General features: G+C 53.8%; 6 protein-coding genes, 1 long non-coding RNA gene and 1 other non-coding gene across 19 annotated transcripts; 7 read left to right on the top strand and 1 right to left on the bottom strand.

Moving 5' to 3' along the window:
- Window positions 1-4,789: 4,789 nt before the first annotated feature.
- LOC130595647 (uncharacterized) lies at window positions 4,790-9,502 on the top strand. The gene is made up of 3 exons (XR_008971358.1): window positions 4,790-4,892; window positions 7,590-8,400; window positions 9,203-9,502. It is a non-coding gene; the product is annotated as an uncharacterized LOC130595647 (long non-coding RNA).
- A 14,434-nt stretch (window positions 9,503-23,936) lies between these two features.
- On the top strand, window positions 23,937-29,448 carry TGFA (transforming growth factor alpha). Of its 2 annotated transcripts, XM_057402564.1 has the most exons (6): window positions 23,937-24,069; window positions 26,820-26,873; window positions 28,627-28,750; window positions 28,909-29,058; window positions 29,176-29,285; window positions 29,363-29,447. In XM_057402564.1, the coding sequence occupies exons 1-6, from the start codon at window positions 24,036-24,038 to the stop codon at window positions 29,368-29,370; spliced, it is 480 nt and encodes a 159-aa protein (XP_057258547.1). In that variant the 5' UTR covers window positions 23,937-24,035; the 3' UTR covers window positions 29,371-29,447. The 2 variants fall into 2 exon arrangements, with proteins under 2 accessions (XP_057258547.1, XP_057258546.1); XM_057402563.1 differs by having other exon boundaries at window positions 29,176-29,448.
- A 2,588-nt stretch (window positions 29,449-32,036) lies between these two features.
- Window positions 32,037-34,343, top strand: FAM136A (family with sequence similarity 136 member A). Its single transcript, XM_057402565.1, has 3 exons — window positions 32,037-32,129; window positions 33,921-34,061; window positions 34,139-34,343. The coding sequence occupies exons 1-3, from the start codon at window positions 32,043-32,045 to the stop codon at window positions 34,325-34,327; spliced, it is 417 nt and encodes a 138-aa protein (XP_057258548.1). The 5' UTR covers window positions 32,037-32,042; the 3' UTR covers window positions 34,328-34,343.
- A 1,867-nt stretch (window positions 34,344-36,210) lies between these two features.
- SNRPG (small nuclear ribonucleoprotein polypeptide G) lies at window positions 36,211-37,759 on the top strand. The gene is made up of 4 exons (XM_057402567.1): window positions 36,211-36,305; window positions 36,548-36,570; window positions 37,207-37,331; window positions 37,568-37,759. Exons 1-4 carry the CDS (start codon window positions 36,274-36,276, stop codon window positions 37,616-37,618), a joined length of 231 nt encoding a protein of 76 aa, XP_057258550.1. The 5' UTR covers window positions 36,211-36,273; the 3' UTR covers window positions 37,619-37,759.
- Window positions 37,760-38,249: 490 nt separating this feature from the next.
- PCYOX1 (prenylcysteine oxidase 1) lies at window positions 38,250-42,862 on the bottom strand. The gene is made up of 6 exons (XM_057402548.1): window positions 42,771-42,862; window positions 42,479-42,685; window positions 41,107-41,281; window positions 40,453-40,664; window positions 40,022-40,174; window positions 38,250-39,687 (listed from the first exon to the last, which is right to left on the bottom strand). The coding sequence occupies exons 1-6, from the start codon at window positions 42,859-42,861 to the stop codon at window positions 39,029-39,031; spliced, it is 1,497 nt and encodes a 498-aa protein (XP_057258531.1). The 5' UTR covers window position 42,862; the 3' UTR covers window positions 38,250-39,028.
- Window positions 42,863-42,970: 108 nt separating this feature from the next.
- On the top strand, window positions 42,971-43,041 carry TRNAG-CCC (transfer RNA glycine (anticodon CCC)). The gene has a single exon. It is a non-coding gene; the product is annotated as a tRNA-Gly (tRNA).
- A 226-nt stretch (window positions 43,042-43,267) lies between these two features.
- Window positions 43,268-58,487, top strand: TIA1 (TIA1 cytotoxic granule associated RNA binding protein). Of its 10 annotated transcripts, XM_057402550.1 has the most exons (13): window positions 43,268-43,438; window positions 48,609-48,705; window positions 49,154-49,252; window positions 49,774-49,828; window positions 50,000-50,032; window positions 51,214-51,301; window positions 54,870-54,945; window positions 55,341-55,449; window positions 56,214-56,309; window positions 56,399-56,483; window positions 57,061-57,184; window positions 57,590-57,729; window positions 58,270-58,487. In XM_057402550.1, the coding sequence occupies exons 1-13, from the start codon at window positions 43,413-43,415 to the stop codon at window positions 58,391-58,393; spliced, it is 1,152 nt and encodes a 383-aa protein (XP_057258533.1). In that variant the 5' UTR covers window positions 43,268-43,412; the 3' UTR covers window positions 58,394-58,487. The 10 variants fall into 10 exon arrangements, with proteins under 10 accessions (XP_057258533.1, XP_057258534.1, XP_057258535.1 ...); XM_057402551.1 differs by lacking the exon at window positions 50,000-50,032; XM_057402552.1 differs by lacking the exons at window positions 57,590-57,729; window positions 58,270-58,487 and having other exon boundaries at window positions 56,404-56,483.
- Window positions 58,488-60,014: 1,527 nt separating this feature from the next.
- On the top strand, window positions 60,015-65,932 carry CUNH2orf42 (chromosome unknown C2orf42 homolog). Of its 2 annotated transcripts, none has more exons than XM_057402547.1 (8): window positions 60,015-60,892; window positions 62,037-62,147; window positions 62,271-62,378; window positions 62,562-62,666; window positions 63,394-63,501; window positions 63,976-64,076; window positions 64,162-64,321; window positions 65,657-65,932. In XM_057402547.1, the coding sequence occupies exons 1-8, from the start codon at window positions 60,064-60,066 to the stop codon at window positions 65,863-65,865; spliced, it is 1,731 nt and encodes a 576-aa protein (XP_057258530.1). In that variant the 5' UTR covers window positions 60,015-60,063; the 3' UTR covers window positions 65,866-65,932. The 2 variants fall into 2 exon arrangements, with proteins under 2 accessions (XP_057258530.1, XP_057258529.1); XM_057402546.1 differs by having other exon boundaries at window positions 63,973-64,076.
- Window positions 65,933-66,560: the final 628 nt, after the last annotated feature.

Here is a 66,560-nt window from a genome sequence, read left to right as displayed (position 1 = left end):
TTTAACTTGTCTGTTGCATACCGAGCCTCTGGCTTCTGGGCTTTGGTATTCATTTGTTCCTGTTATTGCTATCTATGAATATTAGGGTAGAATTCTTCCCTGTGAGGGTGCTGAGGCGCTGGCACAGGGTGCCCAGAGAAGCTGTGGCTGCCCCATCCCTGGCAGTGTTCAAGGCCAGGTTGGACACAGGGGCTTGGAGCAAGCTGCTCCAGTGGAAGGGGTCCCTGCCCGTGGCAGGGGTTGGAGCTGGAGGAGCTTTAAGCTCCCTTCCAACCCAACCCAGTCTGGGATGCTGTGATGAACTGAGCAGTGGCAATGGTCTCGGGTGGACTCCTTCCCCTCCCTTTGTCACAGTGCTTCACTGCTCTCTCCTTGGGTTGTGCCAGAATACACTGGGCTTCCAGGTAGTTTTCTACCCAAGCTTTTGGCACACCACGAGCAGCTCATAGAATAGAATAGAATAGGGTTGGAAAGGACCTTAAGATCATCCAGTTCCAACCCCCCTGCCATGGGCAGGGACACCTCACACTAAACCATCTCACCCAAGGCTTTGTCCAGCCTGGCCTTGAACACTGCCAGGGATGGAGCATTCACAACCTCCCTGGGCAACCCATTCCAGTGCCTCAGCACCCTCACAGGAAAGAATTTCCTCCTTAGATCCAATCTAAACTTCCCCTGTTTCAGTTTGAACCCGTTACCCCTTGTCCTGTCACTACAGTCCCTAATGATGAGTCCCTCCCCAGCATCCCTATAGGCCCCCTTCAGATACTGGAAGCTGCTCTGAGCTCATCTCGGATCAGACACAAAGTCGGTCCTTTCCCTCCAGCGTGGCTGTCATCCAAGCATTCCAATGTGTAGTTTCCACTCATCTACAGAACTGCACTGTTAATTACATGAGAGATTGACTCAGAGGTATCCCTTCCATAATGACCTTAATGCCTGCATTAACTGCATTGCTTCTCTCCTGTAATTCTTAGTCCCTCGGTGAGGCCAAGATCACAGAATCCCTGCCTGGTTTGTGTTGGAAGGGATCTCAAAGCTCATCCAGTTCCAATTCCCTGCCCAGTTCAAACATGGGCAGACCAGCTGAGGCCATCCCATCCCTGTGGATCTAACGGAGACAACCCAATAGCAAATCACATATAGCTGGGAGGCGAGGGCTCCCCAAACCACCTTTAAGCATCTCCTGCATGGACCCAGCCTCTTGCACCTCTGATTTCAGCAGCCTCAATCCTCCTACTGTCAGCCCTTGCCCTTTTTTGTGCTCCTCTCCATTTCCCGGAAAGTGAGGGCAAATTCCACTTTGAGGGAATTCTTGCTCCCCTTTTCAGTTTTTCCTGGACTAACACCTCAGCCTTGATGAGAGCATCCTTCCAGGACATGAATTACTGCATTCCACCTTGTGCATCGCAGATCCCCTATGGCAGAGGAGCTGGGGCAGTTACAAGCACAGCATGGGTGCTCTCTCCAGGCTTTCCCAGAGCTCAATGGAATTTGGGATTGACAGCTTCTTATGGAATGAGTAGATCTTCCTCCTGGTCTTGTACTGAGCCACAAAGAGCTGCAGCCGGGTTCCAAGCAAGGGTTCAGGGAAGAAGGTGTGAGATGAGGTCCCACCTCACCACCTAATGCAATGGCCCTGGGAGGAGAGGATAGGGAGCTGCCTTCCAGCACGGACAGCATCACATCAGGCAGTCCATCACACAGCAATTGCTCAGCATCATTTCTATCAGGTGAAGGGAAGGAAGGTCACTGGCTGTTCATCGTGAGAGCTCTGGCACTGGGACACAGTCCAACCTGTTCCTGTCTCCCATGGGGCATCTGCCAGCTCCATTCTTGGGCAGCTCCGGAGGGAAGGCAGGAAAAAGAAACCAAACTCAATTGCTTGGTGGTTTCCCAGCTATAAACTCCCTTTCACAATGATTGATTTAAGGTTGCACCCACCATGGGTGAGGTGCTGGGCCAAGACATGGGAACTGGAGCATGAGCTCCAACAGGGCACACTGGGACTATAGCACAGAGGCTTTGTCCCACTCAGATGACAAGTATCCAGCATACAGACCTGCTCCCTCTCTCTGCTCTTATTGCCCATGAGAGCTGCTTATCATGGCAAGCACCAGCCAGCATGGTTTATCTCTGCAGGAAAACAGCCAACACACTGACCTAGACCCAGTTGTCCCAACGCAAATGCCTTGGTGGCAGGTTGTGTTACTGGTTGAAATGGAAAGGCACCAAACACACCCGAAGCCAGGCACGTACAGGTGCTAAAAGAAGAAGGAAAGAGAAGGTGAAAGCTGATCTGGCCTTATCAGTAACGTGGCACAGTGCTTGCCCGTGCTCTGAGTGGAGAAAACAGCAAGGATGAGCAGGATTTCACTGAGGTGTCCAAGGGGAATTCACTCCAGCGTCTTCCTGACAAGAGACAGAGGTACAAAAACCAATACAGTGACTTCTCGTCAAGCAATAGCTCTGTAAAACACTGTTCAACAGGGCTGTAAAGGTTACAGAGGGAGAGAAATAACATCTGCAGCTTTGAGGTTCAAATTCCTTTGCGGGATGCATTTGGTGAAGGCAAGAAAGAGCTGGAGATGGGTGAAGGCCAGGCTCTCCTGGTCTTGAGTTGAGCATCCTTGGTTTTAATCATAGAAGGTTTTGGGTTGGAAAGGACCTTAAGATCATCCAGTTCCAACCCCCTGCCATGAGCAGGGATGTCTCACACTAGACCATGTCCCCTAAGGCTCTGTTCAAGCTGGCCTTGAACACTGCTATAGATGGAGGATTTAGCACTTCTTTGGGCAACCTATTCCCAAATCATCATCTTTGAGTTGCATCTGATTGGTACAGGCGCTTAGTGCATGGTTTAGTGGTGGCTTTGGCAGCGCTGGGTTAACATTGGACTCGGTGATCTTAAAGGTGTTTCCCAACCTACACAACTCCATGATAGCCGTACAATAACCTGATGGCAGGGAAAATTCCCTAGGGCTGGTTATTTCTCAATCATTCCTGTAGAAGGCCAGGAAAGCTTGGAAAGAACCAGCTGGATCCTGTCTCCTGGGTGTGGGCTGCACAAATGGCTCTAAGCTCCGGGATCCATAAGGGCATCCGATCGCCCACTTCCGCCTCCTCAAATAAATCAGTTCCATCCCCAAAATGCAAGCGAGTGCTGGGGAAGGAGACCAGTGAATCCCTGCCATCACAAACAAGGGGTTTATTTCACATGGAGCATTAGGTTGCATTTGCATGGCTACAACATCAGATCCATTATTCATGAGCAGAAGCTGCAGGGACCCCGGCCTCCCTGACTCGCACAGACATTCCCAGAGTCCCAAGATCAGGCATCCTTCTTGCTGCTCTAAGCAATCTCTCTTTAAAAGGAGCAGGGCAGAGTGGCAGCTTGAGTTTGTATTCATGGGTGGGTCTGTTCAAGGCATAGCATCTACCACAGGATGTAAAAACCAGGCTCGTGGGTCAGGGAGGGGAGAAATGGGTTCAGCAAATGGAGTCCCCCGTGGCTGATGTTGGCAGGGAAGAGATATATCCCTCCTATGGTCCAGCTCCTTTCCCACTGGGTGACACATGGTGTGTCATGGAAGGAGCTGCAGTGACATGGAAGAAGGTTGGGAAGGCTGGGAGAGGATGAATGCCCCAAGCAATGGGATTTGTGTTTGTGTCTCCTTAAGCGGGGGGACTGGAGAGCGTGTCCCATGGGAAGTGTTGCTGCTGGGAGAAGGGGAGCACCACAGGCCTTTGGAGGAGAGGATGGTGATTCCAGCAGATCCTCTTCATGGGAATAATGGCCTGGAGTTGAGAGGATAAAGAGAGGTGAGTGGAGAAATGGGGGCAATACCTGGCTGTGCAGTGTCAATGCAGAAAGGGATTAGGGGGTAACAGCGCAGCCGGTAGGATAAGCCAACAGCATGATGCTTGTACACTACCAAAGCAAGTAACAGGGAAGCAAATGCAGAAAGGTGTTAAGCATCATGCTGTATGTAAGACATGAGGATTGCTATCCCTTATGCAAACTCGGGTGTTTGGAAACACTTCCTCAGATGGGGAATCCTGCGGGAGGTAACAGGCAGGAGCAGGCAGTGGGAAGACTCCCATGTATTGCAAAGCTCCATAGATGTGCTCTGTAGCCAGTGAGGCAATGACAGCCTCGGCTTAATTTGCAATTAGGGGAGTTGCATTATTGCTTTAGGAAAATCCCCCTGGGAGAAGATGCTGAAGCCCCTTTATGGGACCCTTCAACAAGCATCGCTCGAGGAAGGCCAGAGCTGAGTCTTCCTCATAGTAGGAAGAGCAGAACGACCTTGGGGCCGAGCCATAAACACTGAGGGCAATGAGCATCAGAAGAGCTCCCCCTGTCAGTGTGTGGCCTGCAACAGAGAAAGCAAAGGGATATTTCTGGAGGAGCCTTGTATTGTTTCAGGACAGCATCTTTAGCACTGGGAGAAGAAGAAGCAGTTCTGGGAAGCGGTGCCAATCCAACAGTGAGTTGCTGTCAGTGTGAGGCACTCCCCTGCTTTCTTACCCAGCAAAAAAACCCATAATCAACATAAATGAGACAAAGAAAAGTAATTAAAGATCTCCAGAAATGCTGGAGTTTGCATTTAGTGTATGACAGGCACAAAAGAAAGATGCTGAAAGGGAGCATTTCCAGTAAGCAAACCCCAGACTGTGATAGGATGCTGACTGCTGGATATCTTGACCTTTTCTTGCTGTTCAGCAGTGAGCAGAGATGGGAATGCCAGCCCTGCTTCTCCCTGCACATCCTTCTGCATCCCTTCACAGCAAAAGGCAGCAGCAGAGCTTTGACACCATCCTCACACCCCTCCTTGTGCCCAGGTCGTGTACACAGTGGCTTCCCTCCCTTGGAAACTGCACAGCATCGGGTAAATGTGAGTTTAAACTAGAGAACAGCACGGGCTCAGGGATGTTTCCTATGGACCTGCCTCAGATTTGCTGGGAATTGGGGCTGTTTGCATCCACTCCAAGCCCTCAGTCTCTGCAGGGAGTAAGAACGCTTCACACTGGGATAGAGGGAAAACATCTTTGGTGTGTGATGGTCAAATCATCAACCTGAGTGGAAACCCCTCTCCTGTTATCATGTTGATCACAGGGAATCTACCCTGATTCCAAGGGACTCGTGGTCACTTGGTATGAACAGAAACTTCCCTTCAAGCCTCTTCCCGCTGCAGAAGGCACAAGCTTCATTCCAGCACCAACCTCTCCAAGGCATTGCCCACGGGGGTCTCACCCCATCTAGGGCCAGGCTGTCCCTCCCTGACCCACCGCCCCTTCCGTGGTGTGTACGTGCCATCTGGTGGCAAAGGGAGGGAAGAAAGGATGCTTTACATTAGTTTTGCCAAGAAAAAGGCTGTTAAAGGGAAGGGGCTGGAGCACCCAAAGCTTAAATGTGGCCACTTCCAGGAGAGCAGGCTCTGGTGAGCAGTCTAAAAGCCCTTGTTCCAGCCTCCATCACAAGCTTTAGCGTGTTGCAAGCCCTGATTGCTGGTAAATACTTTGCCAGGAGGCTGTTTTCCGATGGAAGCAGCAATTTGTCTCTGTAGAGGTATTCTGGTTTCTTACTATAAAAATAAGGCAACCTGCAAGGACTGGTGATTAAAACTGCCCCTTTTTCTTGGCTTTCAGTTGCACTTTTTCCCCATTACCGTGGCTTTTCCCCCTTCTTTTCATACTTTTTCCCTTTGCCGTCCCCTCAGCGGAGAAATGAACTGACAAGAAAGAGGAGAAACAATCAAAACTGGCAATCAGAGTCAACAGCCAGGAAATGACCATGTGTTTCTGCTTTCTCCTAGAGGAAGAAAACAGGGAAATGGGTATCAGGGAATTAGAATGTTTCTCTGTAGCATCAATTTATCAATTATTGATTATAATGCTCTAATATTTGAGTTTGGAGTGAAGTGCAGAGATTTATGGGGGGTTTTATTGCATAGATAAAGTTGGTTGCCAACAGCCCAGTGTGAACTGACTTACTGAAAACACAGTGACAGCAGAGAGAGAAATGCAATAGGTTATTACCCACTTGGTTTTGAACAGGATCTCGAGGCGAAGGGACATGCTGAGACCAAGGTTTCATAAGGCTATACTTCACCCCTGTGTAAAGGGACAGTGCAAGGCCACACATCACTTATGCCTTATTTATAGGTATTAAATAAGACTTCTCTAGAACACAGCTCTTGAGCTGACCCTCTGCAGATGGGTGAATTGCACCCTAAAGCAAATATAGAAAACTTGTATTATTCATCAGCCTCTGTTACTTGAGGTTATTGCAGGGGGAGATGTTGCCTGTCTTGACTGAAGAGCAGACGCTGGCCTCGGTGACTTATGTTTGCATAATTACACTGTACATTCTGTCCTGCTGTGCCTGTCTAATTACACTTTTAACTAAGGAAAAGCAGTTCTGTACATGCAGGGGCTTCTATCCGAAGCTTTCAAGGCCAGGTTTTCAAGTATTCAGGTGTAAGGGTGGCTGCAAAACAGCAGGAAAAGAAAGAATAGCAGAAAGAAGCCAGGTGCTTCTCCTGCCTGGGTTTTTAGGATGCTCAGCTGGGATGAAACAGGCTCCTTCCCTACCAGTCAGCCTTTGTGGTCTACCTGCCCTTGATCCTACTCCCAAACCATTGGGAAGGAAAGAGGTCCCGTCTCCCAAGCAGCATTTTGGTTGTGTGGGTTTGAGGGGAGCAGCTCGCAGTAAGTGATGCTGAGGACCATCAAAGCCAAGCTTTGTTTGGCTTTATACTTGTATTGATGACTTCAGGCACTAAACCAGTCATGGGGAACCCAACAAAGCTTCCTGGTAATAAAAACCAAACCCAGGAGAAAGCAGAAGCCCAGAGGAGTGCCCTTAGGAAGGTGTTAAAAGGGGATAAGGATGTAATTGCGCTGTACACAAGCTGGGTTTGCTGTCTGTGTGCTCAGGGAGGAGCTGCAAAGGGAAAAGCCAGTGCATGGATCAGAGGATAACACAAGAGCCCTGCCAGGGACCAGAGGGGCTGCAGTGGGAGGAGGGAGCTGCAGAATAAATGAAGGCTGGAAACTGGAAGAAGGCATCAGAGAGGACAAGTGCCTGGGATAGTGAGGGTCAATCTCCCTCTTACAGTCAGGTCCTTTCGATACCAGCCTCCCTGTTTGAACTTGGTACATCAAGCTTGTCTTGGTTTTCTGTTTTAAGTCAATAGAGCGTTATCCTGTAGCATAGTTGCCTTGTAATCAAAGCACTGCTGTTGCCACAGCCAGAGGACAGAGCCAGACTCAGGGATGATCACAAAAGGACAAGAGGCAATGGGCACAAACTGAAATGCAGGGCCTCCGTTTACACCCAGAGAAAAGCTTTTCCTTGTGGTTTTTCTTTCCTAAACATGCGAGCTGTTTAGGAAAACAGCTCTCTTCAACGCTGGAAGGGGTTGTCCAGAGAGTTTGTGGTGTGTCTGTCCTTGGTGATGCTCAAAACCCAACAGGACACGGCACTGAAGGGATCCTGCTCTGAGCAGAGGGGTTGGATGGGGACAAACCTGAACTGTTCTGTGATTTAACAGCAGAATCCCCATCTCTTGTTTCCCTGCCAGATGTGAGCCACCATCGGCACTGCTTGGTGACTGCCTGCATCTCAACACCCCGGTCTCCTCTTTCCAGGTAAGGAAAACCAAACCATCACATCCCCACGTCCTTCTTGTCTGTTTCCCTTCAGGGAGCAGAGCCTGCTTGAGTGTCAGTGCCTGCAGCTGCAAAAGCAGTTCTCTGCAGCCCTCTAGTGCTTATCAAACACATGGAAGGAGCAGAGTTGGCAGCAGCCATGGGGAAAAGGGGTGAGGATTGCTCAGGCTCCGTGTCCTTCACCCTCTGTGGCCATGGCTTTGCAGCCCAGCAGCGGTCCTGAGCCTTGGGAAGAGCCTCACCCTGCAACAGGTAACCTTGAGCAGGCAGGAGGAGGTTTAGAGGCTCTCAAGGCCTCTGCCCCAAGGGCCCCTGTACCACCCCTTGTCCTGTCCCTCCATCCCTTGCCCAAAGCCCCTCTCCAGGTTTCCTGTAGGCCCTGGCTCCCCATGGCTCAGCTCGGAGGTGATGCTCATCTGGGGATGCAGCGGCTCAGCAGGAGCGTTTCCCCAGGGGTTCACTGTACCATTTGTATTTGTTATTTCTTTTCCAGGGGAAGGCAGTGTAACTGTTCAAACATCGTTCCTCCTTGCCACACTGGTGTGAAATAGAGGCTTTTATTTGCCAACAGGACAGAGCATCCGCTGGTATTTACCTGAGCAGCTTTAGTGTTTAGACAGGCTCCTGATCCACAGAGCACGTTCCCAGCAGAGGTGTGCTGGGGTACAGGAAGAGCACGTTGCCCACACAAAGGGGAGATTGGTTTTGTATCACCAACATCCGGTATGGAAATGATTTAATAACTCCACTCCATGGAGCATCACTGGGGGTTCATTGTAAGTCCCATCCCAAAGCGCATCCTCTCTCCCCTTCTCCTGTGTGCCCTGTTAGCTCCGTGGACCCTTTTCCCATGCCTTCATCCTTCCTTTCTTAGGCACATGCTGTAGTTCCCCACATCCTACAGAATCAGGGATGAACACCATGATTTGGCCCAGTAAAGGGAATGGGTTGGGAAAAGGGTACAGTTTATTAGTCCCTTTCCTGACAGCTTTTGCCTATTCATGTTAGGCTCCTGCTGTGACAAAAATACCCCAACTTGGGGGACTTTCTGCATCTGTTTCACACTTCTACCAAAAACACTCCTCCAGTTCTCATTAAAGTAAAAAATCAACCTCTTTTGCCAAATAACAGATAGAAAACCCCTAAAAGTTAATTAAATGACAGTGGCTTTAAAGGCTCTTTTTGATAACATCCTGAAAAGCTGCTTTAGAACAGGATTTCTCCCACAAATCTCCAACAAAAGAAATGGTCTGCATACAGGAATACTTGGAAGGATTAATTCTCTGGAGCTCCAGAGACAAACTGATACCAGCTCCATTGGAACAGCTCAGCTGGGCCTCATAGCTGTAGGATTAAGCCCTTCCCCAGCCCCACACTGAGGTCCACACAAGGCAGGCAATGTGAGCCCCATTGCAGTTCCCACTTTTCCCCACAGTCAAATGGAATTGGGTTTCTTTAAAGCGAGTTGCCTGGGTTTTGACTTCCTACCCATCGAGGCTCTGAAAAGCTGCTTTTATCCCTGCAGAGCTCAGAGGCTCAGCCAGGATGGAGCTGAAGGAACCAGGACTTCAGGATGCTCCAGCTCTGCTGATATTGGGATCTATGTTGGTGGAATGAGCAGGAAAGGTCCATAAGCAACAGACGTCCCCATTAAGGGACAGTGATAGATTTACAAGAGATAGAAGTAGAAAAGAAGGTAAAAAGAAAACTGAGGTAAAAACTGGGTTATGCCCATGAAGCATCGGATTTGGTCCATGAATTGAGAAGGGCTTTGGGGTTTCGGCAGATGCTGAAATCCCCCTCAGTAAAACAGGAATCTCTGGCACGCTCCTTTTCCAGCAGTCCAGGCTGAAGCTGCCTTTAAGGAACAACCTGTATAACCTTGTCAGCTCCCGTTTTCCACACGTTTTTCCATGCTCTGTGTCCTCGGGATCTGGGGAGTTTAATTTTCCCAGCACGAGCAGCCAGAGGCTGTGAGTCCCTATCAGGGCTCACTCAGCCACATCAAAAGGAGCAGGACACATCAGAGAGGAGCAGAAGGGCTGCAGGCCCATTATCCCAGGGGGGTGAGGGGATGCTGCAGGCTCTGAAGCATCCCTCAGGCTCTGGAAGCAGGGTTGAATTAGCAGTTACCAGCTCAGGATGAAACCAGGGCAGTGCTGTTGCGTGTCCTGGGTTGGAGGTGAGCAATGCTGGGGAATGGCAGCGAGACCCTTGTCAAGGTGGTCTGAGATGATGCTTTTCAGAGGTCTTTCGTCTTCCAAAAGCAGCAGGAGGACACCTGTGTGGTGACAGCCTCTGCCATCACTGTATCATCGTCTCATCGCAGAAAATGGGTAGAAATCTGGTCCTGGGATAAAGGTTGGACTTGAGCATCTCAAAGGTCTTTTCCAGCCTGGTTGATTCCATGATTCTGTGAACTCAAAGAGTGTTAAAAAGCTCCATTTTCCTGATTTTTTTCCGGTGTTGAATCCCTACAGTAGCTCAAATACTAAATGCAAACCCTGGCATTGGAAAGCAGCTTTCCCTTACCCCAGCAGAAGCCAAAACCTAAGGGTTTGGCAGCCCTGCCCAAACACACCGGCGTCCCCAGCACCAGGCTGAGTCCCAGGTGAAGGCTGGCAATCGCACGGAGCCATCTCCACTTGAAGTAAATGAGGATGCAGGCACTGGGGAGGGAGGGTTGTCAGATTCAAGCCACCTAATGAAAGAGGGCTGGATGCCGAGGGAAATTTGCATCCCTTTGTTTCTCCCAGCTGTGTCTTTCCAGAGCCTCATGCAGTCAGCAGCAGCAGTTCCCTTTGATTTAAACCAGGAGGGGGGCTCGCTTTGAAGCCTTTGCTTGCATAGGAAATGAACTTCTTGATTCCTGTTGACGTTTGCAGCCAGGTGTAGGTGGTGCTGGTAGCGTTTCTCAGAGCTCTGCGTGTTCGGATACTCCTCGCTCCCATGAATGGGATAACACCAAGCAGTGGGTGGAAGGAGCAGCGTGAGCGCATCCCTTCGGGAGACAGCAGCTTTCCATGCTCTGTGTGTGAAGACAACTCCCTCCGTTGCCAGCTTCCACACCAGTGTCACTGAAGCCCTGGCAGACACAGGGAGCTTTGCACCGGGGGAGCAGCGGGATGCTTTGTTCCAGTGCTGCAGCAGCCAAAGCGACTCCTGTGATGGTTTGCTCCTCTGCATCCCCAATAACAGAGGCAGAAACGAAGCCTTTCTCTGTTATGGCAATGCAGGGGGATTTGCACTCTCTAGGCTACAAAAAGCCCCTGCCCCAAAGGCACAGTGCAGCATTCATTGGATCTATAGGGCAGTCAGTTAGCACTGACTTTCAGGGCTAGGTTTGAGCAGTGTTGCTGGGTCCAGCTCCTGCAGTCAAGAAGGGGAGAGGTTCTGGCTGGCACCTTCAGCCTAACGCTGGTGTTTGGTGTGGAGCTGCTAGTGTTGTGCTGGGAGATCCCTGCTTTGGTTTAACACATGTCTATGGCCTTGCCAAGTGCTTGGGGATGACCAGGGTTCTATAACAGCCTTGGCAGCAAAGCTTACAGTGCCCTTGAGGAGGCACTCAGCATCCCGCAGGATTATGGCCCATGGCAAAACCAGGCAGTGACTTTTGCAGTGTGCCAGCGTTAGGAACTCAGTGTCCAGTTGTGGTTCTTATGACCCCATCTGATTCCTGCCTTGTTTCACTGCCCTGAGCACTGCCCTTGTTGTGTTGGAGCCCACTCAGAGCTGCCCTTCCTCCCTGCAAAGACCTTCTCTTTCTTCCTTGGCTTCCAGGTGCTCTGGGAGCTCTCTGCTCATTGAATCATGGAATCAACCAGCTTGGAAAAGAGCTTTAAGATCAAGTCCAACCATTCCCAGCCCTGCCAAGGCCACCACTGACCCATGGCACCGAGGCTGTGTGAACACTTGCAGGGACGGTGACTGCAGCCCTGCCCTGGGCAGCCTGTTCCAATGCCTGAGCACCCTTTGGGGAAGGAATTGTTCCTCAGCTCCATCTAAACCTGCCCTGGGGCAGCTTGAGGCCGTTTCCTCTTGTCCCATCCCCTGTTCCTTGGGAGCAGAGACCAAGCCCCCCAGGTCCCTCAGCCCTTCCCCATCACCCCTGTGCTCCAGGCCCTGCTGCAGCCCCATTGCCCTTCTCTGCCCCCCCTCCAGCCCCTCAATGTCTCTGTTGCAGTGAGGGGCCCAGAGCTGAACACAGGATTTGAGGTGCGGCCTCACCAGGGGCACAATCCCTGCCCTGGCCCTGCTGCCGCACTGGTGCTGATCCAGGCCAGGATGCTGGGCGCTGCCTGGGCACAAGCTGCTCGTGTTCAGCTCCATCAATCAGCACCCCCAGCTCCTTCCCCATGAGCCGTTCCCAGCAGCAATTCCCCAAGCCTGGAGCGTTGCAGGGGGTGGTTGTGGCCCATGTTTAGCATCCTTCTGGGCAACTGATCACATTCTGAGACCCCCAGAAGCTGCACTGAAGGAAGCTGCTGGGTTTTGCTATCCCAGAGCAAACCAAGCTCTGTCCTACAGCCGGGAGCACACTGACATCTCATGGCATTCCCTGTTACTGCCAAGCGTTTCCAAGGAAAAGGGAAGTGTCCCCCTGCATCTCATGATAGAGAAAAGGGAAGACTTTTCCTCTCCAGAGAAGCTTCACCTGGCCTGACACCCTCCTTCAAAGCATCCGTAAGTGGCACCGTTTGGGTTGGGTTTGTGCTGTTTGTAACAAGCTCCTGAGTAAAGCTGTAGTTTTTCCTTAGTTGCTATAGGAAGGATTTAAGTGGGATGGGAATCAGATGGTTCTCGTGCTGTGATGGTTTAGCTTTTCCTTTACCCGAAGGTTATTGTCTGCCAGGAGTGATGGTGCTGGTGTTCGCTGCCCTCTTTACACTCTGGGTTACATGGGGAAAATGATTTCATTGCTTAGAAACAGGACAGAAGCTCTGAACATCTCAGAGGGATGAAACCTCGGGATTAAGCCTCTCTGGGGAATATAAAACAGCCCTTCCTAATACATGCAGGGGTTGCATGAGCAATGGAAGCATTTCTGCCCGTGGTTGGAACCGGATGATCTTAAGGTCCCTTCCAACCCAAACCATCCTATGAGTCTATGCAAAGAGTGCTTCCATTTCCCCCTTTAGCTCCTGGGAAAAGGAGGGAGCACTCTGCAAACTGTAATAGCAATGCTAATTCCCCCAACACTTCCTTCAGCATCCCAACCTGCCCGTCTCCAGCTGAGGTCTGGGCTTGGTTTCATCACCTGGATCCTTCTTCAGGCTCATTGCTCCCCATGGTTACTAGTAGCTAGCTCTGATACAAGCATTTCCTTGCGAGCTGTTGGAAGCAAAGTGCTGCCCATCACCCAGTCCTCATGGGCTATGGGTTGAGTTAGGGCAGACCCTGCTGTTGTCACTCCGAGGTGCCAAAGCGCCGCTGTCCTTGAGCAAATCCTCATTCCCTGCACGATTCCCGACTTCCCTACGGATCAGGCCCGGCTCTGCCCCTCTTTGTGTCACAGTAACAGAGCTCCCTGCCCACGCTTTGATTTGTGGTTGCTGGGATTGATCAGGGTGTGCCCTTAGGGATGAATAAGATGATTTATTGTCCTGTATTGCTGCTTAAGGCTCTGCTGAGCCCTGCTGGCCCCATTCCCCCCCCTCCCAAACCTCACTGAATCTCTGTGTTCTTTATCTTTCCCTATAGGAACACCAAAGCCACCAGTGTGCAAGTGTCAGAGGGGGAGGCAAAGCTCTTTCAGGCTGTGGACCACAAGGAACCAGAGCTGATGGCAGAGGAGAGCTAACTGAGGAGCAGGAAAGCTGCAGTGACTCCTTCCCACCCAGTGCAATGTGCCGCTGTGCATTAGAACGGATTAAACCCACATCAAAACCTCATCGTGTCTGGATATTTGGGGCTTATTGGTGATATTTAGTGGTAAGAATTGGACCCTGGGCCTGGGGGATGAATAGCAGGAAGCAGACAGGAGGCTGGTTATCGGGAGGGTTGGGTAGAGGTGGAAGCAAATCCATGTAAAAGCAGGATGGAAATATTCCAGGGAGCTGGCTAAAGGGATGGAATCTTCTCTTCCTTCCCAGGAGGTACCTGCAGGTGGATCGAGTAGCTGTGCCCTGCGTGCCTGCCAAAGAGCTACGGCAGTCTGCCCCATTCTCCCCCCAGACCCAGTGTATAACATCAGCAGACCCATGGCACGGGATAATGTGTCACTTGTTTGCAGCAGGCACGGAAGCGGCATTCCAGGAATGACGGGAGGGGGAATTCTTGGCCATCCCACTGAGCAGCCAGCACAGCAGAGGTGGGTTTGGTTTGCCCAACGGGGGCAGCCCTGGCTTTCTCATTGCAGAGGAAGCAGTTGCTCAACAGTAACTGGGTTACACAGGCGCTTGTCTCAGCCCCATCTGCAGAGGAAACAGAGCCCCGTGGCTTCTCAGCAGCTCCTCTCAACTTGAAAGCAGGTTTGAGAAGCAAAGCAAATAAAGGATACCTGGTGCTGCATTATTCATGCGTGGCAACAATTCCCTACAAGTGCTCCCTGGGGATCGATCCCGCCTCCGAGCCTTCTTCCATCCCGGGTAATTTATAGGTGTTAGGAGAGCACAAAGGGGACAGATTCTCCTGTGGGGTTCAATCAGGGCAGAGATGAATCGTTTGCCTCTGCTGTGTAATTACTCCCTGTCCACACAACGCCCGTTCCTCAAGAAAGGGATCCTGGTTTTTAGTGGCGCTGGATGCAGTTCCAGAGAGGGGGAATACTTGCAAATGTCAAAACATTCCGATGTGACAATTAAAACCGTGCGTTCTGGAGAGGCTCCAGTGCTCGGGCAGGGAGCACTGGGCTTCTTTGGAAGCAGGTTTCCATTAGGGACCAGCCCCGAAGCAGAACCTGAGCGTGCTATTCCCTGCCTGAGCAGCATTCCCAGGTTGTCCTGGCCCAGAGGATCCAAAAGCTGCCTGTTTGGGTGCAGCCTGAGCTACAAAGCTTGGTGTTCTGGAGCTTATTCCTTGCAGTTCATCTGTTGAACCGTGGATCAACCTCATTACGTACATGGGCTGAAGGAAAACAAGGATTTCTTCCCAGATGTGGATGGGGAAATGGCCTCATTGCTGTCTGCTCCAGTGAGTAAGGAAAGGTTACGTCTGGGTCTCAGTGATGCAGAACCAGCCCCCTTGGAGCCCTGTGCTTCCCCACTGCTCTCTGCTTCCCTGCCCCATTGCTGCTCACTGGGAGTTAATGTTCAACAGGACCCTGGAGGAGGCTGGGGATGAAATGCAGGAGGTCACAGCCAGGGACACTATAGGTGCCTATGGGCTGCCTCTGCTCCCTGCCTCAGTTTCCCCACCTGGGCATCAGCTCTGGCCCTTTGCAAAGAGGAGCATCCTTGGTCCCTGCTGCTCCCAGGTGTGACCGCAGGGACATGGGGACCAGCCTGGCGATGCCAGGAGATGGCACCATCCTCCTGGCACAGCTCTAGGGGAGCCCCAAGTGTCCTGCTCCCCATAGGGTGTCCAGGGGGTGTCCTGCTCCCCACAGCACCCATGGGCAAGGGCTGGAAGGGTTCTGCGGGAGGTGTTGGCCCATTGGCCCCACATTGAGCCCTACCAGTGGCCCTCAGGATGTCTGCCCATGTGAAGAGCACATAAAACCTCAGGCACCCCATAAAACCTCTGCCTCCCACTAAACTACACCCAGTCCTGGACTTGGCTTTGTGGGGTGAGGGCAGTGAGTTCAGAGCAGCCTGAACTCACCCTCAGCCCCGCTCTGATGATGCTTGGTTCCCTTTTCAGCCTAAAGAGGAATTATAGGGGCAGTGGGAAGCGGTGTTTTGGCTTCTGCCACCCACCACAGCCAAGGGAGAGGCTTTATTTCTGCTTTCTAGTGAGCAGCCCTGACCGGAGGTACCAGCGAGCCTGCCAGGTCATCATCTCCTGTCTGCTCATCTCTGGAGGTCAGTGGTTAATGGGGTTTTGGGGAACAAATGTGAGAGAAACAGGAGAATTGTGAAAGCTGGGTGACGTAAAGTGCTCTTTGTGCAATGCAGCCCGGCTCACCCTGCGAAGGAAGGTGTTGGATGGTCCTTGCTATTCCCCATCCCTGTCTCACCCCCTCAAGTGTTTCGGTGTCCTGGCATCGTGCAGAAGACCCAGGTACCAGGAGAAGCTCCGTTTCAGGATCATTTGGGCTTTATGGAGCTGGAATGTGATGTGCATCATCTAAATGTATCTTGACCAGCAGGTGGAGGGGATCCTATCCCTCTGCTCTCATGGGACCCCACTCGCAGCATTATGTGCATGGTCATAGAATCATCAAATAGTTTGGGCTGGAAAGGACCTTAAGATCATCCAGTTCCAACCCCCCTGCCATGGGCAGGGACACCTCACACTAAACCATCTCACCCAAGGCTTCGTCCAACCAGGGATGGAGCATTCACAACCTCCCTGGGCAACCCATTCCAGTGCCTCACCACCCTAACAGCAAAGAATTTCCTCCTTAGATCCAATCTAAACTTCCCCTGTTTCAGTTTGAACCCGTTACCCCTTGTCCTGTCACTGCAGTCCCTAATGAAGAGTCCCTCCCCAGCATCCCTATAGGCCCCCTTCAGACACTGGAAGCTGCTCTGAGGTCTCCACACAGCTTCTCTTCTCCAGGCTGAACAGCCCCAATTTCCTCAGCCTGTCTTCATACAGGAGGTGCTCCAGTCCCCTGATCATCCTCGTGGCCTCCTCTGGACTTGTTCCAACAGTTCCATGTCCTTTTTATGTTGAGGACCCCAGAACTGCACACAATGCTCCAGGTGAGTAAGGACATGGAGCTGTTGGAGCAAGTCCGGAGGAGGCCACGAGGATGCTCAGGGGCTGCAGCAGCTCCCGTATGGAGCCAGGCTGAGAACACTGGGGCTGGAGAAGAGAAGCTGCGTGGAGAGCTCAGAGCAGCTTCCAGTGTCTGAAGGGGGCTGCAGAGGGACTCTTCATCATCCCCACATCCAGCTGCTCCATGCAGGCAGCAAGGCAAGCGCGGTGGGACACCAGCGAGGCGCTGGGATGTGTCCCTGCCTCCGGAGCCAGGCTGCGGATCGGCTTTTCCGGCAGGCTCTGGCCGGGCGGGCTGGCATCCCGCCGAGCCATTCAAAGGCTGGTCTTGTTCCATGGCCGGGCTCCTGGCGAGCGCTAAAGAAGGGCTCCTTTCACAGCCCGGCCTTTCCTAGACAGAAAGCTTCCCTTCCCCTGGCCTCGAGCCCTTCGCCTCCCCGCGCCCTGACGTCAGGCTCCGGGGATGCTCCAGCAGCAGCTCCGTGCTCCTGGGGCCACGCACTGCTTGGAAATGGGGGTAGAAAGTGAGGGGTAACCACGAATGGAGCCTGGAGGTGGAGGTTGCGCCTTCATCCGAGCAGGGGTGTCAGCCCCGGGGACCAGGAAATAGCCCTGATGGACGCGGTGAACTTTGTTGTGATGGGAGAAGAAAAGGGGGTTTTATTTATATATATATATTTATTTATATAATTATATGAGCTGGGTCAGGCTCTGCTCCCAAGGAACAAGGGATGGGACAAGAGGAAACGGCCTCAAGCTGCCCCAGGGCAGGTTTAGATGGAGCTGAGGAGCAATTCCTTGCCCAAAGGATGCTCAGGCATTGGAACAGGCTGCCCAGGGCAGGGCTGCAGTCACCGTCCCTGCAAGTGCTCACACCCCCTCAGTGCCATGGGTTAGTGGTGGTCTTGGCAGTGATAGGGAATGGTTGGACTGGATGCTCTTAGTCTTTTCCAAGGTTGAATCCATGATCCTATGGTTCTCCTATTTGGTTTGCTCTCTGGTAACCCTGCCTGGGCTCTGAGTGGGAGCTCGCAGCATGCAGACCATGGACCACATCTCCACATCCCTGGACACCTCCAGGCGCTCATCCCCGGTGCATCCCCCCGAAGGGATGGATGCCTCCCATCACCTTTCCTATGGCAGGGAAACGACGACGAGGACCCACCCCATCCCTGGCAGGGGCTGCCCGAGCCGAAGCTGGGGCACCCATTGCCAAGGGCGTTCTCCTGGGGCCGCTGTTGTGAAAGGCGGCAGCATCACAGCATCGCAGCCAGGAAACCCTTGCGACACGACCCCAGAATAGAAACCATCCCAGGAAACCCATCCCCTTCTCCCTGCCCGAATCCCCGTGCTTGCATCAACTGCAATGCCGTGTCCTCAGCTCCAGGGGCTCTTGTAACCCCCCCAAGGGCTGCGGTGCTGCCCGGGGTGTTGCTCTCCAGCCGGTCCCATCCGCAGCCGCTGCCTTCCCGGCTCTTCCCACTGCGCTCCTTTGCTCCTTTGCACTCGAAATTTTCCAGGCTTGGCCCCAGTCCCAGCCCGGGGTTTGTTTTGCAGCCGAGCAGAATCGGCTCAGTGTTGTGGAGCGCGAGCAAAGTACGGAGCTCCCGGCTCTTCCCTATGGAATGTTTGCCTTTCATCTGCCTTCACGCCCGGCCGGGACGAGAGCGCTGTGCTGCAGGGCTTGCACCCCTTGGCCTCAGGGCTCCTGGCCCTATTTGAGCCATAAAAGGGGTTTTGGGGGGGTCAATCCATAAGGGCACTGAGCAGGGTTGGCATCTACCAGCCATGGAGGGGACCCTCGTGCTGTCATCAGCACATCCTTTCTGCTCTGAGGTCGCCACGCAGCTTCTTCTCCAGGCTGAGGAGCCCCAATGTTCAGAGTATTTCAGTGGTTTTCAGGGTATTTCAGTGGTTTTCAGGGTATTTTAGAGTTTCTCATAGTATTTAAGTGTTTTTCAAACTATTTAAGTGTTTTTCAGGGCATTTTAGTGTTTCTCATAGTATTTAAGTGTTTTTCAAGGTATTTAAATGTTTCTCAGGCTATTTTAGTGGTTTTCTAGTTATTTAAGTGTTTTCCAGGGTATTTTAGTGTTTTTCAGGGTATTTAAGTGTGTTTCAGGAGGTTTGAGTGGTTTTCAGGGTATTTCAGTGTTTTTCAGGCTATTTTAGTGGTTTTCAAGGTATTTAAGTGTTTTTTCAAGGTATTTAAGTGTTTTTTCAAGGTATTTAAGTGTTTTTCAGGGTATTTCAGTGTTTTTCAGGGCATTTAAGTGTGTTTCGGGGTTTTTGAGTGTTTTTCATGGTATTTAAGTGTTTTTCATGGTGTTTAAGTGTTTTTCAAGGTATTTAAGTGTTTTTCAGGGTATTTCAGTGTTTTTCAGCATATTTTAGTGTTTTTCATGGTATTTAAGTGTTTTTCATGGTATTTCAGTGTTTTTCATGGTATTTCAGTGTTTTTCGTGGTATTTCAGTGTTTCTCATGGTATTTCAGTGTTTCTCAGGCTATTCGAGTGTTCTGGGGTCAGAGCAGTGTTCGGGGGTGCAGAGGCAGCAGCTCTGCAGCGCCTCTTTGCAGGGCTCCAGCGCAATCCAAAGCTTCCCCTCCCATTGGGAAATGCTTGGGAAAGGCAGGTGTGAGGTGCTGCAAGATCTCGGAGGCTCTCCGAGGCGCTTGGGAACATCGGATCCCTGCAGGGTCTCTCCCTGCTTCCCAGAGAGCAGCAGAGAACGCCTGGACCTGTTCTACCTGTGCGCGATATCCCTGGGCAGGTACATTCCTGCCGTTCCTGCCGGGCTGAGTCACCCGTGTCTCCTCCAGCCTCGCTCCTTCACCTCCATCTCCGCTTCCAACTGAGTCATTCCCATGGGAGGCGGGGGTTGTTGCTCTGAGGATCGCAGTGGGAGCCCACGTTCCCAAAGGAAAGCCGCGTCTCCTTTGCAGGCTCCGCTTGTGCCGATGCTATCCCAAAAGCTGGCTCGGGAGCAGGGCTGGATGCCCGGGAGGTCGCTGCGTGGGGACACGGGGCTGCGGGCGCTGAGTCAGCGCTGCCGGCGGCCACAAGGCACAATGCAAATGATGGGTAAACAGGCAGAACAAGGGCAGTGCAGGCAGCTCGGGCATGGGCCGTGCATTGTGACCTGCCTGTGCTCACAGATGGATTCATGGACCACGGACTGAGGGCCTCTGTTCAGCCGCCGCCTGCTTTCCGGCTGCGCTTGGGTGCTTATTCCCACTGAGGTCCCTTTGCTCCGGTGGCTCGGGGCGGTAGGAGAGGCATGGCAAAGCTTCCCAAGCTGGAATACCTCAGATCGACGTCTTGCACAGCTCGTTTGGTGCATCCCGTTTGTGCTGTGAGGGTTTCCAGAGCCCCTTTCCCCAGGGTCCCGCACAGATTTGGGGGATGCAGCTCAGAAGGCCGATTGTATCTTGGGATGCATCCAAAGGAGTGTGGCTGGCACAGCCACTCTGCTGTGCTCTGGGGAGACCCCACTTGCAGTGCCGGGGTCTCCAACATAAGGACGTGGAGCTGTTGGAGCGATGGAGGCCATGGGGATGCCCAGGGGCTGGAGCACCTCTGCTATGAGGAAAGGCTGAGAGAGTTGGGGTTACTCAGCCTGGTTCTGGGCACCGTGCTCTAGTGGAAGGTGTCCCTGCCTATAGCAGGGGGCTGGATCTGGATGAGCTTTAAAGTCCCTTCCAACCCATTCCATGAGAAGCCCCCCAACACCCTCCTGCCCTTCCCATCTCCGTGCATCCCCTTTGGCTGTGGCTTCCCATTGCCAAACCCTCGGAAGGACCCCGCGGAGCAGGAAAACCAGAGCCGGTTGTATCTTGGGATGCATCCAACGGCGCACGGCCTCGGGATTTTAAGGGCACGGCCCGACGTGCAGCCACTCGAGTGCTCGCTGCCTTTGTGGCCACCGCAGCTCAATGCCCCTTGTGTCTGCCTGCCCGATGCGGCACAGGAGGAACGCGGCTCCTTGTGACCACAGCGGCTTATGGAGAGCTGGTAAAGCCACAGCAGCCACAGCACCTCGCACAGGGACCTGTCGAGACCAGCACCAGCCACGGGGCATCAGCCCTTCGGTGCTCCCAAGGAGAATTCCTGCTTGGAGCATGCTTATCCCCCCCTCTCTGCTGGATAAGGATCAATATATATATAACATAATCTCATGCTAACCGGCCCGCTGTTGACTTTAGCCTGAGAGGTGCCAGCCTGGAACCAGCTGCCTTGCTGCAGCCAACAAAGCCCTTTTTAGTGGCTTGAACCGGGGTGCCCGTAGGTCACAAAATCCTTTATTTATAGAGGCTTTCTGCAAAGCGAGGCCGTAAACAGAAAGGGGGGGGGAAGCTAAAGAAAATGTCTGGGAAGGAATGAAACCCCAAGGAGTTATTTAGGAAAAGGAGAAAACACACAAAAAAAAAAACACAAAACCTTGGATAAAATGTGCATTCCCAAGGGAAAATCCCAGCTATGAAAGAGCCCTTTAACAGGCAGCAAAACAGAACCGGTGGCTGTAAGATAAAGCCAGGAAAAAAAACCACCCCTTCCACTAAGGCCCCATTTGGAGCAGGGTTAGGAGACGTCAGAGGCGCTTCCCAACCGGCAGCAGCACCGGGAATGAGTTGGATCCCCCCCCGCATTCCAGATCTGAATAAGGGGTTAAGGGAGCACCAAGGGTGCTGCAGTGATTTGAGCATCGCAGGTTGGGATGCGTGAGCCGCAATCAGTGCCTGTCCTTAGGTATAATGTTGACTTTATCCCGATCCCATGCATTAAGCAAATGGGGTGGGACACAGTGACCCACACACACATCGCCCCCCCCCAAGCCTGATTGATTTCTGTGCTCAACAGAGAAGCCAAAAACATCCCGACGGCCACAATCTGGGTTTGTGTGAGCCCTCGGGGCGATGTTTTCCCTTTGCCTCATTTTTCACCTCCACAATCCAACATAAACAGGCTTTTATGCCGGACACCAGCACACAGCCCCCTTGTTACACGCTGCTTCGGGGCAGGATATGGATGGGGAAGGGTTTTTCCCCTTCTTATTATCGCCACGTCAGAGGGTTTTAACTGGAGATTAAAGGGATCTCTGTCACGAGAGGGACGAGCTGATAGAGCCATGGCTGCGGATGCTGGCGTTCAGCAGCATCCAGCACAGGTCTTGAGGCTCCTCCTTGCACCATGGGAGCACAGAGAGCGTTTTGCAGTGGGGGATCACCTAAACCAACCCCTAAATCTGTGCTCAGCTGTGCTTTGGATGGGTTTTCCTGCAGGCCCCTGCAGTGGAGGGGTCCGAAATGTCACCCTCCAGCCCCAAAACCTGCTCCCAGGCAAGGAGATAGGGGATGAAATGCAAAAGGAAAGCTTCAGAGCTAAAGGAATACCAGAACCAGCCTCCCCACAGGGGGTTATCACCTTTATTTAGGGGGTTTTGCCCTATATTGATCTGTTTGCCAGGACAGGATTCAGTTTGCTGCCTGCTTGGCTCTGGGAGTGACAAGATTTGCCCCCCAGTTTCACTTAATTTGGTGGTGGTGGGGAAATAACCCCTTTAATGCCCAAACCCAGAATAAGCCACTGATAAAGAGCAATTCAAAAAGGAGAACTAAAACCAACCCACAGAGATTGAAGGTCCCTTCCCACCCAAACCAGTCTGGGATTCTGTGATATCAATGGGTATTGGGGATGCTGCTGGGCATCAGGGATGCTGGTGGGCATCAGGGATGCTGGTGGGTGTCGGGGATGCTGGTGGGTGTCGGGGATGCTGCTGGGTATCAGGGATGCTGCTGGGTATCAGGGATGCTGGTAGGTATCAGGGATGCTGGTGGGCGTCCAGGATGCTGCTGGGCATCAGGGATGCTGCTGAATGCTGATGGGTGCAAGCTTCTTGTTCGATTTTCTCTGCTCAAATACAACACATTCCCTTGAGGAATTGCTCCTGCTTTTCCAAGGCAGGTTACAAATGAAAACTAAAAAATCAATAAGCTCACTTATTTCCTTTTAACCAATCTCCATTGCTTGTATCGTACACCCCCAAAACCAGGCTTTTTTGCCCCATTGTTTCTTGCAGCGCATCCTACATGCTCTCAGTACAACTCACCCCTGACTTCCCAGCTGGCTTTCTAGGATCTGGAGAGCATCCCCGGATTCCTTTGGGCTTACTGCTGTGCCTCGCTCCTGCCTGCAGCGTGCTCCTCCCTGCCAGCTCCGCTGCCACCATTCCAGTTCTTGTGCTTCCACCAAGTGATTCACACCGGGAGTGGGAGGAATGTTGCACAGGAGGAAGCCTCTATTTACAAATAAATATCCCGGTTATCAGGGCAGGGAAGGGAGGGGGAAGCAAGAACCAAGGGAACAACACAACCTTGCCTGCTCCGGGGTCGTCTCCCAGCTTCTTTTCCCTTTTGGATGGCTGGAAAGTGACTCAACTGGTGCTGGCAGAAGGGATTGGTGGCCCTTTTGTGGGGGCAAGAGGAAGCTTTGCCCATCTCCCCATCCACCTTGGGAGAGGCAGTGGAGTTTGTTCCTCCCCAGTGACTCTGTGCCGTAGACGGGTGCAAGGGTTGGGGTGGGAAGGCCAAGCCCCGGAGGGTTGGGAGCGCTGTGGTCAAACACTTCCACATGGATGGGAGCTGCAGTGGAACACTTGGGATCTGGGGGGTGAAACTCGGTGCTGGGGATACAGGGATCGGCAGCGTTGGGAACAAACCGCTCCCAGCCCCTTCAAAGAGCTGCTTTCAAGTGCTAAGGGGAGATGGTATCACCTGGGAACACCGGGAAGGCTCAAACCGCAGGGCTGGGAGCAGCTCCCACAGGGACCTGGTTTAGCACCGGCACAGCTGCAGGGGGGTGGTCCATGGGGTCCTCTGCCGCATCTCAGGATGCTCCTGATGTGTCTGTCCATGAGGAATGACCCTCCAAGCGCCGTGCTTGGTCCCCATCACCCCACCGGGATGTGCTGCCCCCTCCATCCCCATGCAACGGGATTCCCCCCCCCCCGACGGAAACCTATGGATTTCGGGATGACGAAGGCCGGGCTCAGCGGGGTGGGAGGCGAGGAAGGGGCGTGGGAGCTGGGCCACATGAAGGAATGTGCCTGTGGGCCGTGAGGGGGGAACCCCAACCGGGGGGAAGCGGGGTTTGGATGGACCCAGGGTGATGGGACCCGTGCGGAGCCGCGCAAGGAGCCCTTGCCCATGGCCGGGGGTGAGCTTTAAGGTCCCTTTAACCCCCCCCTCAGGCCGTGGCTCTATGGGGACACCGCGCGAACCGGACCCACTTTCGGGATGGGGGGGGGACGGGGGCACAACGCAAGAACCGAGCCCCATGGCACTTGGGGGGGGGGGGGGGGGGGGGGGTCCGGGGGTGGCTCCGCCCCGGGGCCGCAGTGGCTGGCGGCGAGTCCGCGCCCATTTCCGCCGGCGCGGAGCCCGGCCCCTCGCCCCGCTGCGCTGCTGGGCACCGCCACCGGCCCCGCACCGGCCCCGGGCCTCCCTGCGGGCCTCGGCTCCCGGACGCACCGACAGCATGGCCGGAGAGGCGGCGGCCGCGCTGGCCGTGGGTAGGTGCGGGAATGGGGAAGGAGGAAGGGGGGGAACCGGTACCCCCCGTACCCCGGTACCGCCGTACCCTGAGCGCCGCTCAAGGCAGGGGTCGAGCTGCCGCCAGCCCCGTTTGGGGTGGGATTGGAGGGACGGGGGCGACTGGGGCTGCGCTCCCCAAAACTTTCCCGTCGGCTGGGACGGAGCCTCCCGCGCGTCCCGGCGCAGCATCCCTATGGGGGACTGGAAGGGGAACGGGGGGGGGGATCACGCAGTGAATCGGTTCCATCCTGGCTGCGGTCCCTGCCGGAGGTCGCTGCTGAACCGCTCCTCGCCTTCGCCACGACGGGGAAGCGCGGCCCCGGCGGGACAAGGAGCCCTCCGGTCCCGTCCGGTTGCGTTAGGGGAGAGGTGAATGAACGGCGGCGTGCTCGGGGCTGGCGGTGGGACGGAGGGGACGTTGTCTGCGTGCTGCGGAACGGGGCGAGGCGGGCGCAAGCGAGACCCGGGGGATGCTGCGATGGGACGGATCCGAACACGCTCCCCAGCCCGGAGATGGGGTCGTTACCGAGAGCGCGGAGCCGGCGGTGGGTGCCGCTCGCTGGGATGCGTGTGTGTGATGGGAAGGTGAGCCCGGGGCTGGGGCCGGTGTGGGGCAGCGCTCGCTGCGCTGCGGTTGGGGTTTTGCTGCTGTCCCAAGGGAGCGTTGTGAGTTCCCAGCCTGCGTCGCCCGCAGCAGCGGGGCTGGGGGACGAGGCAGCGCCAGCCCGGCGGGGAGAGGCTCTTTGAAGCACTTGGGCTCAGGAAAGTGCCCGGTCTTGGCCCCCCTCCAGCCCTTCTCCTCTCGGCGCTGCCGCTTTGGCTCTGGAACCGAGGTGCCTCCTCCATCCGCTCCGTCCCGAGCATCCCTCGCCGCAGGGGCCGGTTGCTCCGTCAGCCCCATCCCTCCTCCAGAGGGTCCCATCGGCTCGCTCTGGGGATGCCAATGTCCCCTCTGCTCCCGTGGCTTTGGACCTCTCCAACCCGTTTTAGGGCCTGAGCTGTGGATTTCCCACCTCAATCCCGTATCCAGATGGCTGCTCCCGGCCTCCAGCCTGGGATGGGTCCAAGCCACCCCAGATGCTGCGCAGGGAGAGGAGCCCTTTATAAACCACATCAAACCAGAAGCTCGGAGCATCCGCTTGAAGCATGAGGGAAAAAGGGAACCTCCTCGGCCCAGTGTCCATTCATTCACCTGATGGCTGCCAAGGGCTGGTCCATGAAGCCAAGAGGAAAAGCAGAGCCAAGCAGATGAGGAGGGAAAACCTGGGGCAGGGAACAGAACCCAGCAATAACAGGGAGCTCCTCAGGGGTGAGGCTGAGCCCTTCACTGGTGGCTGCTGGTTAATGTCGTGTTGGGGATGGAGCTGTGTGTGTGCCCATCAGCAAGTTGGGTGAGTTCAGGGGGGCTTTGCTGGCTTGGGGGGGGTGGCAAAGAGACCTTCCCAAAGCAGGGGCAGCAGGGGATGGATGGGGATGGGGTTGGAGGCAGCGGTTTGGCCGGTGTGGCCAAGCACGGAGTTTGGGGTAAAACCAAAGCAGTGCAGGAGTTGATCTCTAAGGTTTGGGAAGAGAGAGGCCTGAGCACGGGGCTGGGATGGGATTGATGATAAACAAGCGGATGGACACAGGCTGTGGGTCCCGGTTGGGCCGGTCGCAATGGTGCGGATGCTCCGTGCCTCCATAGCGTGCCCAGGGTCCCCTTTTGGGAGCCCTTGGAGACGGAAGAGCGCTGGTGCTCTACCTGCAGACGGAGGGAGGTTGGGAAGAGGCACCTCTGGAGCTGAGCAGGGTCCCGGCAGGAGGATGGGGAAGCTGGAATGCTGGAGGGGATGATAGAGCCGCCCAGTGACACAGGGATGAGCCATTTCCCACGTAACGCGTATGTGGAGATGCAGTATCGGCGCGAGCAGGAGGATGAAGCATCTTCCAGCCACGAGCTGCTGGTGGCAGCACAAAAAGGAAGGAAAATTGGGAAGAAACGGAGTATTTCTGATTCAGTTCCCATGGGAGGAAGATGCCCGAGGGCTTTGGCACCAGTGGGGACTGATGGGGAAAAGCCGAAACAAGGGATGCTGCTGTGATAACGGAGCTGCTGCGATCACAACTGGAGCTGCCGGTTGGTGCTGAGCCTTGCTGGATGCGAACCCCAAGGGCTGGTTCATGCGTTGTTCTCTCACCCGTCACCTTTCTGCATGATTGGGTGAACTCCATGGTGGAAACTGGGTCAAACCCAGCCAAGGGGCTCTTGGCTTCATCTGGCTTCACCCACCCTGTGGAAGCTTGGGGGGTCCCCAGTCTGCTCCATGCCCCCCCAAACTGTTCTGAGCCTGCCTGGATCTGCAGCCCCTCGAGGTTGGGGTGCGTGGGCATTGCTGCCTGCAAAGGGCTTTCCTGCCTGCACAGCAGCAGCGCTTCCAGCCCGGGCAGCGTTTAGGGGGCTGATGGAGCGGCTGCATCAAGGCTGGATCCGGTCCCACTGTGCGGATGCGGGCAGGAGGAGCTATGCAAGGCAGTGCTGCATGGAGCTGTTAGATGAGAGAGCACATGGACAGGCTGGTTTCAGGCTCTGTTCTGGCTATAAGGCGCTCTCACAGGCACCATTGCCATCTCTTTTTACCAAAACCCATAAATCTTGGGGTGATTTTGGGTAGAACAACCCCCAAGCCATCAACCAGGCTCGGCACAGGGACGTGGTCCAACTGACCCCATCTCTCTGTCCTCTCCTTAGGTGTGCTGCTCGCTGCATGCCATGCGCTGGAGAACACCACAGCAGATCCGAGCGGTGAGTTTGCCGATGGGATGGAGCCGGTGTGATCCCGGTGGGATTTATGGACCAGCCTGGGAACAGGCAGCGAAGCGCGGGTGTGGGTAAAGCATCCTCATGCCACGCATGTGCTGGATCAGCCGGATGGATGCTCTCGCGTCCCATGCACCTCCCTTGGGGATAACAGGTCTCCAGGTGGAATCCTGGCCCCACAGGTGCTTTATCCCTAAGGGAAAACCAGTAAGCAGGGCTCTGCTGTGGGTACTTCCCATGCTCCGTGTTCTGGAGGGGCTGAATGAACCGTGGTCCCATTAACCGTGGCTCCCACAGGGAAGCTGCCGGTGCCTGACGCCGGCTCCCGGCGGCACCGAGCCGGTCGCATCCCATAATGAGCCTCATTCATAAAAGCAGCACAATGGGCAGCAGCAGCCAAGAGCCCTTCACTTCCCCCTGCCCTACACAGCGCGGGGGTTCGCCATCCATCGGGATGCGAGGCTCCGGAAAGGGCTGGTTGCAGGCAAGGGATGGAAAATCCTCCTTTTGGGGCTGGAAAATGGGATGGCTCAGTGGTGTTCCTGCAGTGCCAGGAGGCTTCGGAGCCAAACCCCGTGGCAGGGCAGGCGCTGCTCAGCCCCTTTCCCAATGGATCGGTGCCCAGTGACAGGGGCTGGAGGAAAGGGGCTGCTCCAAGAGGTGCAGCACCAGTTTGGGATCACCTCGTGGATGGGGACAGGGTCCATGCAGGCAGCAGCGTGGGGCTAAGGGAGGATGAAGTAGCTGCAATGTGGCCGGCAGCTGTGAGCGCTCCAAGGCTTAATGCGAGCCAGGACACCCCGGAGCCAGCCCTGGATCCAGGGATGCACTGCCCTGTGCTGATGCTGTCCCCACCGGTGCTACAAAGCCACCGCTACTGAGGCTGGGTGCGATGGTGGGCACTGGAAGCAGGGATGTGCAAAGCTGTGTTGAGGGCTTGGCTTTTTGGGGTTAAAACCCCAAAAAGGGGTATTTTTCATGGGATTAGTCGGGAATCAGGGCAGTCCTGGGATAAAGCAATCCCTAAGGATGGAAGTGTTGGGGTTTTCTGCACCCGGGCGCGGATTTCAGCAGCGATGCAATGCAGCAGCAATTCCCACCACGAAGCCCAAATCCCAGCTCCTGGCTCCACAAGGATGCTGCCACCACCTCCAAACCTCCTCTCTCCTCACTCTCGGAGACAGGGACATGGGGAAACATCCCTGTCTGAGCCGACCCTGCTCCGTCTTCCCTTGCTTCACCTCCTCGGAGACCCGGAAGCGTTCGGCAGACGTGGGTTTAATTACCCCAGCCTGCCATAAATTCACAGCAACAGGAACTTGAGGTGGCTTTGAAACGACAGCGATCGGATGTGCTTTATACCCAGGCTAATCCGAAAGCAGGATATTTGTTTTCCGTCTCTGCTGCGGAGGATAATTCAAACCAGCGCGGGATATAATGGGAAACAGCATCCCAAAGCCACCGGTCCAGAGCTGCAGCCGGCTCGGGCGTTATTTAACTCTCTCCTCCTCTGTTTTAAGCCTTAAGCTCTTTAGGAAATTCCTTTAGTGCCAGCGAGGCTTAGTTTCAGTCCTGCTCTAAGTAGGAGCTCCTTTGGGTGGTCCTGGCCAGGATGCAGCCGCTGGACCGCATCCCACGTTGCATCCCCAAAATAAACGCATCCAGCCCTAAACCAGAGCCGGGGATGCCTGGAAATGCCCCCAAATGCCATTTTTCTCCTCCTTGTTTTTGCTCCCAGCTCCGGGCCCACCGGTGGCAGCAGCAGTGAGGTCCCACTTCAACGACTGTCCCGACTCTCACAGCCAGTTCTGCTTCCATGGGACCTGCCGGTTCCTGGTCCAGGAGGACAAGCCGGCGTGCGTGTAAGTGCTGGGAATACACTCCTGCAATCCAAATCCAAACGGGTCCTTTGTGTCTTCCCTTTGGGAAGCCCCTAAACCTGGGGTTGAGCATGGCTTTGCCAGGCTCTGGTTGATGCTCCGGTCCTGGGGATGACGCCGATGCTCTTCCATTGGTGCAGGTGCCACTCGGGGTACGTGGGGACGCGGTGCGAGCACGCCGACCTCCTGGCCGTGGTGGCTGCCAACCAGAAGAAGCAGACCATCACCGCCTTGGTGGTGGTGTCAGTGGTGGCCTCGGCGCTGCTCATCGGGGTCTGTGTGCTCATACAGTAAGTACATGGTGCTGGGGACCTGAAGGGGGGGGTGCTCAGCACCTTTCCCAGCCCATTCCAGGGCAGGATGCTGGGATGCAGGCACTGAGCATCCCTCTCCTTGCTTCCTTGTAGCTGCTGCCGGCTGCGGAAGCACTGCCAATGGTGCCGGGCGCCTGGGGGAGGCCAGGAGAAGCCGGGTGGGCTCCTGAAAGGGGGAACCCCCTGTTGCCACACTGAGACGGGTAAGGGGACCGCGGGGCACCACGGTGGGACACCGGCTGCTGGTGTGTAACCACGCTCGCCATCCCCTTCCCCGCAGGGGTCTGATGGAGCCCCTCGCCCAGGACAGCCCTCGCCGGGGACCAGCGCAGCCTCTCCCCTCTGGTTTCCCTCTTTCCTTCTTGGTTGCTTGGTTGGTTTCCCCCCCCCTTTTTTTTTTGCCTTTATTCCCCCTTTTCCCCCACCATGGAACACGACAAGAAGCGCCCCGGCACAAGGTGCGGTCGGCAGCACCACAAGGATGCTGGCAGCAGCATCACCCTCTCCAAAGAGCCAAACCCAGCAACGCACAACTGGGTTTTTTTTGTTGGCTTTTGGGTTCGTTTTTTCCTATTTCTTGGATTATTTTTGGCGTTTTTTAACAGCAGAACCCCTCACCCCTGCAGGAGGGGGCTTTATTTTTCTATAGAGACAGAACCCCTCAGCAGTCGCTCACTTTGGGGGCAGAAATGAGCTTTTTAGTAATAATCAAATGAGCTTTAATCCTAGGAACCCTCGTCAGGCCGGTGCTCTAACCTCCCGGCGCAGCCTTTAATCCTCTCCATAGTCTTTTCTCATAACAACCCAAAGCTTTCATGGTTCATTTTGGTTTCGTTCTGTTTTAAAGTCCTGGTTACTCTCATGTCTTCTGTATATGTTGCACTGAAAGTTAATATTTAATGTTTTAATTTATTTTGTGTGGTTAAATTAATGTTGATTTCTATAATATGTTATTGTGATCAGCTGATCTTTTTTTTTTCCCTAATACCTGGATTAGAGTTATTTAAGTGATATAAAGGACACTTTTTTTCAGAAAACACGTGTTTCAAGGCTTTTTTGGGGGGGATATTTGGCAAAGGAGATGCTGGGTGCAAGGGGAGAATCCCCAGGGCGCGGAACTGGTACCCTGGTGATGGGCTTAGCGCTGCTCCCTCTACATTTGCAGCCCAAACAGGGCAGCCCTGATAACCTGGTGCTGGGTTCAGCCTTGTTTCCCTATGTTTCCAGCCCAAAACATGAGGTGAGGGAGGAGGGAGGGATGGATGGATGGATAAATGGATAAATGGATAGATGGAGAGAGGGAGGGAGGGATAAATGGATGGACAGATGGATAGATGGAGGGAGGGATGGATGGATGGAAGGAAGGAAGGATGGGTGAATGGATGGATGGAAGGAAGGATGGGTGGGTGACTGGATGGATGGATGGATGGATGGATGGATGGATGGATGGATGGATGGATGGATGGATGGATGGAAGGAAGGAAGGAAGGATGGATGGAAGGAAGGAAAGATGGGTGGGTGGATAGCCGGATGGATGGAAGGAAGGAAGGATGGATGGATGGATAAATGGATGGAAGGATGGATGGATGGATAAATGGATGGATGGAAGGAAAGATGGGTGGGTGGATGGATAGGTGGATGGATGGATGGATGGATGGATGGATGGATGGATGGATGGATGGATGGATGGATGGATGGATAAATGGATGGATAAATGGATGGATAAATGGATGGATAAATGGATGGATGGAAGGGAAGATGGGTGGATGGATGGATGGATGGATGGATGGATGGATGGATGGATGGATGGAAGGAAGGATGGGTAGATGGATGAATGGGTGTATGGAAGGAAGAATGGGTGGGTGGAAGGATGGATGTATGGATGGATGTATGGACGGAAGGATGGATGTATGGGTGGATGGACGGACGGAAGGATGGATGTATGGGTAGACAGACGGATGGACAGATGGACGAATGGATGGATGGATGGAAGGAAGGGTGGGTGGGTGGGTGGAAGGATGGATGGGTGGACAGAGGGATGGACAGATGTACGAATGGATGGATGGTAGGTGGAAGGATGGATGGATAAATGGATGGACGAATGGATGGAAGGAAGGAAGGAAGGATGGATGGATGGATAAATGGACGGGTGGATGGATGGAAGAATGGATAAATGGACGGACGGATGGATGGGTGGGTGGGTGGGTGTAGGGGTGGATGGACAGACGGAAGGATGGATGTATGGGTGGACAGACGGATGGATGGATGGATGGATGGATGGATGGGTGGATGGGTGGATGGACGGGTGGGTGTATGGATGGATGGATGGGTGGATGGGTGGATGTGTGTATGGATGGGTGGATGTGTGTATGGATGGGTGGGTGGGTGGGTGTATGGATCGATGGATGGATGGGTGTATGGATGGGTGGATGTGTGTATGGATGGGTGGATGTGTGTATGGATGGGTGGATGTGTGTATGGACGGGTGGGTGGGTGTATGGATGGATGGATGGGTGGGTGTATGGATGGATGGATGGATGGGTGGGTGTATGGATGGATGGATGGGTGGGTGGATGTGTGTATGGATGGGTGGATGTGTGTATGGACGGGTGGATGTGTGTATGGACGGGTGGGTGGGTGGGTGTATGGATGGCTGAGGCTGATCCTGTTCCTGCTGCATGAGGAGCAGGGCTGGGGGGGCTCCATCCTCACACCGGACCCCAGCGCTCCCAGTGGGGCCCCTCCGCAGGGCGACGCCCCCGGCGCAGGACCGGGAGATGCTGCTTGGGGGGGGGGGGGGGGGGGGGGGGGGGGGGGGCATCCGCAGCGCGGGCTCGGTACCGCGTGCGCGCACCGGGAGCCCCGCGGGACCCGCGGCGGGGGCGGAACGGGAGGAGCCGGGCGCTGGTGCCGGTGCCCGCCCCCGGGGCGGGGTCAGCGCTCGGCAGGGCCGGGCCGCGATGGCGGAGGCGGCGCAGGCGCGGGTGCAGGCGGCGGTGGAGGGCGCGGTGCAGGAGCTGGAGCGGGAGCGCATCCGCGGCCTGCAGGTACCGGAGGAGGGGGGGGAACGGGGACGGGACCGGGACCGGGACCGGGACCGGGCCCTGGCCCCGAGGGGGGAGCCGCTGCCGCTCCCCCCCCCCCAATGCCCCACGTGTGTGAGCACGAGTGCGGCCGGAAGCCCCCAGCCCCGTGCGCGCCCCCCAACACGTCCTGTGCCCCCCAACACGTCCTGTGCCCCCTATGCATTGACCTGTACCGCCCCTGCATGTCTTGTGCCCCCACACATTGCCCTGTGCCCCCACCCCATTGCGTCTCCAGTGCTCCTCCAATGCACTCTGTGCCCCCCTAATGTGCCCTGTGCCCCCCAACATGTCCTGTGTCCTCTGTGTATGTCCTATGATCCCCAAGTGCATCTCCTGTGCCCCCCAACATGTCCTGTGTCCTCTATGTATGTCCTATGATCCCCAAGTGCATCTCCTGTGCCCCCCAACATGTCCTGTGTCCTCTATGTATGTCCTATGATCCCCAAGTGCATCTCCTGTGCCCCCATTGTCCTGTACCCCCACATTACACCCTGTTTTACCCGTTGCCCTGAGCCCCCCCCATAGCTCCAGACTTTGCCCTGTACCCCCCTCACAGCCTGTGCTCCCCACATTGCATCTCCTGTGCCCTCCACACATGCGTTGTACCCTCCACAACATCCTCTATCCCCTACATATTCCCTGTGCTCCCCCCAGTGCGTTTCCTCTGCCCTCCCATTGCCCTGTGCCCCCCATCACACCCTGTACCCCATTGCCCTATATCCTCCATCACACCCTGTACCCGCCATTGCCCTGTGCCCCCCATCACACCCTCTGCCCCCATTGCCCTGCATCCCCCATCACACCCTCTGCCCCCATTGCCCTGTGTCCTCCTTCAAACCCTGTACCCCATTGCCCTGTGCCCTCCATCACACCCTGTGCCCCCATTGCCTCCCCCCATCATCCCCCACCCTGTGCATCCCCCATCACACCCTGTGCCCCCATTGCCCTGTATCTCCCATCACACCCTCTACACCCCATTGCCCTGCATCCCCCATCACACCCTCTACACCCCATTGCCCTGCATCCCCCCACCACACCCTGTGCCTCCACTGCCCTGCATCCCCCCACCACACCCTGTGCCCCCATTGCCCTGTATCCCCATCACATGCTGTACCCCCCATTGCCCTGCATCCCTCCACCACACACTGTGCCCCCATTACCCTGCATCCCCCATCACACCCTGTACCCCATTGCCCTGCATCCCCCATCACACCCTGTGCCCCCATTACCCTGCATCCCCCCACCACACCCTGTGCCCCCATTGCCCTGTATCTCCCATCACACCCCGTACCCCCCATTGCCCTGCATCCCCCATCACACCCTCTACCCTGCATTGCCCTGTATCCCACATCACACCCTGTGCCCCCATTACCCTGCATCCCCCCACCACACCCTGTGCCCCCATTGCCCTGTATCCCCCATCACACCCTGTACCCCCCATTGCCCTGCATCCCTCCACCACACACTGTGCCCCCATTACCCTGCATCCCCCATCACACCCTGTACCCCATTGCCCTGCATCCCCCATCACACCCTGTGCCCCCATTACCCTGCATCCCCCCACCACACCCTGTGCCCCCATTGCCCTGTATCCCCCATCATACCCTGTACCCCCCATTGCCCTGTATCCCCATCACACCCTGTGCCCCCATTACCCTGCACCCCCATGTGTCCATCGTCCCCCCAGCTGCATACACAGGGCGCTCCCCCACAAAGGTTTGGGGTGTCCCCGCTCACCCCACATCCCCACAGGGCACCATGTTCCGGTGCAGCGCACGGTGCTGCGAGGACAGCGCGGCCTCCATGCAGCAGGTGCAGCGCTGCATCGAGCGCTGCCACGCGCCCCTCGCCCAGGCGCAGGCCATCGTCACCGCCGAGCTCGAGAGCTTCCAGGTGAGGACGGGATGGGACAGCCCGCACCGGGATGGGGATGCCCCGGTACCCACTGACCCCGTTACCTGTGTCCCCAGGACCGCCTGAGCCGCTGCACGCTGCATTGCAATGACAAGGCGAAGGATGCTCTGGATGCAGGGACAGCGGAGGCCAGGGTGCGTGGGCAGCTCGACGCCTGCCTGGCTGCGTGCGGGGACGACCACCTCCGCCTGGTGCCCACCATGGCCAAGAAGATGAAGGACAACCTGGGGGCCCTGCAGCAGTGATGGGGGCTCCCCCCTGAACCCCGACTCCGCGCTCATTAAAGGCGAGGAGGAGCCACGCTGCTGCGGGGTCTGGGTGCGGGTGCTGCCGGGTGATGCTCGTGTGCGCTATGGGGTGGTGCACGGGTGGCAACAGGACAGGGGTGATGGATCCAGACCTAAATGGGTGGAGATAAGGCAGAAGCTCTTCCCTGTGAGGGTGCTGAGGCACTGGCACAGGGTGCCCAGAGAAGCTGTGGCTGCCCCATCCCTGGCAGTGCTCAAGGCCAGGTTGGACACAGGGGCTTGGAGCAAGCTGCTCCAGTGGAAGGGGTCCCTGCCCGTGGCAGGGGTTGGAGCTGGAGGAGCTTTAAGGTCCCTTCAACCCAAACCATTCTGGGGTGCTGCGGTGCTCTGCAGGGCATGGGGTGATGTGCAGGGGATGGGGGGGGGCTGCAGACGTGCCCTGTGTGTGTGCAGGGCATGGGGTGACCCCGGTGTGCACACGTGTGTGTACGCACTCATACAGACATGCACACGCGTGGCCACGCGTGCACGCACACGGTCATGTGCACACGTGTTCATATGTGCGCACACATACACACATTCTCGCATGTACATATGCACACGTGCACACACATCTCACGTGTTCTCACGTGCACACGTTCTCACGTGCACACACCTCACACGTGTTCTCACGTACACACGTTCTCACGTGCACACACATGTTCACACGTGTTCTCACGTGCACATACATGTTCTCACATGCATACACGTTCTCACGTGCACACACACGTTCTCACATGCACACGTTCACATGTGCACACACATGTTCTCACATGCATATACCTGTTCACACGTGCATACGCATCTCACATGCACACATGTTCACACGGTCACACATGCACACGGTCACACGTGCACTCACACATGCACACACACACGTTCACATATGCACACACATTCACACATGTTCTCACGCACACGTTCACACGTGCACACGCACATTCACACATGTACACATTCACACGTGCACACACGTTCACACGTGCACACACGTTCACACATGCACACACACATTCACACGTGCACACGCACATTCACACGTGCACTCACACATGCACACATTCACACGTGCACACACATGTTCACACATGCACACACCTTCACACATGCACACACATGGTCACACATGTACACAAACATGCACACACACACATTCACACATGTACACATTCACACGTGCACACACGTTCACACGTGCACACACGTTCACACATGCACACACATGGTCACACATGTACACAAACATGCACACACACGTTCACACATGCACACACACGTTCACACACATGGTCACACATGCACACAAACATGCACACACACACACACACACACGTTCACACATGCACACACGTTCACACATGCAGACACACGCACACACATGCCCACACACGTTCACATGTGCACACACATGCACACACGTGCACACACACATGCGCACACACACACACACACACATGTTCGCACACACAAATGTTCACACACACACGTACACACACACACATGTTCACACACACACATGCACACACACATGTTCACACACACACGTACACGCACACACGTACACACACACATGTTCACACACACACACATGTTCACACACACACACGTTCACACCCGGGCCGTGCTGTAGGCGCGTTTCTGCCTTCCCGCCGTATTTCCCCGTGCAGCCGCGCACTCCCGCGCTTTGCTTCTCTTCCCGCGCACCCGCTCTGCGCTGCTGCTCGGGGCAGTACGGTAGCGGCTCCGCGGGCTGTGATTGGCTGCGAAGGTGGGAGGAGGGGTGGGGGAAACGACCAAGGCGCGGCCGCCATTGGCTAGCGTGAGAGCGGTGAGGCGGGCGGTGCGGTGACGTCAGGGCGGGGCGCCAGAGGCAGCGTGAGGGGAGCGGGGTCTGAGGAGCCGCCATGAGCAAAGCGCACCCGCCCGAGCTGAAGAAGTGCGAACGGGATCGGGACTGGGACCGGGACCGGGACCGGGAACGGGAACGGGAACGGGAACGGGAACGGGAGGAGAAGTGGGACCGGGAGCGGACGTACAAACGGGCCCCGCGGCCATCCGCCGCCCGCCGGTTTCCCGGCGTGCACCGCGGTGTCCCCGGTGTCATGGCGGCGGGGATGGGGTGCGGGAATGGCGGTGCTTCCCCCCCCCCGCTCAGCCGCCGCCGTTGTCTCGTTGCAGGTTCATGGACAAGAAGCTGTCATGTGAGTCCCGGAGCTGCTCCCGGCCCCGAGCCGTCGTTGCCGCGGGTGTCGGCGGGGTAAAGGGGCTGCGCGGCCGCGGGAGGAAAGCGGGGAGGGGGGGGCGGTCTTGGTGCCCCCCTCGTGGTTCGCTGAGTGCCGCTGCTCAGCGAGGGCCGGAGTGGGCCCTGAGTGGTTTCAGCCTCCAGAACCCATTCATTCGGATCGATACTGATTTATAATTTGGACTCTTCCTCAAAATCCATTCATTTGGGTCGGTATTAATTTAAAATTCACGCTCCTAAACTCTTAAAATGGTCTTTTTGCAACGCTGGACGTGGTAAGGATGATTCTGCTTCCCAAAAGAGGGCTCAGAGAGTGGAAGTCACCGTCCCTTCAAGTGTTCACACACCGTGGAGCCAGTGCCCTCAGTGCCGTGGGTTAGTGGTGGCCTTGGCAGTGCTGGGAATGGTTGGACTTGATGAGCTTAAAGCAATTTCCCAACCTGTTTCTTTGATGCTCTAAATGCCTCTGATTAACAACAGAACCTCTCACCCTGTGGCCCCACTCCATTTCAAAGCCACACTCCTGGTGAGAAAACACGGAAAAACTCCTATCCAGCACCTTTCCTTCTCTGATTGTGCTCCCAATTTCTCATAGTGAAGTTAAATGGTGGCCGACACGTCCAAGGGATCCTGCGGGGGTTTGATCCCTTCATGAACCTGGTCATTGATGAGTGCGTGGAGATGGCACCGGGTGGACAGCAGAACAACATTGGCATGGTGGTGAGTGCTGTGGGAAGGGCACACTCAAGCCTGTAGCTGGTGTGTGGAAAACAACCTGGATTTCAATAGCATGGAACAACCTAGGAGGGTTTAGACTTAAATCGTTCAGTGTTCATTTACTGGGGAGGAAAATCCATGTGAATTTTTGGTGCAGCGTCAGCTTTTGGGGTAATAAATGGGAGGGAGGGTGCTGAGTGTGCTGCATCTCACTAGCTGCTCTGAACTTCTGCTGTTAGGTAATAAGAGGAAACAGCATCATCATGCTGGAAGCATTGGAACGAGTATAGCACCAGGGAAACCCTCGTTGTTACCAGCTGTAACCAGCCCTGACCAACCTGCTCTGTTTACTCCTTGAATCTGCCCTGAAGCACCCTGAGCATAAACTTATTTTTGTTTTGTTAAATAAATTTTGTAATGGTTGACATAAATTAAGTTGTACTTTATGTTCTGGGGGGTGTAATGGGGCAGCTGAAGCCTTGCTGGCTCTTGGGATGGATGTTCTACATTCAAACACAGAGAAAGGTGGGGTTTATCCAAGCAAGTGTGAAATTGGTGCTACTTTGGGTGGCCATCCCCTTCCTATTTCAGAAAGGAGCTACAACACTGTTTCATGTATGTTCAGGGGTTATTTGGCTCTGAAACAGCAGGAAAATGGTAACATTCACCTTAGTGAAAAGTGGTGTGGAGTATTTGTACCAAGCTGGGCTGCACAAAAGCAGGAGTTTTCTTTAAATCATCGTAATCACTCTTTCTTCTGCACCATGGATGTGTGGTGCAGGAACCAAAGCCTGCCGGAACTGACTGGGACTGAAGAAACCTTTCCATCATTCCTCCAGATGGGTCCAAATTAAGTCTTTTGGATATGTTTTTTTGTGAGCAAAGGTGCTTCCACATACAGGTCCTTAGAGGCAGAAATCATCTTTTTCACCACTGTGGTTTTAATTCAGTTCCAAGTTTAATACAAGGTGTCAAGTGCTTTGTCCAGCACCACTAAGGATGCCATTTGTAAGGGCAATATTCAGACACAGCTGAGGTATGGCAGCGTTATTAGAGGCAGTTATGGGACACAGATTCTTCTCCTCTAAATTATTAATGCTTTTAAACCTTAATAAAGCAAAGGACAGGGGTGGCTTTGACTACTTCCAACCGATTTTGGCAACTCATGTCCTCCTAGCAGACCAATCCCCCCAGCCCATAAGCTCCAGTACTTGTTCTGGAAGCAAATTAAAAACACAGCCTTGATTTCCACCACACTAATAGGAATAACTTGACAAACCCTTCACAAATAGCTGAGGTGGAGAGATCTACAGTCAAGAAGTTGACATTCCCTCCCTGAAATACTTGGGAGAGGGAAGGCAATGTGCCTTAATCGCAGTAATCACAGTGATGCAGATCCTGAGTGGACTTCTTACCATGGAGGGTGTTTTGGGGTCAATATTGCATTTAAAACTACTTTAATCTCACACGGGGATAGATTGAACAGTTTTCCCAGTGAAAGACCACAGGAATTTGCTTGGGGAAGGGCCAGTTCACATGGGAAAGCTTCCTCTGTCATCCTAGTCCATCTTGAGCTGGCTGCACATCCCCTCTGAGGGGCTAAGCGAAGAGTTCATCGTTCCTTAGCTCTAACTGTGGTTAAACAGCTACAGGACACGATCCTTATCTTCAGATGCTTCCAGCCATTGGCTCTGCGTGGCTCAAAGCTCCGTTTTCAGCTTCTCGTGCAAACCCTCCTGGTCGATCCTGTCGGTGTTGCCGTACCACCGGTGGTAAGCCAGCAGGGCGGCGTTTTTGGCAGCGATGGCGCTCATCTCCATGGCGCTGGCTGCCCGCTCGATGCCGTTCAGGTAGTAGATGTTGTCATGGAGGATGACAGGAGGACACCCCTCAGGGGGGCTGTAGTGGGGGTAGGCCAACCACGTCTTCACCTTGACAGAGTCGTAGGAGGAGAAGAGCAGGTTAAGCTGCTCTTTGGTGAGCACCTCCTTGGAGAACACCTTCCAGACAGCCGACTGCAAGGCCGGCTTCCCTTCACCACCTCCATCCTCCACGGGAGACACCACCCCCAGGCTACTGAAGAACAGTTTGGGGTTCTCCATAGTGAAGATGGCACCGAAACTAAAAGCCTCTGGATCGCGGTAACCAAAGAAAGAGGCGTTCAACCGTCCGTGCACGAACGTTACCACAGTCTTGTGGTAAAGGTTTGGGAACTCGGGGACAGGAGGGTCGAAGTTCTTGAAGGTGATGTTGGCCATTTTGGGGCTGAGCGGAGCAGCGATGACAACGATGTCATACGTGTCCCCTGTCAGTCCCGATGTAGTGTTGTACGTCACCTGGTAGAGCTTTATGGGGTCCCCTGGGGGAGAAAAGCTCTGTTAGCCCTCTCTATGGCGGAAGGGAATCCCGTTTGCGTCTTTAAAAACCATCATTCCTTTAAAATACCATACATTTAGGCTAATGATGCCTTGCTGCAGGCTGAAGTAGCTCTGTGAACTAGCACCAGCTTAGCTGTGGGAGGGTGGTGAGATGGGACTTTGAGCAGAACCCTAATTTCATCTTAAAATAACCCCCCAAAAGACCCAATGTGTTGGTTTGGTCTGCCAAGAGCAGTGACTGAGGCCAACACCACTCTCCAGCTGCTGGAATGAGCCATTCCCATCCCCACCAAAGGGAAAGCAAACCCAACTCACCTGTGGGCCTGGGTCTGACTTTTGGCTCTATAGATAACACTGTACCAGAGATAACTTCAGCTTTGGAGGCGTAGAGAAGGCCAGTGCAGACAAGTTTGTTCCCACCTTTTACTGACCAAACGCCCGATTCCACCCCTGCCAGAGAGACAGCACCTACAAAGGAAACCACAATCATTAGGATCATTCATTTGATGTAGCTGTGTGGAGGGAACACCTGAAACAGTAGAAAATAAGGGGGGAAAACATCCTTTTGGGGCACAGAGGTTGCTGATGGCCAGGGCTAAGCAGGTTGCCAGCACTTTGTTGGAGTGAAGCAGTACCCCAGCTCGGGGACCTGGAATCCCATGCCCATAAAGAGCACCAGGACCCCAGGACTGGGATGTGGGGTGGGATTCCAGCCACACTGGAAGGTTAACCTATGAAACACTCACCTACAAAGCCATTGATGTTGACACCTTGCCCATAATTGACTCTCATGGCTGGACAAACCACCTCATTTATGAATTTGTGGGAGAAGCCAGCTTTCTGCATGGCTTCGTCGATGGTTTGGTTCAGCATCTGGATGAAGTCATTCCCTCCCAGGGCATGAAGCAGGTGCTCGTTGCTGCTGAAGGCATAGTCATGCATCTGGTAGCGATAGATCCTTTAATCAGAGGCAAGAAATTAGTGTTCAGTTGCTGTTAATTACTTTTGCTGAAGCTGTGGAGGATTTCACAATGCAGCTCCTGAGAGCCTGCATGGAACAACAGGGCTTGTCCTTCCAGCCAAGCCTTAGCCTATGCAGACCTGGACCTTCATTATTCATTTCCTGATCTTTCCTAACAAAATCCCTTTGTGCACAGGTAGAAATTTCATTCCCTTTAGCACCCAGGTGCCAGAGTGTTGGCACATCCCATATCCAATGCACGTTCGCACCTCGTGTTGTTGCTGTTTGAAGATGACAGCACTTACCTTTTCCCTTAGAAAACCGATTGATGATGGAGAAAGGGCACCAGAGGCTCCTTTCTCAACACCAATCTTTACAGCTCAGCAGCAGGTTTCACCCATCTCCCGCAGCCTCCATCCCTAGCAGGGCCCAGACCTACCGCATGAACTTGTCCAGGATGTCCTCCACCCACATGTACATCCGTAGGGGGTTGAGCCCGTAGTGCCAGAGCAGCTTGAAGAGGTTGATGATGTACCAGTTGCTCTCCTCGAACACAAACTCCTCCCCGTTATAAACCCCTGCGAGGCTGCCGTGTCCTGGGGCAACCGAGAGGCCTCGGGGAGAAAACAGCATTTAATGAGAGGTAGAGCTTGTGCCATAGAAACATGGAATGGGTTGAGGTAGAAAGAACCTTAAGCTCATCCAGTTCCAACCCCTGCCACAGGCAGGGACACCTTCCACTAGAGCAGCTTGCTCCAAGCCCGTGTCCAACCTGGCCTTGAGCACTGCCAGGTTGGCTTGAAGCTAAACTCTACCACACCTTGATTCTAGCTCTGTGCTGATAAGGGTGACCAATTGAAGACTGCATCCCTGAGAAAGGGGAATTCATTCTTGACCAGGAGCCAAGCAGTTATTTGCAGTGACTTCTGGACCTTTCTGACGGGTTTAACGCATTGCCATGGGGGAGAAGGTGTATCATTGCCATTGGGATATGGGTCTCCTTTTACTTGGGTGGAGACTGGGGTACCACAGGGGGCTATGAGGGGGTACTGGAGAAGGGGTATCAGGGAAGGATACTGGGGGTGATTTATGGGGGAAGGATATAAAAGGAAGGATACTGGGGGGGGATATGAAGGAAGGATATAAGGGGGAACACCGGGGAAGGATATGGGGGGACATTGGGGAAGATATGAGGGAAAGATATTGAGGTATGAGAGAATAATATTGGGTGGATATGGAGAAAGGATATGAGGGAAGGATATTGGGGGGGTATTGGACAAGGATATTGGGGAGGTATTGGGCAAGGATAAAAGGGAAGGATACTGGGGGGGTATTGGACAAGGATATTGGGGAGGTATTGGGCAAAGATAAAAGGGAAGGATACTGGGGGGGTATTGGACAAGGATATTGGGGAGGTATTGGGCAAGGATAAAAGGGAAGGATACTGGGGGGTATTGGACAAGGATATTGGGGGTATGAGGGAATGATTTTGGGGGGGATACGGAGGAAGGATATAAGGGAAGGCTATTGGGGGGATAAGAGGGAAGGATACAGGGGGTATTGGGCAAGGATATTGGGGGTATGAGGGAATGATTTTGGGGGGATACGGAGGAAGGATATAAGGGAAGGCTATTGGGGGACATAGGGGAAGGCTAAGGGGGGATGTTGAGGGGGATACTGGCGAAGGCTAGTGGGGAAGGGAGGGGGACAACCCAGGCTTGCTCTTTAAGGGGACGTGCCCCCACCAGAGCAGACCTGGACCCAGCGCATCCCTCCGGGGTGCGTGCGGTGCACTTGGGGTCCGCACTCACCCAGCTCCTTCACGAAGTGCTTCATGTGCAGGTTGAGCGGGTGCAGGACGGACCCCCCCGCCTCATAGCCGGCGCCTTCCACCTCCAGCGTGGCCAAGCGGCCCCCGACCGCCGCCCTCTCCAGCACCTCCACCCGCACGCTCCTCCCGAACTTCTGCCGCAAGAAGTACGCGGCGGCCGCGCCTCCGATCCCGCCGCCGACCACGGCTGACGAGAACGGGCACGGGCCGTCAGCGCTGCCCCTCACGGCCCGCCCCGCCGCCCCCCCCACCTCGGCCCTTCCCCGCTGTACCGATCTTGCCGGGGGCACCGCGCTGCCCCCCGAGGCCCGGCACGGGCGGGCAGAGAGCGGCGAGGAGCACCAAGAGCCGCAAGGCCGACATGGCGGGGGCCGGGCTCAGCGCCGCCCCGGCGGCAGGCGGGCGGACCGGGCGGGAGGACCGGGCGGGCGGGCGGGCGGGCATGGGAGAGGGCGGCGGGACGCTGGTAGCAGCGCCGCTGGTGTAGTGGTATCATGCAAGATTCCCATTCTTGCGACCCGGGTTCGATTCCCGGGCGGCGCAAAACCTTTTAGTTGCCATTATAATTAACTACTAATTGCTATTAATTGTTAATTAACTATTCATCTCCTTCTTTTCGCTTCCCGTCCCGCGGCGCTGAGGAAGCACCCGGTACCACCGGGCGCAAACCCCTTCGGTCACCGGTAACCGGGCGCATGCGCGGGAGCGTCGGCTGGCGGGAAACCTCATCCGGAGACATCCCGCCGCCCGCGGTGAGCGCATGCGCGTTACCGCCCCCTCTCGGCCGGCCGGGCCCGCTCGCCCGCCATCTTTGCGAGGAGCGGCGGGGGCTTTGTCCGCCGCTCGGGCTGCCCAGGGCGCTGACGGGGCGGCGGGGCCGCGGCTCGGCGTGAAGAGCTGGGGCGGGCGGTGCCATGGAGGATGAAATGCCCAAGACCCTGTGAGTGGGGAAGGGGCGAGACCGCCCATTGTTCCCGGCCCTGCGGGGAGGGGCGGCCCGGGCTCCCCTCACACACGCTCCCCTCAGGGCCCCGTCGGCGGGATCGGGCCTCCGCGACGGGTCAGCGGCGGCTGGGACGGCTCAGGCCCGCTATTCCCAGCCTGCCTTGCTTCCCAGTGGTGCTGTCGGCTTCCAGCTCCCCCCTCCCCATCCCGGGGCTCCCATGTGGAGGGAAGGGGGCTCGGGACACGTTAATCCCGCTCGGTGTTCGCTCCAGGCACATTTTAGCGAGGATCTGGCGGAATTGCACCGTTTCTTTTCACTGCCAGCTCATCAGGGGTGTGGGGGGTGCCCTGGGCTCAGAGCCGGAGCCTGGTTCAGCAGCTCCATGGAAGTAAACGGGGGTTGCCCGTGAAACCGGGTGTTTAAAGCACCCTGCGAGCACGTTACTTCCCAAAGGACTCATGGTAGCTGCAGGGCAGCTCCTTGATGTGTTAAAGTTATCAGTTGCTTTAATTACAAGCAACTTCTGTGTCGGTCTTGGGCAGACGCCCGCTACTGTCAAGGGATCTGGGCTTTCCAAGTGGTGTTGGAAAGGCAGGAGCGCATCCTGGCTTTGTGTGCTTCTCTGGACTGCTTTCCCGTGTTAAGAGGTGGGAAATCACAGCCTAGTGTGTTTCTATTCCACCTCTGTATGAGCTTTGCTGTCTGTTTCAGTGCTGGAGCTATGGGGAGGAAGGACAGGAAGGAGTTTCTGCACCTGGGTCAGAGCAATCCCAGGCACAGCTACAGTTTGGGCAGAGAAGAGATTCAGAGCAGCCCAAGGAGAAGGACTTGGGGGTGTTGGTCGATGAGAAACTGAACATGAGCCGGCTTCAGTGTGCGCTCACAGCCCAGAAACCAACCATATCCTGGGCTGCATCCAAAGGAGCGTGACCAGCAGGGCGAAGGAGGTGATCCTGCCCCTCTGCTCTGCTCTTGTGAGACCTCACCTGGAGCATTGTGTGCAGTTCTGGTGTCCTCAGCATAAAATGGACATGGAACTGTTGGAACAAGTCCAGAGGAGGCCACGAGGATGATCAGGGGACTGGAGCACCTCCTGTATGAAGACAGGCTGAGAAAGTTGGGGCTGTTCAGCCTGGAGAAGAGAAGCTGTGTGGAGACCACACAGCAGCCTCCCAGTATCTGAAGGGGGCCTATAGGGATGCTGGGGAGGGACTCTTCATTAGGGACTGTAGTGACAGGACAAGGGGTAACGGGTTCAAACTGAAACAGGGGAAGTTTAGATTGGATCTAAGGAGGAAATTCTTTCCTGCGAGGGTGGTGAGGCACTGGAATGGGTTGCCCAGGGAGGTTGTGAATGCTCCATCCCTGGCAGTGTTCAAGGCCAGGTTGGACGAGGCCTTGGGTGAGATGGTTTAGTGTGAGGTTTCCCTGCCCATGGCAGGGGGATTGGAACTGGATGATCTTAAGGTCCTTTCCAACCCTAACCGTTCTATGAGATGGGATCTATTCCATGGCGAGAGGAATGTTCTGCCTTTGGACAGTGGCTTCATCTACCCCAAGGGCTGCTCAATGACGTGTCTGAGTGCAGTGAAACAAGGCTCTTACGTGACTTAAGCCAGCTCCTCTGGTCCAGCTTCCCCGAGTGCTACACGCTCCCTGCTTTTACAATCCCGTTGTCTTTCTGGTGTGTGCCTTTTGGGAGCTATTCTTGGTGTCTGCAAACACAGTCAGACCTGTTTGCATAGCTGCATGTTGATTTAGGAGCGTGTTTGTCCCCCCGTCCCAATGAAGCCGTTGTCTGGAGTGGTCTGCTCAAGGGAAGGAGTTATCTGTCCTGGAGCATGTGTGGCTTGTTGCACAAACACGTGTGAGCTGAGTATGGAGCAATGGACCCAGAATGGTGCTCCTTTGGATCGTTCCGAGTGACTTTCTCCATTCATACGGAGTCATTGTCATGAGCTGAATGTCACAGATGGGGCCGAGAAAGAGCAGTTTGAAGGAAGAAAGTGCAGCTAAAAGGGATATCTTTCCAGCTTGGCTCTGTAGTGTGGGTGAGGTACTTGCTCGTGTGAGGATTCCTGTCCATAGTGCTAACGAAACCCCATCTGGATGTGGGTTACGGGGCTCCTTCCTTGGATGCAGTATTGTGAGTGGTCTGCAAACCACTTACCTTTTCCTTTAGCACCTTTAAGTCGTTTTTCCAGAGCAGGTTCTGGATGTTGTTGGAAGTATTTGCTGTTTCCACGTCACCCCCTGCTTTGAAGGGGGGCGTTAGAGCCTTGGTGTTTCAGGAGCTGTATTACTCATGTAAATGATTTCCTGGATAGGCAGCCCATGTTCACGTGGCGCATTACCTTCCTTGAAAGCTGCTTTTCAACGGCAGAGATTATGAGTCTGAAGAGCAGTTACAGGGCAGACAGTGATTTTGAATTTACAGAGACCTCCTGTTTGTGTTTGACACACAGGTGCTTGCAGAACACTTCTCGTTTACCCTGTATGTCTAAAGGATGCAGAGGTGCCAACATCCACTAGTCTGATATTACCTTTCAAGAAGATGTATTCACTGTGCAGTGAATAAATAGAATTGTCTGCATAGTTTGCCTTGTATAGCATAGTTTCAAAGCAACATTGGCTGACTTATTAATGAGAATCCAATTAGCAGGGGAGAAAGGGATGGGAAAGGTGTAGGAGACGACAGGAATGCCACACAGGAGAGTTCTCCTGTTCTAGCTGGCAGGGTCATCTCAGCACCCAGTGATTTCTTGTGTAACTGGTCCTGGGCAAGGTCCGGGTGTGCTGGACCCTGCCCCTGTCTCAGCTATAGGGAAGGAGAGCCACAACAGAGTTCTGTGGCAGGCTTAAGGTGGTCAAGCAGCTTGAGCATGGCATGGAGAGAGTCCATAGGAGGAAATAACACAAGGGATTGTTGCTTGGGCGACTACAGCTCTGTTTTTTCCAGGTTGGCATGGTTGACAGTATGGCAGGACTTCACTGGAGTTTGTAAGCTTTGTGTAGAAGTGAGAGTAGTTCACATCTAATGCAGCAGCAGGGCCAGGGCAGGGATTGTGTCCCTTCACTGGGCACCGGTGAGGCCACACCTCAAATCCTGTGTTCAGCTTTGGTCCCCTCACTACAAGAGAGACATTGAGGTGCTGGAGCAGGGCCAGAGAAGGGCACCGGAGCTGGTGCAGGGCCTGGAGCACAAGTGTGATGGGGAACGGCTGAGGGACCTAGGGGGTTCAGTCTGGGGAAGAGAAGGCTCAGGGGGACCAATCGCTCCCTACAACTGCCTGACAGGAGGATGGAGCCTGGAGGGGGCTGGGCTCTGCTCCCAAGGAACAAGGGATGGGACAAGAGGAAACGGCCTCAAGCTGCCCCATGGCAGGTTTAGATGGAGCTGAGGAGCAAATCCTTCCCCAGAGGGTGCTCAGGCATTGGAACAGGCTGCCCAGGGCAGGGCTGCAGTCACCGTCCCTGCAAGTGCTCACACACCGCGTAGCTGAGGCCATCAGTGCCATGGGTTAGTGGTGGCCTTGGCAGTGCTGGGGAAGAGTTGCACTGGATGAGCTTAAAGCTCTTTTCCAAGCTGGTTGATTCCATGATTCTACTACACAGTTACACATTGTCTGTGTGTATGCGCACAGATGCCTTGCTGCCATTCCTTTGAAGGGGTGCGTTTTGAAAGGTTCCTGGGGCTGTCAGAGGTCACTTCCCTAAATCCTGTTTTTTTCCAGCTAAATCCAGCATTAAGATGGGGAATGCTTCAGGAGATGCCTGTCTGATTATCAGGGTGAAACACCAGCATGAGTGCAAAGGTTCCTGTGTAGGTAAAGCTCAGCCACAAATAAACCATTAATAAACTTAGACCTGGGAGGTCACTTGAGACTCTCCTCACTTTAGTGGCTTATTCATTATCCAAATGGTGCTAAATTGTTTTAAAAAAGAGAAAATAAGAAATCTCACAAGTTATGACTCAGTTGAACTTGATGGCAGGCCGAAATATGTAGAATATCCTGGTGTTATCAAGCACAAAGTTAATTGCCTTAATGAAGCACAGTAAGCCATCCTCTGTTTAAGGAAACCTCAGAAGTGCAGCAGTTACTTGCTTTGTGAGTGAGAGGATGCCTGTGAAGATCTGATACTGGTGTGTGGACTTTAAGAAGCAGAACAGCTCTGAATCCTACTTAAAACAGTTGTTCAAATTACTAATATGGGGTCATTTCTGACTGAAAACCAGGGGCTGTGTGTCTTGTTCCTCCATTCTCTTGCTCAACCCAACACTGGAGCGCACCCATCTCTTCCGGAAGGCTGTTCAGGCCATTCTGTCAACAGGAGGAGTGCAGCAAGTCCCAGGTTCTGCTGCCTTCTTGTTTTCTTACAACACCTTTACAGCTCTTGCATGGAGACAGGGGGGATTGCTGCTTTATTGACATGGCTCCGGCAGCAGGATTTGGCCAGGACTCTGCTTGCAGAGGCTGTGGTTCACCACAGAATATTCCTTTGTGGAAAGGTGCTGCCCCACCTTTGGAGCTGAGGTTTCTCTGGGTGCTTTTTTTAAAACTCCCGTGACTTGGGCTCAACAACAACAACGAAAACAACCCCGCTTGTGGGTTGAGGAGGAGTTTCATAGCCCAGAATGCCAGCATCCCAAGTCAGAGCGGGGCTGCGCTCGCAGAGGCTGATGCTTTCAAATGGGGGAGGATGGGGGAATGCCTACACTTGAGCTCGGTTGTCTCAGGCAGATGTAATGCTTTCGGATGGTGAATCCTTCTTTAAAAGGAACTGACCCAGTCTCCTCTCCTGTGCTTCCTAAACCCAAGATCAAGCTGCTCAGGCAGCTGGGGAGGTGGCATCTGGGGAACGATGACTGCATGGGGTTATCGGAACTCCTGTTCCTAGAGGTGGAAACTGGTTTGTAGGTCGAGGTGTCCACATCTGGCTTTGAACCAGGGTGCAATTTTAGACACAAGCCTTGGGTAGTACCAAGGGCTGAGGACAGGCACTGTGCCACCCACTGTTACCAGACCATTTCTGCCTCGTTGCTCTACACACTTCATGTCAGCACCCTGGGTTGGGTGTTGGGGGAACAGCATTGGGCAGTGTTTGCTCAGTTACTGACGAGCAGACTCGAGGATGGCTTCTAACTTTGTGTTTGCTCCCATAGATACGTGGGGAACCTGTCAAGAGATGTGACTGAAGCGCTCATCCTCCAGCTCTTCAGCCAGATTGGACCATGCAAAAACTGCAAAATGATAATGGATGTAAGAGCCTTCACCTAATGGGTTTCATGCTGCTCCCAGCTCATGGCCTTGGGCTATGCGTGCATATTTTGGAATTCCATTGGAAATGCAGTTAACAGGATGTAATAAGGCTGGAGATCACAGTCATGTCCTTTTGCCATCATTTCTGCCTTGTGTCTGATGTTAAATGTAAGGATGGCTGGATATTGTGAGAAGGAATGAAGATGTTCATGCATGTGGGTGTCATAGAGGAGATAGACTGAGAAAGTTCTTTGCCATGCTTTAAGCTTTCTAAAGCAGAATTGAAACTTCCTGGAGCATCATTAGTGCACTGACTGGGGTCTCTGTGTAAAGTGAGAAGGCCTGTCCTCTTTGAGCTGTTTAGATGTAATGAATAAGGAGCTGAGTTGAACAGAGGAGAGTTGGAAGAGGGTTGTATCAATAATCCTTGGTTTGTGTCTGTTATCAGACAGCTGGAAACGATCCGTACTGCTTTGTGGAGTTCTATGAGCATCGGCATGCGGCTGCAGCGCTGGCTGCTATGAATGGCCGGAAGATAATGGGTAAGGTAAGCTGTCATGTCTACAGGGTGAGTTGGAGTTGAAGAACAGGCTGTCTCAGGTGGTGTGGGTGAAATACCACTTGAGACAAAGTGGATGCACTGCAAATATTAGGCACTTGGTTTGGGCAGAGGGCTTCATGTAACACGACTGAGAGCAGGCTGTCGAGACTGTTATAGGAAGAACAACACAGAGGTGGGGATGTAGAACTAGAGACAGGGGGTGCAGCAAGCGTTTTAACTCTTATCAGAGTTATGAAGCTTATCAATCAGCATAATGTTCCCTCTCCCCCTGAAAAAAACCACCCATCCAAACCAAATTCCAGAACAAGTCTGCTTCCTGTCTTTGCTTTTAACCAGTGAAACACAGTTTGACAGAACAAACCCTTTCCCAAGAAATGCATCTTAAACTTGAGTTTCCACCCCAAACTTGAACAGGTTCTGGTGCTCCTGTAGCATCAGAACAAAGTGCTGGGGGTGTCTGATAGCTGGGATTTGCTTGATCTAACGTGAGCAACTAATGCTTGCAGGAGGTTAAAGTCAACTGGGCGACGACCCCCAGCAGCCAGAAGAAAGATACCAGCAGTAAGTGTTGCTTGTGCTTTGAGTACATATTTGATTTCTATGAGTAGCTTTTAAACATAAGCAGTAAGCATCCTACAATTAGAAACAGTAATGTTTTGATCATAATCCTAAGATATTATTGAATGTGTTTGTGTTAATAAACTTAAGAACAAATCTAATCTTTGTCATCAGGTAGTACCGTTGTCAGCCCACAGCGTTCACAAGGTAATTGTGTCTTCTTAAACATAAAATGAAATGTCGCCAGGGTGTTCACTAACCACCTGAAGCTCTCTATGGGGGTTTTGTTCCTAAATTGATTTCTTTTGTTTTATGGAAAGACTTCCCTTTCATTTCCCTGTAGTATCAGAAAGCAATTTAGTGTCCACTGTTCCATTCTGGTGCTAATGTCTAGCAGTTTGTTATGAGTGTAGTAGTGAAAGCCACAAAGCCCCTTATCCCCTACTGTTGAGGCAGCTGGCTCCCTGTGAGGTGTGTGCTCCTGCAGACAGGCTCCTCAGGAGTATCTAGACTTCCAAAATGGAGTTCCATTGCTCACAGCAAGCCTGTGGATTGCTGCTTTTCCTGGCCAGCTTTGAATTTCCATAGGCCAGTGGGGTTCAATTACATCAGCATCTGAGCAGGCTGGAGAGTTTTATACCTGCCATGGTACAAACAAGTCTGTGTATCACTAGGATAACATGTGACATGCTGATTGTAGTGGAAAACACCTTAGATGCAGGACTTTAGGTTTGCTTTAGTGCATGTTTTTTATGGCTCTGATCCAAATTGAAGGGATCCCTGTTTTCATTCCCCTACTTTCAGTCCTAGTTCACTCCTGGATTCACAGCCATTGAATTCCCTTGGTGTGTCGGCTGGGCAACCAAAACTGTTGGCTTTTGAGAGCTCAAACTTCTTTTAACAGCAAACTGTTGGCAGTGCAAGGTCGTTTTTTGAGTTGTTCTTCATTCACCTCTGGTGTTAACCTGGACATTGTAGCCAGGTTCAAAGTGCTCTGGAACAAGAGTTACCCCTATCCTGAAACCTCTTTGAATCTCCTGCCATGTCAAAGCATAACACTAGTGTACAGAGAAAAAGATCCTCCTGTAGTCTTGACACATTCAATAGATAGTTTAAGACTAAAGAATAGTTTTCAGGTTGTACAGTAAAAGCTGGTTGGTCTGAAAAGTGGTTTGTAAAATACAAGCCATAAATGCCACGTGTCGCTGTAGTAGCCTTAAAATCCCTGGCTTAGCACTGCCAAGCAAAGGATCTCTTAGGAATAGCATTAAATTTGTTTCATGGTAAACTCTAGTCTCCATACAGTTGTCAGTCGTAGCTGGGAAGTGCGTTCAGGTGCCACTTTCATGCATTAAAATCCCTTTTTTTGTCTCTTTTTGCCCCAAAAGACCATTTCCACGTCTTTGTTGGAGACCTCAGCCCCGAAATCACAACCGAAGACATAAAAGCAGCTTTCGCACCGTTTGGAAGAATATCGTAAGTCATTTCTTAGGGCAAATGAAGTCAAAGTTTCTCTCTCCTAAGTGGAGGCAACCTTATGTTTCAGTAAGTAAAACAGGAGAGTTGGTGCAGTGCAGGATTCACCTCTTCATCCAGTGGCTTGAGTGTGAGCGGTCGGGCGTGAGGCAGGGACCCGGAACCCAAAGCCTTTAGAGCAGTTTGTTCTGCTTTCCTAGACAGGTTGCATCCAACTTGCTTTGGTTTTATACTCCTTGCCTCGTCTGGCAAAGCAACACCAAAACAATCTGACTCCTAAAGCTGGGGTTTGCATTCCCCTCTTGGTGATCACATCAGCACAGTCCGTGACCGAGTCCGTGTGCACATTCACGTTGTGTGAGGCTTGAGTTTCTTTGTTAGCCATGGTGTGCCAGCCACCCATAGCCAAAGTTTAATTCCTGTTTCCCACAAAATGAACCTTTTTTAGCACCAGACTCATTGGGGCACCTGGAGGCTGCAGTTAGAGTGGCCTCAAAGCGTTTGGCGCTGGGTCAGTGTAAGCCTTTGACCCGAAGGGCTCAGCCAAAGCCATGAGGCATCTCAGGTCAAGGAGCTGCCCTCGTCCCAGCAGTGCTGAGTGATGGTGTAGCGAGTGAACGTGTTGCAAAGGGGGAATGGTGCTCACAGGTCTCCACCACCTGCCAGTTTGTTGTATTGAGGGTGTAGCTGAGTAAGGAGCGGTTCGTTCATTCCATCCTCCAAATGTAAACCATTAATTTTCCTTGTAGTGTTGTCTGTACTGGACATTGAAGTTTCTTGATGGTGATGTAAGAGAACATAGAGTGCTTTGGAGTGTTGGGTAGTGAACATGTAATTGAAGTAAGTTTGTTTTTTGTTTGTCTTTTTTCCCCCTCAGAGCCCAGTGTATTACTCTTGTAATGCCAGCTTGATTTCCTCTTATGATAAGGTTTTGAAAACAAAATGTGATCTGAATGTGACTTGCTTCAGACAACTATAATGCTTGACTGCATCTTTTTGTAATTGTCATCTAGGAAGTGCAGAGGGTTGGACTCCTAAGGAGAGTCACTTTATCCTCTGGGCAAATGTAGTCTGGATGGAGGGGATGAGGGGCTCTAAAGTCAAGCTGAGCTGCTGGAATGAGTATGAGAGGGAGGCAGGAATAGATGGGACTGCGGTGGAGCTGTGAGAGTTTCCCCTGCCCAAGCCAGAGCTGGGTGTCTGAGGTTCAGTGGACAGTCACCCTTAACAAATGACCCCCAAAAAAACCCAAACCCCCTCCTGAGTCCAAAGCAAAGCTGAATGTTGGCTGGGGGAATATAAAATCACAGTGAGCATCAGCCCGTGTCCCAGATATGTGGGGCTGTGGCTGTTGTCCCATCTTTTCTAGCAGAGCTTTTTGGACGCAGAGCTGTTGCTACATGCTGGTGACAGGGAAGGGCGAGCGATGCTCTTGCCTATGGTGGGGCATTTGTGGCTTGGCCTGCCTCATCCTGACTCTCCAAAGTGAAACTCGGGTTCTTTTCCTCCCCCTAAAGCAGCAGATTAAGTATTAGCCCTGCAATGACTCTTTAGAACTCTTGCTCCAAAAGCGAGGGCTTAAATAAAGCCAAAGATTTTCTACTTGTTCGATTTTAACCAGGAAAAACATTGCTACTGTCTCTTAAGTGGTGGAATGAAGCTACTTGACTTTTCCTGTTCTTCATCAGTGCCTGGTTTCTGGAAATGTGGTGCTAATGGAATATTTCCTGATCATTTTTTCTTTCATTACTATTTTTGTTAACATTGTTGGTGCTAAACTCAGCTTTTTGTTCTCTTAATGACACCGTGGTTGAACTACTGCATGATTAGCCCATAAGACCTGTTGGTAATTCTTTGCATCTGGGGGTTTTTAATCACTGTAAAAGCACACTTTCATTGTGGTTTCCTTTTATGCTTGCTGTACGCATGTTTTCACTTGTTCTCAAGTCTTTTATTTTCAACGTTTTCAATTGAGGGTAAGTAGAGATGAGTTTTTCCCCCCTCTCCCTCTATAGGCTCTTCAGAGCAAACCCAGCTAGGATAAGCAAAGTGCATCTTCTCAGGCAGTTTGCAGCCTATGACCCAAATTCTAACCTAACCCAGGAAAGGGGGAAAAAGACAGGGGGAAGGGGCAATGGGGGTCTCACCAAGAGAAGGGAAAGAACATTTCTGCTGTAGCTTTGGGTGAAGTATTTTCCTGGGGGCCTTTGGTGATGGTGTCAGTGCTATGGGCTGAATTAGACTTAAGATGCAGCAGTTCCAGTTACCATAAGGCTTAGAAAAGCTTAAACCCTCCACCCTGAGCGTAACAAACCTCTTCATTGTGACTTTTCTTGCCAGTCTCTGAATGCTAAACATTGTGCACATGTTAACACTATAGTTTCTCTGCCCCCCCCCCCCCCCCCATTATTTTATACAGTAAATGACATTGCATGACTTTCTGACTGGTTTTATGTTGTTCCCGTTCTTTTCATGCCTGTCTGTGTGGGGCAAAGGAGGGGAGGAGAGGGGTGGCCTGTGGTACACAAGAGGATCTCGCCCCTTGGCTAACGTGTCCACAGATTGCCTGAGAAACAGGGTAGAGTGGCATTCCAGGAGTGGGGTTTAGCTCTTGTAGCTGGGTTCTCTTTTTAACTCAATCTCAAATAATAGGGCTCTGGTTATTTTGCAGAGTGTCTCTGAAGAATGGACAGAATTGCCATGGCTAACTACAAGCTACAGTTCACAGTGGACAAACGTTGTAGTTTTCTTATTTACTTTTATAAACTTTCATTTATTTCTTTTCCTTTTTCTTTCTTTCCTTCTTTATTTGTTCCCCTTCTCCTCTCTCGTAGTTTCCGATCAGTCCTGTATGATTGCTGTTGTACAAATGCACTTGAAATGATGTCTGATATGTAGTGTTCTCTTTTATTTTCTTTTTTTTTTCTCTTTTAAGACATGAATGTTTCAGTGTTTTGATTTTTTTTCTTCAATAATTTCTGAAAATGTCAATCTCTCAAAATTTACAGCTGCCCACAGGCCAAAAAGGGGGTAACGAATTGACCCGAGAAAATTAAAGAATTCAGTTAACAGGCGACGTATGCCTTTTAATTCCTATCTTTTCTTCATTTTTTTCTATTTAATACTTTGAATTAGAAGGTAGAAATGTGTTGGCAAATGAATAGCGCATTTAAAGATTGCATGATTAAAGAGAGCCCTTGAGCTAATGTTAGCTACATGCTGTAAAGTGATTCTTTGGAGTAGCTGCTTTGACCGTGGTTTTGTGTCTTTAACAGTCTGTAAAAGCATTTTGAAGCGGGGGCCAACTGTTGTAAAGTACATTAGAGAAGCTCTTGATTTGCATGTTTACACCATTTAAGTTTAATTTTGCTACTACCTGCCAAAGCATTCGTAAAGTTCTGTGTAGAAAAGAAGCCTTTTGCTTTGACTGTGTTGCTGGTGCAATAAGCAGTTGACCTTAGTAAAGGTGAAACATGAAGATAAGGTGTTAGGGGTGTGACTCAAGTTGTCGTTTTTAGGAGGCTCAGGTGGTGAAGGCGCTGACCTGGGTCTTGTTTCTGCTTTTTAGAGATGCACGTGTGGTTAAGGACATGGCAACGGGGAAATCTAAAGGATATGGCTTCGTCTCCTTCTTCAATAAATGGGTAAGCTGCAGCATGGGCTCCAGTGTCCCCAAAAAGCAGGCAGTGATTTTCAGCAGCCACTATGGGGAGGGAGCGTGCCTTGTCCCAATCCATGTCCATAGCTGGTTTCTCTGCCTGCAAGGAGAATTCTTTTCTCTCTCTTTGTCACAACGCTCTACTGCTGCTTTAGTGTTTCTAAACACAAGGGTCATCCAAATGGATGATGGACTGAGGTGACAGTGACAATCAAGAGGGTCTTAGGCCTCGCCATGTCCTTCGCCCTGCTGAAATCTGCTTTCTTTGAAATAGGATTTCTTCTAGCACATCACAGTTGTCGGGGAGGGTCATTAGTTTGGCTCTATCGCGAAAGGAAGAGATGCCAACAACGGGTTTTCTTCTCTCCCTCTCATGGCCAGGATGCAGAGAACGCGATTCAGCAGATGGGTGGTCAGTGGCTTGGTGGAAGGCAAATCAGAACAAACTGGGCGACAAGAAAACCTCCGGCTCCAAAGAGTACATATGAATGTAGGTCCTCAAATCCTGTGTTCAGCTCTGGGCCCCTCACGACAACAGAGACATTGAGGTGCTGGAGCAGGGCCAGAGAAGGGCACCGGAGCTGGTGCAGGGCCTGGAGCACAGGGGTGATGGGGAATGACTGAAGGACCTGGGGGGTTCAGTCTGGAGAAGAGGAGGCTCAGGGAGGACCTGATCCCTCCCTACAACTGCCTGACAGGAGGATGGAGCCTGGAGGGGGCTGGGCTCTGCTCCCAAGGAAAAAGGGAATGGACAAGAGGAAACGGCCTCAAGCTGCCCCATGGCAGGTTTAGATGGAGCTGAGGAACAATTCCTTGCCCAGAGGGTGCTCAGGCATTGGAACAGGCTGCCCAGGGCAGGGCTGCAGTCACCGTCCCTGCAAGTGTTCACACGCCGTGTAGCCAAGGCCTCAGTGCCATGGGTCAGTGGTGGCCTTGGCAGTGCTGGGGAGCGGTTGGACCGGATGATCTTAAAGCTCTTTTCCAACCTGGTTGATTCCATGAGTCTCCCTTATTCATGTCTTGGCCAACCTCCAGCTGTCCAGGACAGCTCTGGCTTTGTAACTCCATTCCCTTGCCTTTAGGCCTTGACACAAAGAGGGACTGCATCAAATTTCACTGGAGGGATCCTAAATTAGGTGTATGGGACCTACTTGATGGGTGTTGGCAGCTCATGCTCCACATCTCACGCCGGTCAGCATTAGAATTCCTACATAATGTCTGATCCACTAATAAGCTCTGTAAAATCTCTTTCAGCAAACGCCAAGCAACTGTCTTACGACGATGTGGTCAATCAGTCCAGCCCGAGCAACTGCACCGTGTACTGTGGAGGTGTCACCTCGGGGCTCACAGGTACTGTGCCTTCACACTGCAGTCACATGGAGCAAGGTGAATAACACCACGATCACCTCACTTTGCTGCTCTGTTTCTTCCTGCTTCAGAGCAGCTGATGCGCCAGACCTTTTCTCCCTTCGGGCAGATTATGGAAATCCGAGTGTTCCCGGATAAAGGCTACTCCTTTGTACGGTAGGCAAAGGATGTGGGTGGATGAAGGTGATGGCAATGATGGTATCACGTGTTTTGGTGCTGTGGTGCATGGAGGGGTGGGTGTGAAAGCTTCACAGCAGCTTTCTGGGACAGCAGCCTCGTCTGAGGAGGGAGTTAGGGCTTGTGGCACCAGTAAAGAAAACCTCTTGGCCCAGTCTAAACTGGTGCAGAGCCCTTCACATATGGGACCTGTCTGTTCCTTGGGTGTGATTTCACAGCAGAGGCAGACAGTCAAGCTTGAGAGGCTTTCTCTGAAGCGTCCTCATCTCTTTGTTGTTGAGGCTCCAGGTAATAAAACCCAATTATGAACTGATTTTCTCCCCTTGCTGCCAGATTTCCTGATTTGTTTAGGCATGGTTATGACAGTGAGGCAGGAGAGCCAGCACTGAGGCAGGGAAAAAGGCCTCATGATTACCACCACCACCACCATGGAGGGAATGGGATAAGGATTCTGTGTCCGGGCTAGTGTTCATCACATCCCAGATCCAAGAGGAGCTGTCTGGGGCAGTTACACATGGAGGCGGTGGTTTATGTTGGCACAACTTCTGTTCAACAGGTTCAATTCCCACGAGAGCGCTGCGCATGCGATTGTGTCCGTCAATGGGACGACTATAGAAGGACACGTAGTGAAGTGCTACTGGGGCAAGGAGACGCCAGACATGGTCAATCCAGTCCAGCAGGTCAGAACTTCCACACTGCGGGCTTTGCTCGTGAGTCTTTGCTAGAAACCCATTAAGGGGCTGTAAAATCCATCTGTGTGCCAGTTAGAGCTGACACAATGCATGTCACCTACGGCTTACATCATAGAATCACAGAATCCCAGACTGGTTTGGGTTGGAAGAGGCCTCAAAGTATATCCAGCTCCAACCCCCTGCCACAGGCAGAGACACCTTCCACTAGAGCAGCTTGCTCCAAACCTGGCTATTAAATGAATTCAAGAGGGGTGTCCAACCAAGCACCCATCTCTGTGGCTGTTCTGGTGTCATTGTAGCAGCCAGCCCCCCTCAAAGAGGGTCTCTGGGGTGTGTGTGTCCCACCAGTTGACCCAGACCACCACCTAACACCTGGGTGTTCTCCTCTTGCAGAGCCAAGTGAGCTACCCGCCGGCGTACGGGCAGTGGGGGCAGTGGTATGGCAGTGCCCAGATCGGGCAGTACGTGCCCAATGGCTGGCAGGTCCCTGCCTATGGAGTGTACAGCCAAGCATGGAATCAGCAGGGGTTTAGGTGAGTTACTTGGGCTTTGTGTGAGAGGGGTTTCCCTTCGGGGGGAGGAGGTGATAGTCCAGGTCCATAGCAGTACGCAAACTGGCAAGACACCTCGATGCTTTATTACATAGAACCACAGAAGGGAGCTTAAAGCTCACCCACTTCCAACCCCTGCCATGGGCAGGGACACCTTCCACTAGAGCAGTTTGCTCCAAGCCCCTGTGTCCAACCTGGCCTTGAACACTGCCAGGGATGGGGCAGCCACAGCTTCTCTGGGCACCCTGTGCCAGCGCCTCAGCACCCTCTTATAAATCACTTCTTCCTTATCTCCAACCTGAACTTCCCCTGTTTCATTTTGAACCCATCACCCCTTGTCCTACCCCTACAGTCCCAGATGAAGAGCCCCTCTGCAGCATCCTTGTAGCCCCCTTCAGACACTGGTGATTTGATTTCCGACATATGGTGATTTGGGATGGGATTTGGATCCACACCCCTCTATTCTGCATTCCCTTCTCCCTCATTACCAACTCATCTCCTAAGGAACCGTTTCCCCCACAGCCAAACACAGTCTTCAGCAGCATGGATGGGCGCTAACTACAGCGTGCAGCCACCACAGGGGCAGAACGGGAGCGTGATCACCAACCAGACGGGATACCGTGTGGCAGGGTTTGAAACACCCTGAGGGAGGAGAGCAGCAGGAGACTCCCAGAGGTGTCTGTCACCACCAGGATTTATCCCATCCAGCGGTGGATGCCATGTATTTATTTAAGCAAGAGGAGAAAAGGGGGTTGGGGTTGGGGAGGGGGAGGGAAGGAAAAGGAGAAAATCCCCACAAAACAGCATTTTTTTGATCCTGAAATTATCATTCCCATTGTTTAAAAACCAAAACCGATTCCCACGACACGAGATGCTGGATAGCCGCCGACTTTTGCCTTCTTTTTCCTCCTTTCTGTGCTTCTTAAACCACTGCGGGTTTGGAAGCGCAGCCGAACGCAGGGACTAAGTGCCACCAGGACCGGGGGGCAGCACATTGCACAACGTTGAACCTTTTTTGGGGTTTCTTGGGTGGTTTTCTTGGCTTTCCTGGGAAGCAGCGCGTGCTGTTGACCTTCCCAGCGCTTCCCACCAATGTATTATAAACCGCTGTACAAAACCCATCCTTAACAAACACAAGTTAAAAGCATGTGGATCCTGAAGCCTTTTAAACACCCTTCTTGTACAAAGCCTCCGTCCCTCCACTTTTGTTACACTGGGGGTTATTGTTTGGATGCTAAATTACTGATTTACATCATTTTTATAGCTCAGTGTCTTTCAGGGTGGGCTCAGCCTCAGCTCAGCACCAAGGGACAGCAGAGCTCCTGTTTTCACTCTACCACGAAGGCAGGGTCTTGGTTTCCTTATTGGTTGGGTTCTTTTTTTACTGATTTCTACATGGACATGTGCCGGTTCTGTAAAATATTTTAGCAAATTCAGGTTTTGCACAACCATTTGTACGTCTCCTTCTTTAAAAGGTGGGGCAAGGAGTCCTGTGCGTGTGATTTCTGCCTCAGATACCCCCTTTTCTGGCCTGTGGGTGTTGAACATGTGCTCTGGGAGCAGCACTCCTCCTCGCTTAGTGTTGAAGAATGGTATAAAACTGCCCCTAGTAGAGGAAAATGACCAAAGCTCTGGGTTTTGGCACTGTTTAGAGGCTAAAAATGGCTTTTTCTCGCCTACCTCTTGCCCAGACTTCAGAAAGATGCCAAAAAACACCCAAAGCAAGGAAAAAAAAACCACCAAAAATGAGGCAAAACCCCCCAAACCTGGCGGTCTGTGTGTGTTTTCTGGTCTTACCCAGTTGACCCCAAGCTTTCCTCGGGTTTGGCCATGGTTGGGAGCAGTGTGGGGAGACAGAGTGTGCAGAAACCCAGCCTGAGTGGGTTTGGGGGCAATGGCCCCATTGACACTGGGTTTTCTCCCCATCCCTTCTGCCCTGTCATCTCCACGTCAGTGCTGCTCAAGGTGTCTTTGAGCCCCTTGTCACACATCCCCCAGCTCTGTTTGCATCCCACATCCTTCATTTAATGTTATGTACCCCCAGGGATAAACCCCTTTTTCCATGCACCAAAACCTCCCTTTTCACCCCCATTTGCCTCCTGCTGTGCTGAGCCTGGGAAATAGCATGGGATGGGATGGGTGTCATGGTGGGTGCTTGGTCACACAGGGTGATGCTGTGTCCCACCTGGGTGTCACTTTCCTCCCCTCTGGCACTGCAAGGACAGGGGCCATCACCCTCACGGTGCTGTCCCCCCATCCCCAGTGCTGCTTACCCCCTCCGCTCCCTGATCTCTGCCCATCCAGGTTCTCCAGAGGATGGAGCCAGCATCGGTGAGGACCAAGGTCCCCTCCTTCCTGTCTGACCTGGGGAAAGCCACGCTCCGGGGCATCCGGAAATGCCCCCGCTGCGGCACCTACAACGGGATGCGAGGCCTGAGCTGCAAGAACAAGACCTGCGGCACCGTCTTCCGCTACAGCACCCGCAAACAGCCCAGTGTCGACGCCGTCAAGATCATCACTGGCTCCGACTTGCAGGTCTATTCGGTGAGGCAGAGGGACCGGGGACCCGATTACCGATGCTTTGTGGAGCTGGGGGTGTCCCAAACCACCATCCAGACGGTGGACGGCACCATCATCACGCAGCTCAGCTCCGGCCGCTGCTACGTGCCCTCGTGTCTGAAAGCAGCCACGCAAGGGGTGGTGGAGAACCAGTGCCAGCACATCAAGCTGGCCCTGAACTGCCAGACTGAGGCCACCCCGCTCGCCTTGAAGAGCTCGGTGCTCAACTCCATGCAGGCTTCACCTGAAACCAAGCAGACCATATGGCAGCTGGCAACAGAGCCCACGGGGCCGCTGGTGCAGCGCATCACCAAGAACGTGCTGGTGGTGAAGTGCAAGGCCAGCCAGAAGCACAGCCTGGGTTACCTGCACGCCTCCTTCGCCCAGAGGGTGAGCACCAAGACTCTGGCAGAGCACAGGTTCTCCTGCTCCTGCCAGGCTCCGAAGCCCATCAGAGGCAGCGCGGCCGAGGAGGAGACGCCGGCACCGCAGCGCTGCATTCATTTCTTCGCCTGCATCTGTGCCTTTGCCAGCGACGAGAGCTTGGCACAGGAGTTTGCTGATGTCCTCGCCTATGACTCTGGTGGTAGGTGAGGGGGGATGAGACATGCAGAGGATTTTGGGGGGGGGCATCATGGGGCCGCTCGCTCTGTCCTGCTCCCCTCCCTCCTCCTCGTGTCCTGGCAGGTTCCTCGCTGTTCCCTTGTACCTGGGGCTTTATTTCCTGCCCCGTCCCTCTGCAGGGAGAAAGCTGCTTGTGGAATGATCCCTCTTGGACATGGCAGCTTGCTCCTGGATCTTGGAGTGTGGAAGCAGAGTGGGTGCTCCCTGTGATCCCCTGGGAGCTGGTTGTGGGGGTGAGGAGCAAGTGCAGAGGACGCCACGAGGATGCTCAGGGGCTGGAGCCAGGCTGAGAACACTGGGGCTGTTCAGACTGGAGAAGAGAAGCTTCGTGGAGACCTCAGAGCAGCTTCCAGTGTCTGAAGGGGCTACAAGGATGCTGGGGAGGGATCTTTCATCAGGGACTGCCGTGATAGGACAAGGGGTGATGGGTTCAGACTGAAACAGGGGGAGTTCAGGTTGGAGATAAGGCAGAAGCTCTTCCCTGTGAGGGTGCTGAGGCACTGGCACAGGGTGCCCAGAGAAGCTGTGGCTGCCCCATCCCTGGCAGTGCTCAAGGCCAGGTTGGACACAGGGGCTTGGAGCAAGCTGCTCTAGTGGAAGGGGTCCCTGCCCGTGGCAGGGGTTGGAGCTGGATGAGCTTTAAGGTCCCTTCCAACCCAAACCAGGCTGATTCTATTCTGTGGTTCTATGGGTGCAGATCTCCCAGGGCTTTGCTGTGCTCAGGGCAAGCTGGGTTCCTCTTCTGGGCTGGTTGTTGGGTGTCCTCCTCCCCTTGGGCCAGAGCAGTCTTTGGGGAAGCCCAGCTCAGTGTGAGCCTCTGGGGTGCAGTCCCTCAGGGGGTTCTTCACCCCAGAAGGTGCCCCTGGGTAATCCCATTGTGTCTTTTGGCACCCAAGGAATGTGACAGAGGTGACATGAGGGCATTATGTTCCCCTCAATATTCTCCACATAGAACTGTGTGTCTGCAGGGCCAGAAGGGCTTTAGAGCATCTCTGAGGATGTTTGGGGGCATCTCAGGGGAGCAGTTGCTGATGTGGGCAGGGGAACACAGGACACTGATGCACGTAGAGTTGATGCTCTTAGGGACAGCAGTGTGTTTCTCCTAGGGGTGAAGGGGATGGCGGTGCCGCAGGCGGTCGGTGGTCCCCAGTCCCTGGTGCAGGCAGGAGAAGCAGCTGCTGCCAAGCCCAAGAAGAGGAAAAAGGACCCAGCACCCGGTGAGCATCAACTGGAGGCTCTGTGGGCTGAGGAAGATGTGGGCTGAAGGCAAAAGCCATTGTGTGGGGTGCCCGTGGAGCCCCCACACTTGTGCCCTGATGCTCTCTTAATCCATCCCTCAGGGGCACAGGCCAGCAGCCTTCTCCCTGCGCAGGACCTGGCTCACAGCAACCCCAGGAGAAGCAGCCTGAAGAAGCCAGCAGTTGCCTCCTCCTCGCTGAAGAGACAAGGTGAGCCTTGGCCACGCATCTCACTGGAGGCTGGGAGCACTCAGGACCAGGTGGATGCCCGGAGCCATTCAGTTCATGCTGTCATAGAATCGTTTAGGTTGGAAAAGACCTTTAAAGATCATCAATTCCAACCTTAAACTTAACACCCCTGAGGCTCTGATCTCCATTCCCTTTCTCCTGCAGGCTGTCCCCAGCTGCTGGATGAGTCCCAAGTGACCTTCTCCTTCCAGGAGTGGCTGGCCAGTGTCACCGAGCGCATCCACCAAACCATGCATTACCAGTTCGAGGGTACGGCTTTGGGGACCCTTTGGGTGTCAATCCTCTCCCTTCCATGCACAGCCTCCATCATGAAGCTCTTGGCAGTGTTCAAGGCCGAGTTGAACAGAGCAGTGGGTGACATGGTCTAGTGTGAGGTGTCCCTGCCCATGGCAGGGGGTTGGAACTGGATGATCCTAAGGTCCTTTCCAACCCATTCTGATCCTATGAAGTAACTGCTGGCCCCAAGCAGTTGCTTTGAGAAGTTTCTGTCTGCTTTGGGTTGTTCCCCTGAACGTGGACTTATTACTGGCAGCCTGGTGCTGGTGTTTATGCTGAGAAGGGAGAAACATCTGAGGGGGATCAGCCCTTTCCAAGCACCATAAGAGCAGTGAGTGTCACACCAGGCAAACCCACACATCCTGCTGTGTGTCACTGTGAGCATCACTGGCCTCCAGCACGCTGCTGGCAGTGAGGGCAGAGGCACAACCTGCTGTGCTTGGCAAAGGGTTGGACTCCATGATCCCAGGAGTCACTTCTAACCCAGATGTGTTCTTAAAGACAGGGAAGTTGTCACCACCCAGCTTTGCAAACAAGGCCCCATCACTGCATGCCCCAGGCCAGGGCAGACAGGGACACAAGCAGCAGTCTGTGAGCTCTGCAGTGAAGGTGGTCAGATGCTGGAACAGCTGGAGTGTCCCCACTCAGCCCTGCCTCTCCCCTGCCCTCAGCCCTTGTCTTCCCATTCATACCCACACAGGCAAGCCCGAGCCACTGGTGTTCCACATCCCTCAGGCTTTCTTCGAGGCGCTGCAGCAGAGGATCTCCAGTGGGAGCACAAAGAAGAGGCTGCCCAACTCCACCACTGGTAGGGGAGAGCACCCTGTGCTGGGTTAGGGCAGTGTCTGAAGGGGGCTGCAAGGATGCTGGAGAGGGGCTCTTCATCAGGGACTGTAGGGATGGGACAAGGGGTGATGGGTTCAGACTGAAACAGGGGGAGTTCAGATTGGAGATAAGGCAGAAGTGATTTATGTGAGGGTGCTGAGGCGCTGGCACAGGGTGCCCAGAGAAGCTGTGGCTGCCCCATCCCTGGCAGTGCTCAAGGCCAGGTTGGACACAGGGGCTTGGAGCAAGCTGCTCCAGTGGAAGGGGTCCCTGCCCGTGGCAGGGGTTGGAACTGGGTGAGCTTTAAGGTCCCTTCCAACCCAAACCAGTCTGGGATTCTATGCCAAAGGCAGGTAGCTGCAGTCAGGAGCACAAGAGGGGTGCAGGAGAGCACCCCAAGGTCCCAGTGAGCTGCAGCCCCCCCCCAGTCCCTCACCACCCTTTTTCCTCCCCACAGCTTTTGTCCGTAAGGACGCTCTCCCCTTGGGCACCTTCTCCAAGTACACGTGGCACATCACCAACGTGCTGCAGGTCAAGCAGATCTTTGATACCCCAGAGGTAAGGGGGGAGGCAGCCCCCAGCCCCACCACCTCCCCTTATACCCCCCCAGCCCCTCACCAGCTCCTTCCCTCTCTCTTGGCAGCTACCACTGGAGATCACACGCAGCTTCATCCAGAACCAGGATGGGACCTACGAGGTGTTCAGGTGCCCCAAGGTGGAGGTGGAGAGCATCGCCAAGGCCTATGGGCACCCCAAGAAGCCACCCATCCGGCCCCTGGAGCTGCAGACCTTCCTCAAAGTGGGTGAGTGGGGCAGGCTGGGGGGGGCACAGCCCCTACCCTCCACCACAGAATGGTCTCAGACACCTGAGGTGGTCCCACACCATCTCCAGGAAGAGCAAAAACCTCCCCTCTGTCCCCAGCCGGGGTGGGCACCACCTTCCTCTTCCCCTGCAGGAACCTGCAGAGGCAACCAGTGCACACCCCCAGGGGGATAAATGCCCCCCAGAACTCACCCAGCCCCTCAAAACTCCACCTTGGCTCCTTCCCCAGGGAGCTGCAGCACAAGAACACGGCACAAGGGGGACACAGGGGCCCTATTTCCTCATCCTTCATCCCTAGAGAAAGCCCCCAAATCTGACCTTGCTCTTCTTCCTCTCCAGCAACCTGCACCCCCCAGAGGAGAAGAGCCCCAGACCTCCCCTCCGGGGTCTTGTGCTGCTCCTTCAGGAGCCTGCAACAACACCAAACCCGCACCCCAAAGCCAGCCACGGCTCAGCCTGCACAAAGGGGGGCGCCCACTGCGACACCCCCAGCATTAAAGGGGGAGCTCACATTCTCTTACCCCTTAAAGGCCCTAAAGCTCTCACCATCCTCTTCCAGGAACCTGCACCAACACCAACCACCCCAACAGCAACCACCACCACACAAACACCAACACCACAGCACCACCACCGCAGCAATACAAATAACCAACACCACACTACTACCAGCACGACCACTGTCACACCAATACCAATACAACACCATAGCACAAACACCACTCCACCAACACCAACACCACCACTACCACACCACTACCAACACCGTAGTACAAACACCACTACACCGCTACCACCACCACAACAGTACCAACACTACTACCACCAATACCACCACCACACCAATACCAACACCATAGCACAAACACCACTATACCACCACCACACCACTACCAACAGCAGTACTACCAATACCACCACCACCACACCAATACCAACACCATAGCACAACCACCACTACACCACCACCACACCACTACCAACAGCAGTACTACCAATACCACCACCACCACACCAATACCAACGCCATAGCACAACCACCACTACACCACCACCACACCAGTACCAACAGCAGTACTACCAATACCACCACCACCACACCAATACCAACACCATATCACAAACACCACTACACCACCACCACACCACTACCAACAGCAGTACTACCAATACCACCACCACCACACCAATACCAACGCCATAGCACAAACACCACTCCACCAACACCATTACCACACCACTACCACCACCACACCACTACCACCACCCCGACACCTCAAGGGGCACCGGGACCCACACTCTCTCCCTCTCCCCACAGGGAACACGTCTCCCACCCAGAAGGAGCCGACCCCCTTCATCATCGAGTGGATCCCCAACATCCTGCCCCAGGCCCGCATCGGGGAGCTCCGCATCAAGTTCCAGTACGGGCACCACGGCAGCCCCCGGCCCAGCGCCCGGCACCGGCCCCCTGGCACCGTGGAGCCGGGGCTGGAGCTCACCCCACTCAGCACCATCCCCTTCTCGTGAGCCCCCCGACAGCACCACAGGGACAGGGCACGGGAGCCCCCACAGAATAAAGCTCACGCTCACCCCATGCCCTGCGCCTCCTGCACCCACCATGGGGGAGGAAAGAGGGGGGGGGGGCTTCACCCAGGTGGGTTTGGGGGCTGAAAGGGACCCCAAGGGTCTCCACACACTGCAGAGCCCAGCAGGAAGAGCTGCAGCACAGCCTGGGAGGAAAGAGGGGCACCCAGCCAGGGCTACCAGCATCCCTGTGAGAGCACAGGGCCCATGGTAAAGCCATCACCACCTCCAAAACAGAGAGGGGGACCCCCTCACCCTCACCCCATCTCATCTCTTGTTCCATCCATCCCATCCATCCTCCAGCAGAACCCAGGACTCCCATCTTCAGCATGGGGTGGATGCAGGCTGAGGGACTGGCTGGATCCAGCTAGGCTCTTTTCCAACCTTGTTGATTCTGTGAGTCTGTGGTGGATGGAGAGTGTGGGATGAAGGATGCAGGATGGAGGGATGCAGAGTGGAAGATGTGAGATACGGGACTGAGGGTTTGGTATGAAGGATGCGGGATGGAGGGATGCAGGGTGGAAGATGTGAGATATGGGACTGAGGGTTTGGTATGAAGGATGTGGGATGGAGGGATGCAGAGCGGAAGATGTGAGATACGGGACTGAGGGTTTGGTATGAAGGATGCGGGATGGAGG

The sequence above is a fragment of the Pezoporus wallicus genome, unplaced genomic scaffold (genome assembly GCF_028554395.1).
Source record: "Pezoporus wallicus isolate ANWC-B61680 ecotype Strahan unplaced genomic scaffold, APGP_CSIRO_Pwel_v1 contig_2348, whole genome shotgun sequence".
NCBI lineage: Eukaryota > Metazoa > Chordata > Aves > Psittaciformes > Psittacidae > Pezoporus > Pezoporus wallicus.
This window is presented reverse-complemented; position numbering and strand designations above follow the sequence as displayed.

Excerpts from the sequence above, each read along its gene's own strand:
- TIA1 (XM_057402550.1), top strand. The coding sequence starts at position 43,413 with ATGGAGGATGAAATGCCCAAGACCCT. Across the intron at positions 56,484-57,060 it reads AAAGGCTACTCCTTTGTACG|GTTCAATTCCCACGAGAGCG; the intron begins GTAGGCAAAGGA and ends TCTGTTCAACAG. Across the intron at positions 57,185-57,589 it reads TGGTCAATCCAGTCCAGCAG|AGCCAAGTGAGCTACCCGCC; the intron begins GTCAGAACTTCC and ends CTCCTCTTGCAG.
- PCYOX1 (XM_057402548.1), bottom strand. The coding sequence starts at position 42,861 with ATGTCGGCCTTGCGGCTCTTGGTGCTCCTCGCCGCTCTCTGCCCGCCC. Across the intron at positions 41,282-42,478 it reads GCACTTCGTGAAGGAGCTGG|GCCTCTCGGTTGCCCCAGGA; the intron begins GTGAGTGCGGAC and ends TTTCTCCCCGAG. Across the intron at positions 39,688-40,021 it reads AGTCAGACCCAGGCCCACAG|GGGACCCCATAAAGCTCTAC; the intron begins GTGAGTTGGGTT and ends TTTCTCCCCCAG.
- TGFA (XM_057402563.1), top strand. The coding sequence starts at position 24,036 with ATGGCCGGAGAGGCGGCGGCCGCGCTGGCCGTGG. Across the intron at positions 24,070-26,819 it reads GGCGGCCGCGCTGGCCGTGG|GTGTGCTGCTCGCTGCATGC; the intron begins GTAGGTGCGGGA and ends TCCTCTCCTTAG. Across the intron at positions 29,059-29,175 it reads GGGGTCTGTGTGCTCATACA|CTGCTGCCGGCTGCGGAAGC; the intron begins GTAAGTACATGG and ends GCTTCCTTGTAG.
- FAM136A (XM_057402565.1), top strand. The coding sequence starts at position 32,043 with ATGGCGGAGGCGGCGCAGGCGCGGGTGCAGGCGGCGGTGGAGGGCGCG. Across the intron at positions 32,130-33,920 it reads AGCGCATCCGCGGCCTGCAG|GGCACCATGTTCCGGTGCAG; the intron begins GTACCGGAGGAG and ends ACATCCCCACAG. Across the intron at positions 34,062-34,138 it reads CCGAGCTCGAGAGCTTCCAG|GACCGCCTGAGCCGCTGCAC; the intron begins GTGAGGACGGGA and ends CTGTGTCCCCAG.
- CUNH2orf42 (XM_057402546.1), top strand. The coding sequence starts at position 60,064 with ATGGAGCCAGCATCGGTGAGGACCAAGGTCCCCTCCTTCCTGTCTGAC. Across the intron at positions 62,148-62,270 it reads GAAAAAGGACCCAGCACCCG|GGGCACAGGCCAGCAGCCTT; the intron begins GTGAGCATCAAC and ends TCCATCCCTCAG. Across the intron at positions 64,077-64,161 it reads AGATCTTTGATACCCCAGAG|CTACCACTGGAGATCACACG; the intron begins GTAAGGGGGGAG and ends CTCTCTTGGCAG.
- SNRPG (XM_057402567.1), top strand. The coding sequence starts at position 36,274 with ATGAGCAAAGCGCACCCGCCCGAGCTGAAGAA. Across the intron at positions 36,571-37,206 it reads CATGGACAAGAAGCTGTCAT|TGAAGTTAAATGGTGGCCGA; the intron begins GTGAGTCCCGGA and ends AATTTCTCATAG. Across the intron at positions 37,332-37,567 it reads AGAACAACATTGGCATGGTG|GTAATAAGAGGAAACAGCAT; the intron begins GTGAGTGCTGTG and ends TTCTGCTGTTAG.